Below are 69,710 nucleotides of genomic sequence, written 5' to 3' on the forward strand. Positions count from 1 at the left end.
ATTGATTCTGGGGTGGGCTTAGACACCCTGGGGCACGAGCTGAAGTGTTGCAGAGCTGGAGCCAAGGCCAAGATCCTGCACGCTGAAGATGGAGAAAGGCACAGCTGGAGCTAACGAAGAGAGCTGGCAGTTAAATAAAGCTTGTGGGTGAAGAGCTGAAATCACTGGGGCTGGGAAAGGGGATTTGTAGGGCGGCTGCTGTAATCACTGCAGGGCTGGGAAAGGGGGCTGCACACTCCATAGGATCCGAAGGGCTGGCACAGGGACTGTGGGGTTCTTGCCGCCACATCCCTTTTATGCCTCTGACATGGATGCTGGGGCTGGGCTTGTGACTGAAACTGGATCAGGATGTTTGGTATATATATATTTTTTAATTGTGTTACCAGATGGATTAAGGAAATCGGACACCCGTAGCAGATTTCTGTTGGATCTGTGTCTGTGAGAACTGGGATGCGTGCTGGAGATGGAGAGACGCTGTTGGAGAGTGGCAACAGCGGCAGGTGTGAGCTGTGAGGATGTGGAGGGCTCAGAGCAGCCCCAGGTGTGAGCTGTGAGGATGATGAGGAGGGGGCGGCTCCTTCGGCGGCTGATTTAGGGGGTTTTCCTCACATCTCTTTTGCACGGAGCTGCTGGAGGTGAGGAGTTTTTGGGGGGCTCCCGCGGCTGTCTCCTGGAAGGACGGTGAGCGCTTCGGACAGGGTCCGGGGGATCACCTGGATCCCCACCTGGATACGTGGAGCATTGCTCAAAGGAGGGGCCGAGGGACAAATCTTTGTGTCGAGAAGCAGCAGCCAAGGAGGTGAGCCGGTGCGCCTTTGTAGCGGGGATTTTTCCCCTTTCCCTTTGAGATTTCGTCATCCTGAGGTTGAATTGGAGGGGGCAGTCCTGTGGTCCCCCCTTTTAAGGTGTTTGGACTGAGGTAAAAAGCTCCCTTTTGCCATCGTTTGAGGCAAGCCGCTTCTTTTCTTCTCTTCTAGGGGACGCAGTTGAAGGGGAGCCCACATTTCTTTTCCCTTGTTGGGGTGAGGTGAGCGCCGGAGCGTGGCGTCAGAGTCGGGGCTTCAGAGGAAGGGAGCTGCAGCCGTGGCAGCGCTGGCAGGGCGGGGATCGGGCTGTGCCGCTGCATTCGGGGCGCTTCTTCTGCCCCCGGCCCGGCAGCGAAGGGTCCGGCGCGGAGCCCTGCCGGCAGTGCCGGGGCTGGCCGGGGCGGAAGGGGAGCTGGGCGCGGCTGGGCTGCCGCGGGCCCGCCGGAGCCGCGCCGGTGCGAGCCGTGCGGAGCCGAGCGGAGCTTTGGCCGGGCCGGCGGGCGGGGGAGGCGGCGCGGGCGGGGCCGGTGCCGGCCGGTGCCGCCGCTCCGTCCGCTCCGGGCGCGGGGCTCGGGCGCCGCCGGGGCCCCCCGGGCCCGGTGCCGGCCCCGCCGTGCCGGGGGCAGCGGGCGGGGGTCTGCCGGCGCGGCGCCGCCTCTGCCTGCCGGAGGAGCCGCTTTCCTGCCGGAGCCGCGCTGCGCCCGGGGCCGGGAGCGCGGCTTCGCATCTTCCAGCCTCCCTCGCTGCGGTGGCTTTGAGGTGCTCCTGAGGAATTTTTTGGGTCGTTTTCTTTTGTTCGTAGTTGGTGTATGAGAACGGTCACGGTGTACTTGTTGGTTGTTACGGTTCTTGGTTCAGGTGCTGTGACAAGGGTTTTATTGGATTGAGTTTGTTGTTGGATTTTTTTTTTTTGTGCGATATGTTGGATGTTTGTTTTGTTTTGATTATTTTCATATTGTGAAAATATGATTGTAGTTATCTTCTTAAAGGATATGTTTTTTTAAGGTTTTACACTGATTTTTATGGGTCGTAGTATGAAGTACAGGGTTGGTTTTTAATTAGGTTGTGGTGGCTTTTATTCGCATGAGTATGTAGTGTTAGTTTTGGTGGGCTTGAGGTAGTGTGCTGTAGTGAATTAGTGAGGTTTTTTTTTAATCTTGGTAATTGCATTTTTTAAATTTTCCGATAGAGGTTTTATTCATTTGGTTTGTTTAATTGTTCTGGACGTTTTATTGTTACCGGTAATTTGGGACTTATTGTTTGTGGTTACATTTCTCTTTTGGTGACGTGTTTATTTCTTGTTGTGACGCGGCAGGCACTCCCCTCGCCGCGGCACCCCGAGCGGTGCCGTGCTGGGCTGCGAGAGGGAAGAGAATGGGCGGCCGCTCCCCCTGTGAAGCTCTGCTGTGGTATTTGTATTTTGATGGTTTGAGGCATTATGGGTTTATTGAGTTAGGAATAATTTTTTGTTGTTGTTACTGTATTTATTTGGGTTTTTGTTTCAGTTTGATGTATTTGTTGGTTGCTTTTTATTAGTGTTTTTTTTAGGAACTTGTGTATTTATACGGTGGATTTTTTTAGGTAGTTATTTATGTGGGTGCTTCTCTTTTTATTGTCTAGTGGTTTAGGTTTTTGTTAATCTCCTTTATTACTTTGATTTTTAAAGCTAACTTAGCAGAATACTGGTTACTCTTTGAGTTAGTGTAGAGGTACGGTTTTAATTTTTAGCAGCTTTCAGGGTCTGTTGTATGGTTTGAAGTTTAGTAAGTTGGTTGGACTTCTTTTTCTAGTGGGTTTTGTGATTTGTTTTGTGGGTTTCTCTAGGGCTGATTTTTATTTTTGTTTCATTTTTGTGATGTGTCTCACTGACAACTGTTAGTGAAAAGAGTGTAGTGTGGGGTTGTTTTTGCTGGTAGTTAGTTCTATGGTGGTGTATTTTTAGTCTCTGTTGTTTGTTTTTGGGTTTCTTTTGTTAAAGTTTTCATTTTGGGGTTAATTTTTAATTATTTTTAAGGTTTTAGGGCGACTGAGATTTTTTTATATGGATGTCCTGTATGATAACAGTTAATTTATTTGCTTTATGTGGCATTGATGGCAGGGTAGAGGACATTTTTGTATAGAATGTGTATTTTAATCATAGTACTAAAATAATACCATGGTAAGAGGGGCTGTGTTTTATTGTTTGTTTCTGAGGTGGTTTGGCATTTTCTTATAGGTTGGGGTTTTTTTTTGTTGGCTCGTGGAGCCATTCTGGCTGTTTTTGATGAAATTGGTGGGACTTTGATGCTTTTTGATTTTGCTTTTTTTTTTTTTTTTTTTTTTTTGGTGGTGTAATAGTCTTTTAGAAGAATTTGGATGATTTAAAAAGTATTTTTGTTATACTTTTCATCTAATGTTGCTGGATTATTACAGATGTTTTGGAGCTTTATTTTTTTAAGTTTCATTTGGATGAATTTTGCTGGATGGTAGGACTGTGTTCTTATTTTTGGGGCAGTTGGTTGTAGGTGTATTGTATGTTTTTCAAGTGAAAGTAAATCGAGGTTTGTATTTGGTTGTTAGAGGAATAGAGAAAAATGTTTTGGTGATGTTAACAGTGGTGTGTTTTTTTGGGGTTTTTGATTTATAGTAAGTCTGGTACGGTAGTGTTTAATGGTGGAGTTCTTTAAGGTATGATAGTTTATAGTTAATTCTTATTGGTTTTAGATTTGTGTGTAAGTTAGAGGAGGTTATTGAAGGGTAAGCGGGTGTTTTAGATGAGTTTTAGTGTTTCAGTTGATAGAGCATTTTTTGGATGGGAGTTAGAGTATTTTGAGTTGTTTGGTGTCGCTGGTGATGTATTGTTGAGGTGGTAAGGAGTATTTGTTGGGTTTTTTTAAAGAAGGTTTATTGTAGATAGTTTTAGATAGTTGTGGTGGGTTGCTTGATTGTTTTATGTTTTTTAGCCTTTTTGTAGTTATTTGAAATATGTTAGAGTTTTTTGGGTTTATTGAAATACTTGATTTTGAGGAAGTTCCTATTTAGAATGTATGAATTTTTTTGGCTTAAAATAAAAAATTTATATTCTAGTTATAGTGAGGATTATTTTTTTTTTCTTTTCTTACTGCTATATTTTGTGATATTTGTGTTAGGTAGTAGTAGGGATAGCTTTACTTTTATACGTTGAAACGAGGGTAGTGCATACTGGTGTTCATAAAGGTTTAATATTTTTATGGTTCTGATGTGTTAGGTTAACGAATTTATAACGTTTACAAGACTTTTTTTTGTTTTTATTTCAATACAGGCAGGGTTTTCTTAGTTTTCAGGATTTGTTTGGCATAGATTTTAGAGGTGTAATTGAGGGGATAGGACAGGGTGTCTCTGTTAATCTATTTGGCAATTTGGATACTGGGTAAATAAAATTAATATTTTGGTAGAATTTTTGCATTTCATTAGTTTATTTATTTATGGATTTGTGTGCCTGCAGCTGTAGTGTCTCTGCTGCAACTCTCAGTATCCATTCATGTTTGTGTGTGTTAGGCAGTCCACTCGTGTACCAGCGAGACCCCCCTGCAAGCGGCCGCAGAGCCGCTCCTTCGCTCTCCTGGGAATTCGGGGAGCGGCACGCGGCTCTGCGACGAAGCCTTGATCTTTGTCACTTGAAGGTGGCACCAGGGAGCCTCAGGAGCGGCCAAGGAGTTGCTGTAAGTGGGGGAACTACTAGTGAGGGGGACCAGGGTCCACTCGAGTTTTGGGAACGCCACCTCACCTCGCCTGCTCTTCAGCCAGGCAGACCCTGCCAGGAGGGCGTGGGCGAAGCGTGCGGCCCGAGGAGCCCGGCGTTCTCAGGAGAATAATGGTGAGCAGCAGAATTGCTGGGTTGTGGCTGCTGTGCGGCTGAGATCGTGCAGTGATGTTTGGTGTTCTCGATTGTAGCTGAGCACGGGACCACAGCCCGGTGACCATAGGACATTCCCCGCAGGCGAAGCAGCCTCCATTGCCAGGTGACGTGGATTCTCATCCCCAGATGCCAGAGAGATAAGTGGAGGGCTAAGGCCCACAGAGGGGGTGAAAGTGGGGTGCTGGGAGGGCCTTTTGAATGAGCTTTGGGAGTGGGGATGTGCAAGAAGCATCTCCTAAGGCCATCTAAAGGCAAAAAGTGTCTGTTTTGATCACAGTGCTGAGGTGCTCAGGGCAGAGCAGTTCTGGTGTGTGTCCTGTCACTTGTCTCTGGTGCACTCTGTGTTCTTTGGGTCTCTCGGTCCTTTCTTCTCCTCAAAAGCTCTCTCTCCCTGTCCTGTGTCATGGGTGTCTGCACGTATTTGTCCCACAACTGCTCTGCCCTGCTGCATAGCCTGTAATAGCACAAGTCCTGGGGACTTGGAATTTGTAATGCAGGGTGTAGTTGGGCTCTGGATTATATGGGGAGATTGACATAACATGTTTGGTGCTGTTAAGTTGTCCTGCAGCCATTTGACACTAGTCCTAACTTCCTTTCAGGTGCTGACAACTCCAATCAGTGGCAGAGAGCCCCAGTCCTGGGTGAGGGTGTTGCCATGATCAGGTCAGTCATTGTTTGCACTTGTAGGAGCAGCCTAAATGGTGACCGTGTTACAGCAGTGTTCTTTGCCTTTATTTTTAGAAGGTCCAGGCAGATAGCAGCAGTCAAGGCCCATTGTGCTAGGTGAGCAGTGGACCAAAGCAGTTGTTTTTGCTCAGCTTTTAGTTTTTGGTGGAACTATAAGCATCCACTGTTGTTTGTGTGCTTTAGGGAATCCACTCAGAGTACTCATACCTCTGTCTCCACCTGGCTGATGGACCGGGTTTCATGCACGTGTGGTCTTGCCAGAAGCATTACAGGACCCTGTGACAGAGCCTTCCAATTTTGCATTTCAAGGTCCCCTCCTGGTAACCCACAGGAATGGGCAAGGAGTTGCGGTGAGGCAGGGAAGAGGAGCGAGGGTACACTTAAGTTGCAGCAGTGCCATGTCACCTTGTCTGCCCTTAACCTAGGTGTACCTTGAGATGACTGTGTCAGAATCCAAGTACGCCTGAGGTGTGTGGCCCAAGACTTCTTGGGAGACGGTGAGTAGCAGAATTGTCAGGTTCTGGCCCATGTGCTGTTAAGGTAGTGCACTGACATTTGGTTTTCTTTCTCTTGGCAGAGCAAGAGATAACAACCTGGTGACAACTGGAACTTCCCAGACAGGCAGGAGGCCTCATTCTGCACCTGATGGGGATTTGCATCCCCAGATATGTGCAAGATAAGTGGAGGGCTACCACCCACAGAGGGGATGGAAGAGAGGTGCCGGGTTGGGACTCCCCAGGAGGGGTTTTTGAGTCAGTTTTGGAGATGGGGATGTCCAAGAATTGTCTCCTAAGGCCACCTAAAGGGAAAGTGTCTGTTTTGATCTCAGTGCTGAGGTGCTCAGGGCAGAGCAGTTCTGGTGTGTGTCCCGCCACTTGTCTCTGGTGCACTCTGTGTTCTTTGGGTCTCTCGGTCCTTTCTTCTCCTCAAAAGCTCTCTCTCCCTGTCCTGTGTCACGGGTGTCTGCACGTATTTGTCCCACAACTGCTCTGTCTTCTACATAGCCTGTAATAGCACAAGTCCTGGGGACTTGAAATTTGTAATGCAGGGTGTAGTTGGGCTCTAGATTGTATCAGGAGATTGCCTTAATATGTTTTGTGATGCTAATTTGTCCTGCAGCCTTTTGACACTAGTCCTAACTTCCTTTCAACTTGCTGACAACTCCAATCAGTGGCAGAGAGCCCCAGTCCTGGGTGAGGGTTTTCCCATGATCAGGTCAGTCATTGTTTGCATTTGCAGGGGCAGCCTAAATGGTGACTGTGTTACAGCAGTGTTCTTTGCCTTTATTTTTAGGAGGTCCAGACAGGTAGCAGCAGTCAAGGCCAAGTGTGCCAGGTGAGCAGTGGACAGAAACAGTTGGTTTTGCTCAGGTCTCAATTTTTGGTGCAATTCTAAGCATTCATTCTTGATTGTGTGCTTTAGGGAATCAACTCGGAGTGTGCATACCTCCGTTACCAACTGGCTGATGGACCAGGTTTCATGCACTTTGGATCTCGCTGGAAGCATTACAGGACCCTGTGATGGAGCTTTCCAATCCTGCATTTCAAGGTCCCATCCTGGTAGCCCTGAGGAACGGCCAAGGTGTTGCGGTGAGTCGGGGAGGAATGAGATTCCACTGGTGTTTCAGCAATGCCATGTCACCTTGTCTGCCCTTAACCCAGGTGTCCCCTGCGATGACGGTGTCAGAATCCAAGCACGCCTAAAGCGTGAGGGCCAAGAACCCGGGCATTCTGAGGAGGATGGTGAGTAGCAGATTTACCAGGTTTTGGCCGATGTGCTGTTCAGATTGTGCACTGATGTTTAGTTTTCTTTCCCTTGGCAGACCAAGAGGTGACAGCTGGAACTTACCAGACAGGGAGACGGCGTTCTTCTGCACCCAACAGGGATTTGCATCCCCAGATATGTGCAAGATAAGTGGAGGGTTATGACCCACAGAGAGGCGTGATAAGCGAGGTGCCAGGTTGGGACTCCCCAGGAGGGGTTTTTCAGTCAGTTTGGAATTGGGGATGTCCAAGAAGTGTCTCCTTAGACCATCTAAAGGTGAAAAGTGTCTGTTTTGACCTTAGTGCTGAGGCATGCAGGGCAGAGCAGTTCTGATGTGTGTCCTGTCACATGTCTCTGGTGTCCTCTGTGTTGTTTGGGTCTCTCGGTCCTTGCAGATATTCTTCTCATCAAGAGCTCTCTCTCCCTGTCCTGTCCCCTGGTTTGTCACATCCTGTCCTGTGTCACAGGTGTCTGCACGTATTTGTCCCACAGCTGCTCTGCCCTGCTGCACAGACTGTAATAGCACAAGTCCTGGGGACTTGGAATTTGTAATTTGCAGGGTGTAGTTGGGCTCTAGATTGTATCAGAAGATTGACATAACATGTTTGGTGCTGTTAAGTTGTCCTGCAGCCATTTGACACTAGTCCTAACTTCCTTTCAGATGCAGACAGTTCAGATCAGTGGCAGAGAGCCCCAGTCCTGGGTGAGGGTTTTCCCATGATCAGGTCAGTCATTGTTTGCACTTGCAGGAGCAGCCTAAATGGTGACCGTGTTACAGCAGTGTTCTTTGCCTTTATTTTTAGAAGGTCCAGGCAGATAGCAGCAGTCAAGGCCCATTGTGCTAGGTGAGCAGTGGACCAAAGCAGTTGTTTTTGCTCAGCTTTTAGTTTTTGGTGGAACTATAAGCATCCACTGTTGTTTGTGTGCTTTAGGGAATCCACTCAGAGTACTCATACCTCTGTCTCCACCTGGCTGATGGACCGGGTTTCATGCACGTGTGGTCTTGCCAGAAGCATTACAGGACCCTGTGACAGAGCCTTCCAATTTTGCATTTCAAGGTCCCCTCCTGGTAACCCACAGGAATGGCCAAGGAGTTGCGGTGAGGCAGGGAAGAGGAGCGAGGGTACACTTAAGTTGCAGCAATGCCATGTCACCTTGTCTGCCCTTAACCTAGGTGTGCCTTGAGATGACTGTGTCAGAATCCAAGCGTGCCTGAGGTGTGTGGCCCGATACTTCTTGGGAGACGGTGAGTAGCAGAATTGTCAGGTTCTGGCCCATGTGCTGTTAAGGTAGTGCACTGACATTTGGTTTTCTTTCTCTTGGCAGAGCAAGAGATAACAACCTGGTGACAACTGGAACTTCCCAGACAGGCAGGAGGCCTCATTCTGCACCTGATGGGGATTTGCATCCCCAGATATGTGCAAGATAAGTGGAGGGCTACCACCCACAGAGGGGATGGAAGAGAGGTGCCGGGTTGGGACTCCCCAGGAGGGGTTTTTGAGTCAGTTTTGGAGATGGGGATGTCCAAGAATTGTCTCCTAAGGCCACCTAAAGGGAAAGTGTCTGTTTTGATCAAAGTGCTGAGGTGTGCAGGGCAGAGAAGTTCTGGTGTGTGTCCTGTCACTTGTCTCTGGTGCACTCTGTGTTCTTTGGGTCTCTCGGTCCTTTCTTCTCCTCAAAAGCTCTCTCTCCCTGTCCTGTGTCACGGGTGTCTGCACGTATTTGTCCCACAACTGCTCTGCCCTGCTGCATAGCCTGTAATAGCACAAGTCCTGGGGACTTGACATTTGTTATGCAGGGTGTAGTTGGGCTCTGGATTATATGGGGAGATTGACATAATATGTTTGGTGCTGTTAAGTTGTCCTGCAGCCTTTTGACACTAGTCCTAACTTCCTTTCAGGTGCTGACAACTCCAATCAGTGGCAGAGAGCCCCAGTCCTGGGTGAGGGTTTTCCCATGATCAGGTCAGTCATTGTTTGCATTTGCAGGGGCAGCTTAAAGGGTGACCGTGTTACAGCAGTGTTCTTTGCCTTTATTTTTAGGAGCTCCAGGCAGTTAGCAGCAGTCAAGGCCAAGTGTGCCAGGTGAGCAGTGGACAAAAGCAGTTGTTCTTGCTCAGGTTTCAGGTTTTGGTGCAATTGTAAGCATCCATTGTTGTTTGTGTGCTTTAGGGAATCCACTCAGCGTATGCCAAGCCCTTGTCACCAACAGCTGATTGCCTGGATTTTCTGTGCTTGTGAGCTCTTGGGAAGTATTGCAGGACTCTGTGATGAAGCCTTGAAATTTTGTATTTCAAGATTGCATCAGGGTTGCCTTTGGCAATGGCTGAGAAGTTGCGGTGAGTCGCTGAGGTAGGGAGGGGGAGCCAAGGTCCACTCGTGTTTCAGCAATGCCGAGTCACTTTGTCTCTTCTTAACCCAGGCAGACTCTGCGATGACGGTGGCAGCCTCCGAGCCTGGCCAAAGTGTGTGACCCGAGCATTCTCTGGAGAATGGTGAGTAGCAGGATTGCTGGGTTTTGTCCATTGTGCAGCTAAGATCATGCAGTGATGTTTGGTGTTCTCGATTGTAGCTGAGCACGGGACCACAGCCCGGTGACCATTGGACATTCCCCGCAGGCGAGGCAGCCTCCATTGCCACGCGATGTGGATTCTCATCCCCAGATGCCAGAGAGATAAGTGGAGGGCTAAGGCCCACAGTGGGGGTGAAAGTGGGGTGCTGGGAGGGCCTTTTGAATCAGCTTTGGGGGCAGGGATGTGCAAGAAGTGTCCCCTTAGACCAGCTAAAGGGAAAGTGTCTGTTTTGATCACAGTGCTGAGGTGCTCAGGGCAGAGCAGTTCTGGTGTGTGTCCTGTCACTTGTCTCTGGTGCACTCTGTGTTCTTTGGGTCTCTCGGTCCTTTCTTCTCCTCAAAAGCTCTCTCTCCCTGTCCTGTGTCACGGGTGTCTGCACGTATTTGTCCCACAGCTGCTCTGCCCTGCTGCATAGCCTGTAATAGCACAAGTCCTGGGGACTTGAAATTTGTAATGCAGGGTGTAGTTGGGCTCTAGATTGTATCAGGAGATTGACGTAACATGTTTGGTGATGCTTAGTTGTCCTCCTTCTGCCAGCCCCTGAAGGACTCCCCCTTCCCCCCCAGATCTTCATTGGGAAATCCCCCTGACCCCTGCGACCCCCCAAAACGATCCCCCAGGGATCCACCTTGAACTCTCTGGGACCCCCTGAATAGTCCCCAGGGATCCCTGAGAATCCCCAGTGGCCCCCAGGACACCCTGGGCCGCCTCCCCAGACCCGCTGGGGCCCCTCCCGGTGTGACAATTGAGAGACCCCCTCAAGCACTCCATGCCCCCCTTCCGGAATCCATCTGGGACCTCCAACCCCCAGAGTGGCACCCCTGGGACCCCCACATCCCTTCCCGCCCTCCCCGAGAACCCTCAGAGCCTTCCCATAGTGGCAATAAAGGCTCAAAGCAGTTACAGAACCACTTCTACTGTGTCCAGTACCTGCAATGGGAACACTGGGAGGGACACTGGGAAAATCAGGAGGGAAGCGGGAACATTGGGTAGCACACTGGGAGGGAACTGGGGCAGCTGGGAGGACTCGGGGACTCCTGGAAGCGATCTGCCATGGAAAAGGAGACAAAGGGAGCTGATGTCATCCCAGAGCCACAGGATATTCCATACTGAGACCCCGGGGCCACCCAGGACCACGGCAAGGGCAGCCAGGCCAAGAGCCGGGGGCAGCTTTGGTGTGGGAGGCATCTGGCATCCCATTCGGAATTTCAGGAGGCCCAGTGGTGGGCACAGGGCCATGAGCACAGACAGCGGTCCTTTTACCTGGGAAAGAAAACTCGCCAGTCCAGGTTCCTGATGTCAGTTTGTAGGGCTCCCTTGGGACTCTCAGGGCAGCACAAGTTTGAGGCGGGGACAGCTTTGGTCTGGGATACGTTCTTTGATATTTGGATTTTGTGAAGTCAGGGGCCAGCTGAGGGCCAGGGGCACCTGGGCACATACTCTGGCCCTTTTCCATGGGAAAGAAAACTCACCAGTCCTGGTTCCTGATGTCAATTTGCAAGTTGTACTTGGGATCTTCAAGGCAACTCCTCATCGACATGAGGGCAGCTTGGGTCCACAACACCTCCTTCTTCATTCAGATTTTCAGGGGGCGGCCCTTCTTTCGGGGCCCCTGGCTCTTGGACTCTGTTGCTGGCCCTATTCTCTGTGAAACACGGCTCACCCTCTACACTTCCTGATGTTGGTTTCGAGGAGGTGCTTGTCTCTTCCAGGGCAGGCAGAACTCTTGCTGGCAGCAGTTTTGCTCCAGGATTAATCCTGTGCCATTCAGAACGAAAAGATGTTGAAAGTCACTTGGGGCCACAGACCTCGTGACCTGACCTCTGCCCTTTTTCCCTGTAAAACCAACCTCACCCTCCCTGTGTGTTGATGTCTGTTCACTCAAGGCGTGCTGCTCTCCAAGGGCTGCGGGAGTTTCTGGTGTCGGCAGGTGTGGTCTGTGAGAAATCATTCGCTGTTTGCAATTTTGGAAGCGCAATTCCTGTTTGGCCAGGGGAAAGACTGTTAATTATCTTTGAAATGAAAATCTGGCACCCCATTGTTTAAGGGTCTGGCAAGGGGCTGTGTAGGGGAGGGAACACCCCACAGGACCTTTCTTCACCTCATCCCTCACTCCTAGGTGTAGCAGCTCCCTGCGTGAGCAGCTGCTTTCAGTGCAGCTACCTGGGCACACCTGCCAGGAGCTATGGTCAGAACATCCAGCAGGGACCAGGGAGCAGCCGGACCCACCCAGGCACGGAGCATCCCTTGGAGAAAATGTCAAGGGAAGAGCCCTCTTGCCAAGGGGCAGCACCTGAGCAGGCCAGGCAGCATGTGGGGTTCCACGGGAGAGCTTTCAACTTTCCCCTTTTATTATGTCAGTCCTCCCCTAGAACCCCCAGACCTTCCACAGCACTCCCAGAAAAATGAGGGGTTATGGAGAGAAAAGGGGTTTCAAGTATGGGAAAAAGCTTCCTTTTCCGTCATTTCTTGCGTTCAAATAATGAGGAAACGCACTTCCCCTGCAATTTTAATGGTCTCATTTGAAAGAGTCCCTGCCTTTTCTATGCTGTTAGGGGTGCTAATTGACAGGGAATCCCCATATTCCATTTTTTTCCAGTTTAAATAGAGGGGGAAAACCTTGACAGTGTCGTTTATGGGTTTGAATTAAGAGTAACCATTTTTGTTGTCCTAAGGCTTAAATTGAGGGGGAAGCCCAGCTATCTCTCTTTCTTAAGGGTTTGGATTGAGGGGAAAATCCCTCTGTCTTCATCACTGGAGAGATTTAAAGTGAGGAAAGCCTCTCTTTTCCCAGTATTCAAGGGATTAAATGAAAGGGCAGAAGCCATTTATTTGCCACGGTATCCATTTCAGTGGAGGTAAATTCCCCATTTCCTCATTTTAAGGGATTCACTTGAAGGAGGCTCTTTTAAAATGATTTTTCAGCATTTAAAACTACCTTTCAGGGCACTTCTTTCTGTGCCCTAGGACTAAGTACCTCAGAGAAAGGCAAGCCTAGCACATACTTAACCTTTATGCTGCCCAGGAGCCTATTATTTTTCTTATTTATAATGTAGTTAGTCCTAATTAGTAACCCCAAGAAGAAGACTTAGACTGTTCATATAATTAGTATTTTTCTCCACCCTTAGTCTCATGTTGAGCACTACTTAGTAGTCACTGAGGAATAATTATGTAAGTTAACAGCAAATTACCCAATTTATCTAGATATGCTGCCTAAAAACAAAGTTTTATTTCTTACCAGTTTTTTTGCCCTTTCGCTCCAAGTAGTTGTAGAAAAAAGAGCTGTCATTTCCCTGAAGAGTTTCCTTCTATATCCAGCCCTTTATTCCCCTTGAATTCAAGCCAGAGGAGCCGAACAGCTGCAGCTGCTCTGAGGGCTTTTCTACTCGGTGGGGTTTGCCCCTTCCCTTTTCCTGGGTGCCACGGGAATGAGCGGCGGGCCCAATCAGGGTATATTAACCCCAGCCTTTGCCAAGGGGCTTCATTCCCTCAGCCATTTCACACTAGTCCTAACTTCCTTTCAGATGCAGACAGCTCAAATCTGTGGCAGAGAGCCCCAGTCCTGGGTGAGGGTGCTGCCATGATCAGGTCAGTCATTGTTTGCATTTGCAGGGGAAGCCTAAAGGGTGACCGTGTTAGAGCAGTGTTCTTTGCCTTTATTTTTAGGAGGTCCAGGCAGATAGCAGCAGTCAAGGCCCTGTGTGCCAGGTGAGCAGTGGACAGAAGGAGTTGTTCTTGCTCAGGTTTCAGGTTTTGGTGCAATTCTAAGCATCCACTCTTGGTTACTTTGTTTTATTTTAGGCAGTCATCTTGCAAGATGTCTCTGGTCCGGATGTCTGGATGTCCAAGGCCAGGTGGGTGCAAGCGTAAGGTCTGGGTGGGTGTGCTTTTCAGGTCAGGGGGATGTTGTTTTCACAGTATCTCAGTGTGGGTTGTTTTGCTTTGTTTTTTTGCAGGTGCTGTCGCTGCCCTAGCTGTGTGAAGGAACAGAGGCGAGCGGGTGAGTTGGCATTTTGGCACGGTGACTCACAGGTGACCCTTATGCAGCAGCATGCTAAGTGTGTACCTTTTTGTTTTTCAGGTATCCTCCAGGCAGCTTGTGGAGTCAAATTGAGACTTCAGGTGAGCCGGGGCAGCGGTGTGTCGGAGTTTCGGGGATTCCTCTTTTCGTGGGCACTAGTTGCATTTTCTGTTTTGTCTTAGGTACCCTGAGGAGGAACGTAGCTGAAGTTTGGAAACGGCAGCACCGAAGCTGATGCAGAGAACGTCTCGCCGTCCACATCCAACTGACATTGGATTCCATCCGGTTGTCTTGCAAAAGCCAAGTGCTGGGGCCAGTAGGTGGGAGATGGGGGGAAAACCTTTACTATCACAGGGGGCTATTTGATGTTAGCTTGGAGAATAGGCCCATAGTGGGATGGGCCCCTCGGGAGCAAAGGGAGAGGGTTTCTCCTCAGCCCCCCCAGAGTCTTCGCCCGGCAGGGCAGTTCCGATCCCTCTCTGGTTCTCGTGACGTTCGCATCGGCGGCCTTCTTTGACTCTTGACGTTGTCGTGGATCTTATCACCATAGGAGCCCGCCTTCATGTCTGGAGCTATAGCTACAGTCACCCTGTAGTCATTTCTTCCTTCTCTAGGCCTACTGAGCTTCTTAGGCTTCCTCTTAAGTGCTTTGGCACTAACATCTTGAAAGGAGTTGCATGTCATCATCAAGTGCTACTGCCCTAGGGCTTTCTTTTCTTTGGCATCATCAGCCCATGGCTCATCTTGGGCTAGGAATCTTGGGTCCATAAGGTGAAATTGCCAGGCAGTTTCCACTTGTGTCCGTGTCACGTTGTCTGTGTCCGTGTCACGTTGTCTGTGTCATAGGCCTTTGTTACATCTCCATGCTTTAGCAACATCATTTTGTGCCGTATTGGCCATATTTTGCTCACGTACCTTCCCGGATATCAATTATTCTGGCATTTTTACATATTCACTTTTTGGGTCCGGACGATGTACACGAGATGTTCTCATCCGTCTTCATTCTCAGTTTTGGTAGCCCTTCTCATGGACTTCCGTACGGAGCTTATTAGCCCCTCATCACCTGACCACAGTAGTTCCGTAGCATCTGCCTTCTCAAAGGATATAGGGCTCAAAAATTAGTCTTCTGGAGAATTATATCAAGTCCTCACTTATCTTGTATCTCTGTCAGCTTACGTTGTATGCACTTATGATGCACCTACCTGTGTCGGCTTCTATTGTATGTGCGTATGTTGCGCCTACCTATGTTAGCTTATATTGTTTGTGCTTACACTGTATGTACCTACGTTGGCTTATGTTGTTTGTGCTTATACTGTACGTACCTACGTTGGCTTATGTTGTTTGTGCTTATACTGTATGTACCTACGTTGCCTTATGTTGTTTGTGCTTATACTGTATGTACCTACGTTGGCTTATGTTGTATGCACCTCTGTTGTGGCAATTATGATCGGAGCTGCCTTGCCCAGGCAAGTAGTCACGCTCAGGTAGAGCAGTTATAAAGCTTTGCCGTTCATCTGTTCTCTACGGGGTTTGGGGTACAACACTGATGGGCCCAGAGTTGGTATAGCTCCTAGCTCTCAGATAGTCAGTCACTGACCGCCTCCCCTTGTCTCGTAGGTCCCCGGGTCCCTACAGAATTTCCTGGAATCTACCATGTGACATGGAGGTCCTGCAGTCAGAAGAAGCGTTTAAGCATATTCTTCAGTGCAGCGTTTCACGTAAGGGTGGCAGCCAGCGTGTCAGCAGAAGAATGTGTGAGAGTGTGACTGTCTGTGTCTGTCTGTGAGAGTTTGTGTGTGCTTGTGTCTGCAGCTGTGTGTGTGTGTGGAGCAGATACAACCTTGTGTGTATGGCCTTTGCCTTTCAGGGGGGGTTTTCATCAGGCAGGAGGATTTTTTGGGAGTCTCCGGAGCGAGTTGCCGTGAATGTGAGTTTGTGCGTAACGCGAAGGGGGCGTGCACGTCGGCGGAGCGTTTTGCGCCATTTTTGTTCCGGGTGCGTCATAACAATAAAAGCGTTGTGGACTTTTCTGAAATGGAGACACGGTTATATTGTGTCAATATGTATTTGGCTTGTAGTACATTATATTGTTCTGTCTTTGCAGTTGTTCCTGTCTTTTGATGTATTTTGCTGTATGTAAATTGGACTTGTACTTGTGTGCCTAGGTATGATGTATTCTTTGTTGTATTTGTCTCTGTACTTGCATTTGTATGCATTGTTTCCCTGTGTATTGCTGAAGTTTAAGGGAATAAAGATTAATCAGCCCTAATAATGATGCCTCTTACCCTCTGCCCTGCCCACCATTCATCTCCTGTCTTTCTTTGGTGTGGTTGAGTCCTATCATTTTCACCCTTTTTCTCCCTTTGCCTCTTACTTTCCTCCTTAGTATATTACTCACTTTATCCTTCCATGTGTAACTCTTTCTCTTTGTCTCTGGCTGTGTTTTCCTTTGTTTCCATTTCTAACACATCTCTATGTTTCTCTAACCCTATTTCCTTCTCACCCTATTTTCTTCCATTCCTCTACATGTATTTCCCCATGTCTCTATGTCTGTCTCTTTCAATCTAGGTTTCACTATGTTTTCTTCTTTTTTTTTTCTTTGTCAGCCTTTGTCTTTCTAACACTTGCTATCATTGTATTTGTCTCTGACCCTTTTTCCTTTTCTGTCCAACTTTAACTTTTTTGTCTAACTCTCTATTTCTTTCTCTCTTGAACCCTACCTTGTGTTCAGTCTCTCCATTTGTTTTCCTGTAGGTTTTCAGCTCTATTTCTTCTTTTTCTTGTCTCTCTATTTGCTTTTCTCTTTCATTTCAAGTGCTTCCTTTTCTGTTTGTCTTTCACTCTTTTTCTCTTTACCCCACCTTTCTTTCCTCTTTCTCTGCCTTTCTCTTTCTAATCTGACTTTTTTGGTTTTTCTTTTTATCTCTGACTCTTATTTTTCTTGCTCTGTTTTCTTCTTACTCTCTCCTCTTCATTTTTTTTTTCTCACTCTCTCCTCTTTCTTCTCACTCTCTCCTCTTTCTTCTTCTTCTTCCTCCCTTCTCTTTTTCTTCCTCTTACTCTCTCCTCCTCTCTCCTCTTCTTCTTCCTCTTAGGCTAAATACTTGTATCAGACATTTTATACAGAAGTGAATACATTAAAAGAGAAAGGAAAAGAAAATAACTGGTAATATATTTCAAAAGTCAAACCAGTATTTAATTTCTGCATCAAGTATTGCAATCAAAGACACCTAAAAGATTCACCTTTCCATAAAATCAAGGTTTTAGTTATTGAGATGGTGGTTTACTTATTTAGGTGGTTGTTTTTTGTCCTTCTAACAGCTTGTATTTTTAACTGTTCAGTCCATCAGCAGACAGACACCCTGTCCATCTTAACATAGGCTAAGATGGCCATAAAAATAGTGCAGGTGATGACATTGGTTAGCAACCTTTTCTTCTTCATCATCATCATCTCACATTAACAAAGAGAGACGAAAGGCACAAGGAATTCAAATTATTAGCTTTGAGAACTGAAATAAAAATCTTCTTTCCACAATTAGCCTACATATAGTGGCATTAGAAATACCACTTTAAGTTCTGAAAGTACTGGAAGGAATTTATACCCAAAGGATCCTAATTCTTTGGTAAGTCAAAGCTGCCATTTGTACCTGTGAACAGTATCACTTGGAGAAAATGCAACACTTAGGAAGAGTTTTAATTGTTTTTTTCATTACTTGACTCTGTCATTTTTTTCTGAAGTTTTTACAGCTTCTTGCATTCAAATGAAGGAAGATTAAGGCTGGATGGTTAAGGTTGTAATGCAGCATTTCAAAGTAATATTAGTGAAGATGTACTAGAAACTGCATTGCTTAGAAACCTATTATTTCAATAATCCTTTCTCAGAACTTCACAAAGGTCCTTTTATTGTGTCTCTGATAAATAAAATGTGATTTCTATTTAGAAAGAATTAAGGTAGTGAAGACTAACTAGAGAAGAACATGCAACCTTATAGATACTGAGGCAAAAAATAAAGCAAAATGGTTAGTTGCTGGTTCCAACTGGTATTTTTAAGTCTGTACGGCTAAGCATCTCTATCTTATATTTGTGATCTTTCTGCAATTTTGTATTTATGGGGTTTATGCCTGTTCAGAGTAATTAGTGTTGTTTACATTAGAACAAATACTGAAATACAAAAAATGAAAAGTTATTGGCAAATGGGATACAGAGTAGCAAATCTGGAAATTAGACGCTGCTGATATTTATCTGTAATGAAATTTGGCATAGGACCAGCAATAGCCAGAAGTAGGTAGAATATCCTGTGATACAGCATCTGAAATTCATCAAAACCCCCCTCCAAATTACCTTCAGTATTGTAAAAGTTTCCATTCTTTTTATTATTTGTACTTTATTAGAGGCATCTTGTCAGTACTACTTTTTCTTAGCCTTATCCGGAGATGCTTTCTTATGTCTGACTCCTGAAAGCCTCTGTGCAGAACCAGAGTTCTGCAGAGCTTTTTCCCCTGTATTCCTTCCCTTTTCTGTCTTCCCAAAAGCTTTTGGGATTTTGGCTTTTACACCATAATTTACTTAATTGCCTTTTCGTGTCAGATAATTCTTATGCATATAACATCTCATTTTTAACTACCTGCTTGGTATTGCTACAACATCAAAGAATTTATAAAATTATTCTTTGTTCTCTTATTAGATTTTTTGCTTTGTCCTTACAGAATCTTCTCTGATAAATAGAAGTGGTAGTGCTTTTTATTTACCGCCTTAATTTCCTGCAGTAAAAAAAACACTCTATGTTCATTAATCATTCAATGACAAAGGATATTCTGTATTGGAGCCAAAATTGTATACATTTCTAAGCAACTACAGCATTTTGCTTTATTTTCTTAAATCTGTTTCAGAACTTTGATCAAATTGCACTCTCCAATTGTTTTCCAAAGGGTGTAATAAGAGAAAAAAAATAACCATTTTTATAACGAAATTTCAAGCAAATAAAATCCTTAAAGGAAATTTGATTCTGTAAATGAGGACTAGGAAGAGGAAGGTCATAAGAAGTTACATCATCGGAGTTTAACCATCCCCTTAGCACACTGATCTAAAACAGGAAAAGCGTATGAAAAACTGCAGAGGTGTCTTCTGAGAAGGTAATATGCACATTTCACATACTTCTTGTTCTGTATCTTTCTTCTAAACAGTGATTAAAGCAGCTCCCAGTACAGATCTGTAACAAATTCATGAGCAAATCTGATAAAACGTGTCTTTGAGTAAACTGTGAACCTAACCTGACAACTAAGATAAATAGTTTGTCAGTTGATCTAACCACACCATTCTTTTCTCCTGTATCTGGTTTCTTTTCTTCAGAATTAACCCAGTACTTTCTCCCCCATCGTGCTTTACAAACAACCTCCCTATCTGCTTTTTGTGCCCTATGAAGCCAAGAGGAGCAGTGATGCACAGGAACACTGAAACTCCAATGTCTGGTCAACTAAATCTGGATGATGCTCTTTAGGAGCAGCAGAATGATTTTTCTAACTGCAAAAACTGTTATAATACCACTTATTTAAACTTGATTTCCTGTTCACTTGTGAATTGATTATTTGACCTTAAATTGTTATGTTTTTTTTGACCATAAAGCCAGTTCTGATTTGCTGAGTTGATGCCGTAGAAAATACTTATATTTACGTGGTTCAGCTGTTCGCAGGTAAAGTTGCATGATTCAATAGCCACTGGACATGCTGAGTTCTGACTGGCGTGTTAAAATTTTTCTAATATGTGGGAACTCAAAATGTCTCTCAGACATTTTTAGAGGTTCCAGGCCTTGGTCAGAGGCATTCTAGACCCTGGCAGACAGCTGAAAAACAGCTGTGATTTTGAGTTTGAGCCATGGAATGAATTGCCAACTTTGGAGGTGGAACAAGCAATCACAAAAGGTTAGATAGTATAGTAAAAGTAGTTACAAAGTAGAGGGGAAATTTTTTTAGTATTGTACAGGGGGGTTTTCACTTTGTAGGTGGGGGTCAGAAGTTCTAAGATGGAGGAAAGTGGGCTGATCCTGTTCTTCCTCCTTCTTTTTCCTTACCTCCATGTTCTTGGTGATGTTGGCACTCACAGATCGGTTTAGAGTAGAAAAACACTTGGCAACTAGGTAGTAGGTATTGGGGAATAATTGTAAACATGTTATACGTAATATATCTTATAAAAGATAGCAGCAGCCCTGGGCGGAGAGGGAGACGAAGAAGGCAGCAGATCGAGAGGATGTCAGGGGGTGTGTGTGCCTCTACCCAGGCCGCTGATCAAACAGCCGCAGTCCAAGAACATAATCTGTTAGATAACTAGCGATAAACTGCCTTGAGACCGAACAGCTAAAGCCTGCGGAGTTTTTCTTTGGAAGCACAGGTGGGAGGAGGAATTTCACCACCACATGAGACCCCAGAGCAAGGCCGGGGTTCTCACAGTAATAAAGATGCACCCTTTGTTTATCCACCTTTGTCATTTATACATCCAGCTGTGAAGCTCTCCAGCTTTGCAGTGCTGTTTACTAGGACAATTGAATACCATAACTTCCCAAATTTTGTGTACGTGACCAATCAATATGCAGATTTTATAGCCATAATTTCACACACAGATAATTTGTTAATCGGGCTGCACGCTAAGCTGAGGAAAGCAACACAGCAAATAGTTTTTGCTTTTTTGATAGTTTCTGCCATGTTGAGCTCCCATTCTGTCCATTGGTAATGATTGTACCTCTCATGGGAGGAAATCTGATGGACAAACATACAAAACAATCCACTATTTGGCATAGAGGGAACTAACAACAATAACAGAAGTTTAATATTTTGCTTTCTTTGTCACCTAAGGGTGTGAAAGGTATTCTAGTTCATTGAGTTTATATTCTGCCGCTGATCTTTAGCTGAGGGACACAAAGATATATGTGTTATGCGTGTTTGCATATTTATGTGTTTATATATGCATGTAGATATAGACATATAAAAACACATAAATACACACAGGTGGGGGTGTATGTATATGTATGTATTTATATATATATATGCCTGAGGTCATATGTGTGTGGGATTCAGTTTGTGTTCTGTTAAACCCAGCCCTCTGTGTGTGTGTGTTTGCACCTCGTCCACAGGAGCTGGTTACAGTGCTGGCTATTGAACTGTTGTTGTTTTCAAGCTGTAATTTATTTGGTAATGATATACAATGTTTCACAGTGATAAGGAGTCAATAATGAATATGTTATGCTTTAACATCATAAAGACATCCTTAGGAAAAAGTCCCTGTCTTTCTCCAACAGTGATCCATATGGTGTGCTACTAAAAGGAGAAGATCTCTGAGTGAACAAATGTGAAATAATACAGACTTAATCTTTATTGCTCTTTTCCTATCAAGATAGCCTTTGTTGTCTGGCCTATGAAGACACTGCAAGACTACTCACTCATACAGCATTGTTGTATTGTTCACTTTTATTTTCTCTAAAGCAGACCGGGGTTGTTTTTTTCTTTTTCCTTTGCATATGTCTTAAGAAGTTGACCTTTAGCTTTACTAATGCAATTAATAGTTTTTGCTTCCTATCTCCTATAAATGATGTTGGTGAAATAGGTCACCTGATTTCATGTTCTAGTAGGTACAGTCAGAGAAAATTCTGGATATGTAAATTATCATATTTAATTAGCATTATTTCTATCCTCTTTATTACACATTTTGCAATACTATTGATTGTTGGACCTAGAGTATCTTTTGTCCTCAAGCCACACACCTAGAAGTCACCTAAATCTTCATTTTTTCTGAGGATAATTCAGCTTGGAATAATTTTTTTAAATCTAGATTAAGAGTAAATAATTTAAATGGAAGTTTTGACAGGACCACACGTATAAGGTTTTGAAGTATTTCAAGACTACGAAAAATTGCTACCCTGTCATCTGACTTTTTAGTCTTTATCTAAGACATAAACCACATGTTTGTTTGATGTTTGATTTTTTGTCATAAAAGGAGTAGGTGCTTTATCAATAGACTTTATTTTAATCAATACTGCCTCGATTATTCCCTACATGAATCCAATTTTTATTTCTACTGTCTAGAGTGGGAAAATATGAGAAAGAATTCCCCACATCAAATCCATCTGCATCATCTCAGAGGCTGCCTTCAGTAGCTTAAACATGACTAAACCCCTCCCACTGTTACACTGGAAAGAGTCTTGATGACTCAAAACTTTAAAAAAACCTTGTCGTTTTCACTCCATTTAAATGTGTCACTTTTAATAGCAAAACAAGTAGAGAAATTCCAATGTGAACTCATTTTAGAGCAATGACCAAGTATTATGAATATTTGACTGTATTTAATCTTTCAGCTCCTTTTCTTATTGCATCCTTAACCCTACTCCTGAAGGGACTTGGATTTAAATACAGTAGAATTTCCAGTGTTGAGCAAATCTCTGGTTTCATACCTGAAGATCTCCTTAGTTCAAAAATCCACTTTGTAATTAATTTTATTTATGCTGTGCAACTCTGCTTTCCCAGATATTAAAAAGCATATTGGCAAAGAATATGACATTATTTCTTGAATAAAATGACAGGAAGTAATGCAGCAAGATTTTCTGCCTTGAGAGTCACCTGACTTCTCCATTCAGTGACTTTATATTCCTATTCAGGGATTATTATACCTAAGAGATCCAGAGTATAGCCAAGAGAATAGTAATAGAGAAGTTCTAACTGTAATGCTGATTTTCTACTGTTTGTTACTATTTCCTCACCCATAAAAGGCACTTGTAATTAATTTTCTGTTCCCTAGGACCACCTGTAGAAGTAAACTTCACTATTGGTGATGAGATTTAAACACGAAGAAAAAAAGCTGGGTAAGTATGAAGTTGTTAAACTTGCTGTCACGAGACTGTATTGTTGAAGACTGTTACAGGGATGATGGGAGTCTGGGATAAGTTTAGCTATGAAAACTTAGTTCCATTTCATCAAGGAGGCTTAAAAGAAGACCCAAATTGGGTTGTATTTTTTTGCTGTTGTTGTTGGATTTTTTTTGTTTTTTTTTTTTTTTTAACTGAATATTTTTGGAAAAAATATGAAGTAGTTATCTCTGACATTTCTATTGACAGGTGGCTAAGACATGTCTGGGGAATCGTAATGATTCAACATCTCGTTTGGAAGCAGCAGAAACAGAGACAAGCTTTCAGGTATTCTCTTCCAGAGTAATTTTTGGGGTTTTACTAAAAGGTCTCATGAGATTCAGTTACTTAAAGTAGACTTACACATTCTTCACCAAGTTCTGTCTCAAAAGAGAAGACTACTTAATTCAGACTTTGACTGTGTCTGATTGTAATTGATCTGTTCAAAATTATTTCTGGCTGGTAACAATTTGCAAACTATTAAATATTTGGAAAGCTGGTAGTCAAATTACTTAATTTGACAGTGTCATGTGTATAGCCCTGGAAGCAGGAGTAAGGAGAGTTTTCCAAAATAATTAAATATTAAATACCTATGTGGTTGTTTATATATATATATATAATATGCAGTGATATGAAGCTGTATGTAGCATCAGACTTGTATGGTTTTGCACTTAGAGATCAGGACCCTTTTCTAGGGACAATTCCAATTTTAACAGACTTTTTTATTTCTGTTTATGTATATATGTATTCTATACACCATATTTTTACCTTTACAGAAGTTTCGCAGCCCTCCATGGACTAAACCTGAAGATGAAAAATCACCTGAAGAAAAAGAGAAAAAATACAAAGAATCAGTTAGTACACCAGAATAAAAACTCTAAATGCTACTAACCTACATTGAAAAATGCCAATCACTTCCATTTTCATGTTCTGCTAGCACAAAGGCACGAAATGTCCCAGGTTTCTAAAGCATGCATTTTTCACTATTTTATGAATGTCTGTAAATTAGTCTATAACAGACCAGTTAGTACCTTCCAGCAATAATCCAAAATTGATGTTTGAAGAAGTGCTTTGTAATGCAGTCCAGTTTTTGAACTCTTGTTCTACCTTATCAGTAATTGTATACTATAAATTACCCATTTCGTAAACAACAGTCATTCTCAAGTATATTTCTCACTGTTTTATTTCATGTAATTTTGTGGCAGATTAGTTCTAATATTAAGAGGCAGTCAGTGTGGAGGGGGGAAGATATCTGTGTAACCATATTTGAAGTACAATCCTTAAGTGCAACTGCAAAAAGACAACTGTGTGTGGGGGGGGTCCATGTATGCTTACCTTTTAGTAATTCCATCTCAAATCTAATTACTTACACAATAAAATATGCTTATTTTCTTCTTTCTTTCCTCAGTGCTATCTTAACTAGTTCATTTTTGAACACTGAAAAGCTGACAGAATTGGATTTTAAGGGATGGAGATGGAGAGAATCATTACTTTAAGGATTCAAGCAAAAAAAATGTGCAGGTGGTACTGAGTTACAGTGTCATAGCTTGGATGGCAGCCGTGGGAAGTCGGTTTCATCCCTTGTGTTTGTGCTGATCTCGACGGGATGGAATACACTTCCAAGGGGAAAGCCCTGTTTGGTCCACTACAGTTGGCCTTTGATCCCTCCATCGGGGAGGACTGATTGGAATCAGCTCTGTCACTCATGGATTCTTTCAGTTTCTCCTTAGTCACACTATGACAAGAAAGCAGAAAAGAAAGGGAGAAGAGAGAATGTTTTTCTTTTTTGGGTGCATGTCATTATTGGTCTAATTTAAGAATTCATATGCCATATCTTTTTGAGATGCACATCTTTCAGGAATGGTTGGAATAGTAAACTGCCTGATGCAATGCTATCTATCCCTAGCAAGAATTGTCTTAAGCATTTGTAACTTGTAAACTTCCACCTTGGTCTTAATGCACACCTCAGCACATTTTCAACTAGATTTGAAGTAGTTATAATAATTTACTTTGTCTTGCTTTGTATCAGTTTAAAAGCAAATAGACAAATCTTTAACTTAGTGATGCTCTGTCTTCAGTTTTAGCATTTAAGACTTTACCTCTCCTTCAACAGTCTCCTTCAATACCTCCTTGTCCTTGCTGGTGTGAAAAATGCATATTTTATGATTGGCTTTTCGCAAAGGCTATAATGAATATTCTATGTGTAATGTTAGAACGTTATGCTGTGTTAATTCACTTAAGTAGTGTGTTAAATACAGTTTTAGGTTCTAACCTAATGTTAAAATAGAGACTATGTATGTGGGGAAGTTTTTTTTTAGGAATGAGATACTTACTTCAAAGAACACCTAAATCTTCCAAAGCAGAGGAATTTATGGCTTTTATCAGAAGAAGTTAATTTCTTCAGGCCTTACTCAGACTCAAAGATGCCAGGGGATTAAAGGAAACAATTAACATACAACAAACAGAGTTTCTTGTTTAAAATAGAATGCATTCGTAACCATAAAAGATATATAAATATGCAACAAGTATATTAGTTTAAGGGTGATTCCTTTATTCACAAGTCATGCTTTTCGTAACTTAATGTCCGAGAACATCCGGACGTCCGTAATTCTTTACTTTTTTTATTGTCTTGTAATTGTCCTAACTGTAAACTTTAGTACTCTAGTGATATTATTATTTTTATAACCATTTTATTATTATTAAACTTTTAAACTTTTAAAAACCAAGTGATTAGTGTTTTTCACACTGGTATGAGTAATCTTTCACCCTGACATTTTGTATGTGCTCCTCTACTCAAAGATAGATAGTTGCAGTTTCTCTGCCTTTTTTAAAACTAAAAAACCTCATGAGCTGACCAAATGATGACAAAGTACAGCTTAAGACTATCCATGTTAAGAGCCAAAAGACACGAAATCGTGGCTATGAAATTAATCGGGTAAGAGATATGTGGCTCTTTGCATTTGATCCTAAATCTTGCTGAAGACAGTCTGCTTTCTTTCAAAATTTTCAGTGGGCAAGACACTTGTGGTTTTGTCATATCTACAGCTGGCATTAATTTCTAGTGATGCTAAAAGCAGCATTTCTTTGCATGTGACAGACCTTAACTGAGAAGGTCACTGGAACTCTGTTTCAGTCACCTGTCAAGAAAGGATCTGCACTGCGCAGTGGTTGAAGCCCTCCAGCAGGACGAAAGCCAACGAGCACAATGCTTCCTGTAGCTTTAGAAAGAAGCCTTTGTCAGCAGGATCCCCTTCATCAGGCAGCCTGGAGTAGATACTATCCACAGGGCTCCTTGGCTGCCTTGGTCACGGGTTCTTGCCTACAGGCTTTGGACTTGCTCGTGGCTGTACTTCAAACACGGCTCCTCACGTGGAATCCACTTCTTGGTGCAGAGGACAATCCCTCCATCTCCCCTTCCTCCCCTGTATCTTCTGACCAGGCTGGAGCTCTCAGTAGTGACACTGCAGTCATGGGATTCATCCCACCACATCCCAGAGATGCAAAAGGCCGTAACTTTCCTGCAGCACAGCGGCTTCCAGCTCCTCCTGTTTCTTGCCCGTGCTGCAGGTGTTGATGGAAGGCGCCTCAGCCTGCCTGTCAGCCGTGTCACCTTCCCAGAGGAACACCCCTTTTCTTCCTTTCTCACAATTTTCTGGTGTTTTCCCGCCAGCTTTTATTCCCTTGGCTTTCCTGACAAAGCCAACCCTAGACTTGCCTTGGCCTCTTACCACTCCCTGGCACTTCACTGCCTTGCATGCCCATCTCCCGCCTTGGATAAATGAGGTTTTTGTTTTAAATTGGTAACTATTTTTATATTAAGAGTTAATAATGTAAGGGCTTTTTAATTATATGGATTATTTGTAATGTTTTTTATTGGTATATTAAGTAAGTAGGTAAAAAATGGATTTTTTTGAGAAGTGCTAGATAAATACAAAGTATTTAAACTTGAAACTTTAGTGAAAGTTACTTAAATGTTTGTTTTAGGTTGGTTAATTGGTAAAGTGATATAATTAAAAGTAAATAAAGTAAATAGAGTAGAAGTATAATATTTGATAGAATTTTATACTTTGAAAGTTATTAAATAAGATTTTTATAATATTGATTTTTATATTTATAAAGAAACCTAAAGTTTATATATTTTGGTGGGTGCAGTACAAGACGTCAGGTGTAAGTTGCAATTCTTGCATAATCTACATTTGTATTTACATAGTGTAATATATCTGTGTATTTACATTGGTGTTTTGTGGAGTGGTGAGTGTGTTTTTTGTGTGATCTGGTTTTATGTTCCTTATTGAAATTTACTTGGGTTTTTGTACTTGTTGAGATATAAGTAAACTTTATGTTTTGATATAAGAAATAAGTATTGTTAAGTTTTGTTTTATAAAATTGTATAGACTTGCAAGATAATGGTATAAGTTGTTATAATTTTTCAGTTATAAGCATGAAGAAATATAAGAATAAAATAATGTATGTAGTAAAGAAGAAATTGATAATAATTAGGAATTACTTAGATAATATCTATAATTAGTAACATAGGTGAAATTATATCATTAGTAAGTATTAAAAGATGGTACATTATTTTAGAGTTTTTAACAATTGATAAATGTTAAATTAGTAGTAAGTTAAATAATTATGTGTGGATAATGATTTTTTAAGTTTAAAATAATAAGTTTATTTGTTATATTGATAAAGTTAAATTGTTAAGTTAAAATTATTTGAATTTTATTTTTGACGTAGAAAATATTTGGGTTTCCTGTTAATTATTTTATTTAGGTAGATATAGGGTTAGGTTATAGTTTAAATTTTAATTGGTGTATGTTACTTAATATATTTTTATATAATGTTTTTAAAAATAGTAGTTAAGAGTAAAAATGTTAGGATTAAAGATGAATCACATTATTTAATAATTGGATTTTTTAGAAGTGTTTTTAGAATATATTTGAATATAGTAAACTTTTTTTTAAAGATTTGAAAGTGGTTATGGACAGGATTGTGAGTTTGGATTTGGATATTGAGAGTGTGAAGGTGGAGGAAATGTATGAGAGAGCGATTACTTAGTGTGAAACTTAGAAAAAGAAATTAATGTTGTAGTTGAGTTTTATATTGAAGTGATTTTGTAATAATAACTGAGGAAAGTGATCAGATTAACAGTTTGGAGGAGGTTTTTAATGAAATATATTTTTTTTAGTCTTGAAAAATATTTAAAACTATGAGATAAATTTAGGTTAAATTATAGAGTTAGTGTAGAGATTAGTTAGAGAGTTAACTTGTTTTAAGAGCTGTAAAAGTAGAGAAAAAAAAAGTAGGAATTAGAAATTTTATGTAAGAGTAGAGATTGTAATGAAGAACAGAATTTTTGATGAAATTGATGATACAATACACTGTATTTTTTTTACTTCTGAATAGGTGTTTGGTAGTGTTTTCTTTTAGTTGTTTTAATTTGAGTTGTTTTATTTTTTTTAAGAATATTAACCATATACTGTATAGTTTAGAGAAGTGATTTTTAATAAAACTTAGGATAGGTTATATTAAATAACATTTAAATTTAGATTGAATGAATTTTGATAGTAAGGAATAATAAACTTAATTTTAATAGATAAAAAGAAACTTAATGTATTTATTTAAATGTATTGACATTTAATTTTGTTTGATTTTATTAACACTTAACATATTGAATGTTGTTATTTATAAATATTGAAGGTATTTTAAGTCTTTTGGTTTTGGAGACATTTTAGCTTGTTGAGTTAAGATTATTACTTATATCTTTACAGGGTGGTTTTATTTATTGGGAAATATGTTTCTCAGTAATAGATTTTTATTTATGTTACATTTTAAATGGTACTAATTTGTGTAGTGGGTTTTGTTAAATGTAGGATATTGATGAGATTGTTTTATATTTTTTGTGGGCTTGGACAAATATTTATCTATACAGTTAGGCTTTTCTATATTTGAAGTAAGTTTTGATGGGGTTTTTTTTTAAGAGTTATTGATTTAGAATTTTAAGAATATTTGGTGTTTGGAATAAATAAAATCGGGGGTTTTTTGGATACGGTCGAGCTGTATTTTTAGTGTTAGCAAGGACTAGTTTTGGTACGTTATTTTGATTTTTTTTGTTTGCTTACGGGGAGGGTCTCCTGTTAGATGTGGAAGCCTGAGACTGGCACAAGGACTTTTTATCTAATGCTTGATGAGTCTGTTTTATGGGGAGGAGGTGTTATTTTAAGTTTTATAAAATACACTGAGAATTAGTTAAAATCATGGAAGAAACATTATGGTAATTAAAGGGTGCTACGTTTGAAGAGCTATAAATCTTTTTAAATACCTGCTTGATGTAAGGTGAGCTTAATCTCCTTTTTCTGCCCCAGAAAGCATCGGGCACGTCCACATCGATGGCACCACCTCTGCCCACTGCTCCTGCTCCACCCGACCAAAAGCAAGAGCAAAAGTTGGTTGGGCTTTAAGAACTTGCAATAACTTTGAAGCAAAATAAATCCCATTTTCCCCTGTGTTTTTTCCTTTCAGGTGCTGCACTCACCTCTGCGGACACGCACCGAGCTCTCGCTGCAGGAACCCGTCAGGCCTCGGTGGCTGTGAGTTCATGTTCTTCTCCCTGGGGAAGAGGAGAAGAATGTGATTAAATAAGTAAATAAATAAGTAAATAAATAAATAAATAAATAAATAAATAAATAAATAAATAATTGCTGAGGAATTGCAGAAATGTTTTCTGGAGCCTTTCCCCTTCGGTGCCCCTGTGCTGTGTGGGACACGGGCAGAGGAGCCTCGGGCTGGAAAGGGGCAGGAGAAAGGCAAAGGGACCCCCCGGTGTCCCCAGGGCACCGTGGGGACAGAACGGACACTGCGCGGGCACGGGGAGGCGAGGAGTGACAGTCTGGGCCAAAATCCCAGCTCACCCCAGGGAAATTAGTGAGGGACATTTTGGAGGGGAAAGCTGAGGTCACGAGTTCACCCAGCCCGGCCACGTTGTGTTTGCACAAAGAGGCACCAGAGGTGAAGGTCAATCCTGAGCCAACCCTGCTCAACCTCTAAGTCCCAGAATAAATCCTACAAGCTGCCCACTGAGGGACTAAAAATACATAAAAGAGAACCAAGAGCATTCCGAGAGCAAACCAGAAGGTTCCTGGGAATCCCGTGGCAGTGTTGTCACAGCCTTTTTGACAGAGCTGTAAGATTTTTATTTCAATGCTGCGTTTCTCTCCTGGGATCATTCACTCCGTGGGCTGTGGGGATTTTTCGGGTTTGAACTCCCTCACGGTGGCCCTGACACTGCTCAGAAGCTGGAGGAAGAGCAGAGCCAGTGCTCCTGGCAGGGGCAGGGAGTTTTCCCCCAGAGCAGATCCAGCAGCTGCCCTCCAGCCCGGCCAGGAGGGATCTGCTTTGGCTCCTGCAGGGACAGAACGTGTTCAGGTGCTCCAGGTGACATTCCAGCAGCCTCATCTCCCATCCCTGTTCCTGCCCCTCCTGCTCTCAGCTCCTGCCCCACCAGCTGTGCCAAGGGAATTTGTCCCACCAGCAGCAGGGGAAGGACAAGAGCTCCCACCCTGGCACTTGGATTGTCCCGCTGGGGGATGCTGCCTGCTGGGATTTAGATCATTCCATACATTTGGCTGCTGAAATTTCCCAGCCCAGGGGCTTTAGCACAAAGATTGTTCTTTGTATGGTGCCTGGATTTGGGGTTCAGTATCAGATTTGCTAGTTCAGATGAATTATACCCACAGCCCCAGGTTCCCTGCTGAATTCCTGCTGGAATAACCTGACAGTGCCTCGTGGAGATTGGAAATTCCCATGCAGAGCTGCCACTTTAGCACCAGCTGTGTCAGGAACCAGCAGAGGTTCCAGGGAAGCTCAGTGGGATCAGGACAAGGACAGGTCTCTATTCCACAGAACTTGCTATTTAAAACCCTCATCCCCCAGCCCCAGGGATGTGTCTGGGGTCACTTGGCAGAGTTCCCTGGAATTCAACTGATTTCACTCCCCGGAGCTCAGGCTCCAGTTGATGTTTTAAAGCAGGACAAGGCAGTGGCTGGATGAGCTCCCGGCCTGTGCTGAGGCAGAACATCTCTCCTGCAGAAGCTCAGCTCCTTTCAGAGCCTCGGCAGTGGCCTCTGCATGTCCTTTCCCCTCAGGAAAGGGATGCACATCCCTGCCTGCAGCACATCTCCAGTGGGACCCACCTGTGAGAGTTTTCCATCCCTTCTGCACCTCCAGCTGGCTCCCTGGAAATCTCCAAACATAATTGCACTCCAACCTCTGATTTCAAGGCATCTCCAAGGCTCTTGCTTGGCATTTAGTACCTGTGAAGGAAGATTGCCTTGGCTCAAATGCTGCTGGTGAACGATAGCCTCCGGCTGGAAAAGAGGGAGGAGATTTGGGGTGGCTGGAACATACCTGGCAGCTGTGTGGGAGGTCAGAAACAGGGATTGCTGTCAGAGCCCCTCTGCAAACGGCCGTGCCTCCATTCCCAGGTAATGCCAGCCGTTCCCTGGGGTCCCTGTGGGCTGTCGGTGGCGTCTGTCCGGGCTGAAGCATCCCTGCGTGCCTGTGGGGAGCAGCCCCTGGCCGAGGAGCCGCGGGCAGCCCTTCAGCCGTGTCCGTGCCAGCGCTGTCCCGTGCGCCGGTGCCCGTGCCGGGACGTGCGCTCGGCACGCTGCGAGCCACGGGCAGGGCACGGCAGCTCCCGCCCCGCAGAGCCAAGGACAGGAGGTGCTCTCTGCCCTTCGGAGCTCCGGCTCCTCCAGCCCCGCACCGGGCACAGCCGGAGCGGGAGCAGCGGCCCCGGCGGAGCGGCCGCTCCCGGCCGCGGCGCCGCAGCCCCGCTCGTCCGGCGGGGCTCCCCCGGGGATGCGGACACGGGGCGGGGGAGGCGGGCGCTGCTGCTCGCAGGGGAGCGCGGTGGCCACGGGGCTACCGGGGCGGGGGGGCTCAGCATCCCGCGGGGGCTGCGGGGCGGCTCCGTGTCCGCCCGCGGGGCCGGAGGCGGCGCTGCGGGAGCGGCGGTGCCGATGGGGTCCCGGCCCCGACGCAGCCCCGGCTCCCCGCGGCCACAGCGAGAACGGGACCCGAGCCCCGCGCCGGCCGCAGCTGGAGCGGCGGCGCCCGTCCCGGAGCGGCTCCTCCCGGCCGCGGCGCTGCCGGTCCCGATCCCAGCCCCGATCCCGCCTCGACCCCCCGGCCCCGGCACCCCCTCCCTGCCCGCCGAGGAAGGAGCGGCTCCGCCCGGCTCCCCCAGCAGACACCGGCGGGACCAGAACCCGAATCCCGATCCCGATCTCAGCTGAGCGCCTCGAACGCCGCGCAGGCCGGGAGCTGCCCCGATCCGATCCCCGCACGGAGCTCCGAGCGCCGGTCCCGCCGCAGTCCGTCCGAGCATCCACACAGAACACGGGGCGGGCGCGGAGCCGCCGCCATTTACGGGCGGGGGGCGGGGCCGGGGGCGGGGCCAGCACAGGTGCGCGCACAGGTGCGCGGGGCCCCAGCGCGCCTGCGCGGGGCGGGGCCGCGGGTATTTAAACCGCGGGGCGAGCCCGGCGGAGCCATTTGGTGCTGGGCGCTCGGAGCGGGAGGTTGCGGCCGGTCGGGCTCTATATCTCTTTTTCTTTTGCTTTTGTTGCGCGTTTCTTTTCTTTTGTATTTTTTTTTCTCTATGCCTCTCTTATCGACCCTCCCTTCCTCCCCTTCCCCACCCCCTACACCCTCCCCCCCCCCAAACCCCCCCCCCTCCCTCTCCCCCCTAGCCCTCCCCTCCCTCCCTCCCGGGCGGGCCCCCCTACTCTCCTTTCCTTGTCCTCCCTCTCTATTCCCCTACTCACCCCTACGCTACCCTGTTCCTCCATCCTTTCCCTGTTCCTTCTCTCCCCAGCCGGGCTCCCCCGTGCCCCCTCTCCCTGCTCCCCCCCACGCGCTCCCGGTTCCTCCTGCCGCCTTTCCGTGATACCTTTCCCCCTCCACATATTCCGCCTCCTTCCCCAAAGCTGCCTTCAATCTTTCTCTTCCTTCACCCTGCCTTCCCCCAGCCCCCTGCACACCCCGACCTGCCCCCACCTGCCCCCTGTCCCTGTCACCCTCCCCTTGAGCGCCCCCTCTGCTCCCCTGTTCTCGTTCCCCATTCCCCTTTTCCTTCTTTCCTCGCAGCCGCGGGGCTCGGGGCGCCGCAGAATAAAGCCCAGAGGGCCGGAGCCGGCGCCCCCCGCCCTCGCTGGGGTCCCCACACGGGGCCGGAGCCGCTCTGCGGGTCCCCCCATTGCAGTCTAATACACGGCCCGACACTGCCGGGGTGCGGCTTTCCCGACATCACACTGGGGGTCGGGCTGGGGGTCGGGAGGGGGTCCTGGGGGGAGGAGGGTGGGGGGGTTAGGAAGGGCCCCCTCATTAGGAGGGGGTCCCGGGGGAGGAAGGTGGGGGGGGGGGGATAGGAAGGGCCCCCTCCGGAGGAGGGGGTCCGGGGGAGGGGGGCGGGGTGGAGGGGGGGGGGCCTTCCCCCCTCCAGCCCCGGCCCCTCCCCGGGACCCCCTCCTCCGGACCGGGGCCCGGGGGGGTTGGGGGGGGGGGGGGCGGGGGGGGGGGGGTGGGGTGGGGTGGGAAGGGGGGAACGGCCGGCCATTTGGTTTTTTTTTTTTTTAATGTCTGTTCACGGCACAGAGTGACGTGCCCCCCCCCTGCTCTCCCCACCCCCCCCACCCCGCCCCCCCCGCCCCCCGCCCCCCCACCCCCCCACCCCCCCCCCGCTCCCCCCACCCCCTCCCCCCCCCACCCTCCCCCCCCCCCCAACCTCCCCGGGCCCCGGTCCGGAGGAGGGGGTCCCGGGGAGGGGCCGGGGCTGGAGGGGGGAAGGCCCCCCCCTCCACCCCGCCCCCCTCCCCCGGACCCCCTCCTCCGGAGGGGGCCCTTCCTATCCCCCCCCCCACCTTCCTCCCCCGGGACCCCCTCCTAATGAGGAGGCCCTTCCTAACCCCCCCACCCTCCTCCCCCCAGGACCCCCTCCCGACCCCCAGCCCGACCCCCAGTGTGATGTCGGGAAAGCCGCACCCCGGCAGTGTCGGGCCGTGTATTAGACTGCAATGGGGGGACCCGCAGAGCGGCTCCGGCCCCGTGTGGGGACCCCAGCGAGGGCGGGGGGCGCCGGCTCCGGCCCTCTGGGCTTTATTCTGCGGCGCCCCGAGCCCCGCGGCTGCGAGGAAAGAAGGAAAAGGGGACGGGAAGAGAGGAGGCAGAGCGGGGCATGCGGGAAGGTGGGGAGGGAGGTCGGGCTGCGGAGGAAAGCGGGCGGGGAAGGGAAAGGCCGGCAGGGGGAAAGAGGGACGGGACAGAGGAGGGAGAGAGGGGGAATGGAACGGAGCAGCGGGGCAGGGACAGGTGAGGGACGAGTGGGGGGCGTCGCGTTTGGGGGAGGAGGGAGAGTGGGTTTAGGGGATAAAAAACAGAAATATGGAGAAAACGAAGGAAGGGTAGATGGTGGGACGGGAGGCCGAAATGGGACGAGAAGGAAAAGGAGGAAGACAAAGAAGGGGAATAGGAGCAGAAGGAAGGAAGAGTAGAAGGGGGCACAAAAGGGGAGCGAAAGCAGTCGGCTTTGGGGAGGACAGGAAAACGGGGGAAAGGCAGGGAAAGAAGGGGAATGGGAGCAGGAGGAAGGAAGAGTAAAGGGGGGGAAGGAGAGAAGGGCGAAGCTGCGGAGCCCGCACAGAACCCACCACCCGCACCGCGCTCCGAGTGAGCAAATGGCGGCTGCAGCGATTCCCGGCACTTAAATAAGCTCGGCCCCACCCCACGCAGGTGCCCCGCGGTCCCGCGCACCTGAGCCAGCGCCGGCCCCGCCCCTGAGGCTCCGGCCCGGCCCCGCCCCTGAGGCTCCGGCCCGCCCGGGATGGAGGCGGGGCCATCGCTCCCGGCCCGCCGGGATGGGCCCGGGGCTGCCGCTTCGGCTCCCGGCGGTGCCGCCTCTGCCCCGGCGGGCGGGTCGGGGTCTCTCTCGGGCCGGAGCACCGGGGCGGCGCCGGGGCCGAGCCGGCGGCGGCGGCGATTTCCCGGGGCTGACCGAGACCGGCCGGGGCGCGGGGACCCCCGTGCCGCCCCAGCACCCCCAAACCCCGCCGCTCCCCGCCGTGCCAGGGAATTTTCTTTTTCCCGGTGCAGGCCGAGACATTTCTGTGAGAAAACTCAGAACTCAGGGGTACGGGGTCTGAGGGGAGAGAAGAGATTCTGGTATAAATCCAAAACGCGTTGTGAAAAACAACATGGAACGGCTCATTTGCTCTCCCAGCCCGGTTTCTGTGTGACCGTCTGTGATTCCAGCTGCTCCGCTGGCACTGGCAGCCTGCGGGGCTCTAAGGACTTGCCAAGTGCCCAGCACGACAGAAAAGAACGGGAGAACTCCCCGGCTCTGGCAGCGGAGCCTCTCGGCAGTGTCCCGAAAGCCCCGCAGTGCCAGCATCTCTGCATGGAAGCTGAGGGGCTCCAGCGCAGCCCCTCTGCAGCGTTCCTCTGCAGCTGGCACTGCCCAGCGCCCCTGACCAGGGTTTGGGGTCCCTGCACAGCCCCCGGCGCAGCCCCCTGGCTTCTTCCAGTTCCCTTCAGCCAGGATGATTTTCTCGGGGGTAGGAGCACCCAAAGCCAGCGGAACTGGCCTCAGCCACTTTCCGTGGGATCTCTCCTCTTCCTTCCTCACCAAATTCCCACTGTCAAAACCCAGCTTGAGGCACAGATCCCCATCCCCTCAATCTCTCCAAGGAATTGGGCTCGGATTTCCCAATCCAGCAGGGCAGAAATGCTCTTGTCCTTACTGTACATCCTAATTGCAGTAATGGCTCAAGAAATAATTGAAAGAAATTAAAGGAATGAAGAGAAATTAAATAAGAGCTGCCAGCTCCAACTAAGGGATGTTCAAACCCCTTACCAACAATTTGCTTTAATTAACCGACTCAAACAAAGTAATTAACACCACATTGATACAGTATGATTCTTTTTAATCGAGTTATAGATAAATATTGCAGAATGTAAAAACCTTTGTAAATCCAGAAACTCTTTCAAGAGAGAGACAGGGCACAGCTGCAGAGAGTCTTGGGGAGTTCAGGGGAAAAACCCCAAAGTTTTCAGTGTTTAGCATCTCCCACCCTGTCGTCACTGACAGCAAACACGGCTTCAGCCTCAGGAAAACACGGAGAGTCAGGGATTTTACAGATCCTGGTCTCACCTCAGCCTCTCAGCAGGTACAGTCTGCAGGGAGAGGGAAGAAAAAGGGTCAGAATGGACAGCCTACTTCCAGAAAATCATCACCATTCATAAAGCACTAAGCAGAGCTGTAAGAACTTCCCCAAAGGTTCATTTCCCTGCGGACTGAGGGCTCTCAGTTGAAGCACAGGCTGGACCTGCCAGGGACAGACTCCAGGAACCCCAGAAGTAAAAGCCACTGGGCCAATTCCAGAAAACATTCCAAAATCAGGCTCCTAGGATGTGACCATCTCCTCTCTCACCTGGAGGTGGAAGCACAAGGAATGATCTTCCCTCCTGTGGGTTTTCTGGGATCTGCAGTGAACCGCAGGGGGAAGAAAACAAAGCCTGAATGTTTCGCACGACTGGAACAGAAAAGTGGGGAAAAGGGAGGCAGGGGCACTGCTGGGGTGATAACTGGGATCCAGCCTCTCCACACCAATGGAAGCAGAGACTGAGTGACAGAGCCTTTGGGACCACTTTGCTGGGATTCATAGGAAAACGGGTGAGTTTTATTTTGGCAGTAAAGCCAAGCTGCTTCTCACCTCATCAGCCGGGTACAGCAGCAGCACCCGCAGGAACCTGGCCAGGTGGCTCTGCCTGGCAGAGGGCTCCCCACTTCCTGGGAATTGTGTGCTACGGGGCTGTGCCACTGGCCATTAAAACAGTTCCCACCTGGCCCTTCACAAAGGCAAGGTGCTTTTTCCATACAGCAAATGGTTTTTGAATTAAGAAGGTAACACTGGTAATACTCAACTGGAGAAGAAAAAAGTGAGAGCTGTAAAATTTTCCTACGCCAGGCAAAAAAGAAAGCCAAATTAAAACCAAAACAAAAACTAACATAACAATGAAAAAAACAAACCATATCAAGCATGCTTCAAGAGAGTTTAAATCTGAATGAAGTAACTTACTTAGAAGCTTGAAAAGCTGCAATGCTGCAAAAATCTAATGCTGCAAAAAAAAAGGTGCCTTCCCATCCAAACCCATCTGGAATTCCACAATTCTGTGAACAGCTCCAGGCAGAAGGACTAGATTTCCATTGTGGTTCGAAAATGCTGCTGCAAGAACACGAAGAGAGATTTCATATACTGTTAAAGTGGCACAACCACATCAAAAATTACGTTTGGAGGTAAAGTGGCAACTCTGCAATTCCAGCTTCTGATACCAAGGACACACGGAGGGCTGAAACCTGGAGGTCCTTACATGACAGGATTTCTAGATTTCTAGAGTTACCCATCCCCAGTTTGCTGCTTAGGGTTAGAAAAGGTGGAATTCTGTTCTTAAGGGGTTACCACATACCATCAACGTGAGAGACGGGGATGCTGATGTTTGATCAGAGTCCTGGAGCAGCCTGGAGCACGCTGGCGTCCCGAACCAGGTCTGCTGCCTTGTCCGTGTAGGGGTAGGGCTTTGTCCTCAGCCTCAGCAGGATCTGTCAGCAAAGGAGGAGAGAAAAGTAGAGTGCACCGGCTCCCAAGTGTGGGGTACCATGTGCTGCTAAGGAAGACCACATGCTGAAAGTGGTTGGAAGCCGGGTGGGTTTTGGGAGGACAAATTCCATATTACTTCTGCAGGATTCTGTCTACAGTTCCTGCTCTACAAACCAAATACATCAAACGACAACAACAAACAAACAAAAAAACACCACATTAAATCAACAACAACAAAATAATTACTCCTACCTCAATAACCCCATACTGCCCCAAACCATTCCAAGGAGGGCGGCAGGAGGGGCTGGCAAAGGCAGGGCCCTGCCGGGCCCCCCTCGCCGCTGCCATCCTTCTCCAGCGCCGCCGCTGAGCCGCCTTCAGCCCAAAACCCACCCAAAAATACCCCAAAATCGTCCTAAATGCCCCCAAAAAACCCACCCAAAACTACCCAAACCCTCCTAAAAATATCCAAAAAACTCACCATAAAATGCCTCAAAACCAACCCAAAACCGTCCCAAAAATATCCCAAAAAATCCACCCAAAAATACCCTAAAACCCACCAAAGAATACCCCAAAGCCCTCCCGAGAATACCCGAAAACCCTGCCCATAAACACCCTGAAACCCCAAATTAACCACTCTGAACCCCAAAATATCCCTGAGCTCCCCATACCCCAAAATTTCCTTCCCAAACCCCAAATTCCCCCCCGACCCCCAAAATTCACTTCTGGGTCTCGTCCTCGGGGGCCGGCGGCTGCCGGGGCCCCCCCAGGCCCGCGGGCGGCGCCCCCAAACCCGGGGGGAGTTCGGGGTCCGAGTCGGGGTCGTCCTCATGAGCCACCAGCCTGGGGACCCAAAAACCGGGGGGAACCCCGAATCGGGGGGGGACCCAAAATTGGAGGGGGTCCTGGGGGGTTCTGGAAGGTTTTTGGGGCATCCCAGGAGGACTTTTGGGGTCTCAGGGGGTTTTGGGGGTCCCAGGAGGAATTTCAGGGGTCCTAAAGGGAAATTTGGAGGTCACAGGGGGAGTTTTGGGGTCCCAAAGAGAATTTTGGGCGTCCCAGGGAGGGCTTTGGAGTCCTGGGGAGAATTTTGGAGGTTTCAGGGGGTTTTTGGGAGGAATTTTGGGGGTCCTGGGGGGGGGGGTTGGGGTCCTGAAGGGAATTTTGGGGGTCTCAGGGGGTTTTTGAGGGTCCCAGGGGGATTTTTGGGGCTTCTGAAGGGAATTTTTGGGTTCCCGAGGCTGTTTTTGGTGATCCCGGGGCTGTTTTGGGGGGATCCCGCCGGGTATTTTTGGGGGTCCCGGGAGTGTTCTTGGGGTCCCCCCTCACCAGTCCATGGCCGGCTCCACTCCCCGGTTCCCGGTCAGCGCCAGCGCCTTCGCCCTGCGGGACCGGGGGGCTCCCGGTTATTTTTGGGGGGTCCCAGAGGGTTCTGAGGGGTTCCCGGGGAGTTTTTTGGGGGTCCCGGTGGAGTTTTGGGGGTCCCGAGGGCTCCGGGGCCTGTCCGTGTGTCCCGCCCCCGCCATAATCCCATTCCCGGTGCCGGTGCCGGGTCCCCTCCGGCTGCTCCCGCCCGCCCTCCCCCGCTGTCCCCCCGGTGCCGCCGCCCTCAGCGCGCCGGGCCCCGAATCCCACCTCCAGCAGCGCCTCCAGAGCCGCCCGAGCCCGGTCCCACCGCCCGCCGCCATCACGGCGGCGCCGGGCTCGCGACACGTGCGGGACGGCGGCCGGCGAGGGACAGAAAGGCACAAAGCGTTCCGGTACGGACGGCGGCCGGAACGGGACAGAAAGCCTCCCTCGCCGCTGCCATCCTAATCCGGCGCCGCCGCGGAGCCGCCTCCAGCCCTCCCCTCACTCACAGACACCGCCCCGCTCGCCGCTCGCTGCCGCCCCTCGCCCCTCCCGCCGGTTTTGCCGGGCGCTGGCTGGGGGGCTGCAGTACCGCCCTGTGCCCACAAGGCGGCAGCACTTTTCAAGCGAATCCGCGCCAAGCCACTCGCAAGAGGGCGGCCGCGGGCGGCCGGGCTGCAGTACCGCCCTTTGTCCACAAGGCGGCAGCACTTTTCAAGTGAGTCCGCGCCAAGCCACTCCCAAGAGGGCGGCCGTGGGTGGTGGGGCCACAGTACCGCCCTGTATTCACAAGGCGGCAGCACTTTTCAAGCGAGTCTGCGCCAAGCCACTCGCAAGAGGGCGGCCGTGGGTGGCGGGGCTGCAGTACCGCCCTGTGCCCACAAAGCGGCAGCACTTTTCAAGCGAGTCCGCGCCAAGCCGCTCCCAAGAGGGCGGCCGGGCTGCAGTACCGCCCTTTGTCCACAAGGCGGCAGCACTTTTCAAGCGAGTCCGTGCCTAGCCGCTCCCAAGAAGGCAGCCGGGCTGCAGTACCGCCCTGTGCCCACAAGGCGGCAGCACTTTTCAAGCGAGTCCGCGCCAAGCCACTCGGTGGTTTTGCAGGGCACTGGCTGGGGGGCTGCAGTACCGCTCTCTGCCCACACGGCGGCAGCACCGCGCCGTCCCCGCCGGCACGGCCTCGGCAGCGAACGCCCCAAAGCGTCCGCGCGGGAAAGAACGGAACAAAAAGCCTGCCTCCGACCCGATAGGAACCGGAAGAAAAAAGCTTTCCTCTTAAGCTGCATTTCAATATGCTTTATTTTTCTATTTTTCATATTTATATTCACATTCGGATTTGTAATGGATATTGATGGAAAATTATATTTTCATAATTTCTTACATTTATTCCTATTATATTTTATTTCAGATTTTTATACGTATTTTAATAGGTATCAGTAGAAGTCAGGGGAGGGTGTGTGGCTGGGGGCGGGGCCAGGGGAGGGGGTAAGGACGGGGTGGGGGTTAGGGGGAGGGGGTCAGCATTGGGGGCGTGGTTAGGGGCGGGGTCAGGGTGTGGGGGAGGGGGTGGAGGGTGGGTCAGGGAAGGGGTTAGGGTAGAGGGAGGATTCAGGGTGGGGGTGTGGCTACCAGACAGACCCCTCCCCTACCCAAAAATATTGTCAGGCGCAGCAGTAGAAAATTTGATGGTACCAGGGAGTAAAAATTTTTATTTTTACTTTGATGCTCCCAGGGAGTAGAAATTTTTATTTTTAAAGTTGTTTTCTTTTTTTACTTCCTCGGAGCACAGTATTTTCTACTCCTGCTTTTTTATTCTAAGTACAGAAAGGAAAAAAAAGAGAGAAAGAGAAGGAGACAGTGAGAAGAAGAGGAGAGAGTGATAAGGAGAGAGAGAGGGAGAAGAAGAAAAGGAGAGAGCAGGAAGAGGAGAGAGTAAGGAAAAAGAGAGATGAGGAAGACAAGAGAGTGAGAAGAAAAAGAGGAGAGAGGAGGAAGAGGAGTGAGAAGAAAGGGAGAGAGATGAAGAAGAGTGTGAGAAGGACAGGAGAGAGCAAGAAGAAGAGGAAAGCGTGAGAGGAAGAAGAGAGTGTGAGAAGGAAAGGAGAGAGTGACAAGAGGAAGAGAGAGGAGGAAGAGGAGTAAGTGAGAGGAAGAAGAGGAGAGAGGAGGAAGATGAGAGAGAGGAGAGAGTGAGAAGGAGAGAGTGAGATGAAGAGGAGAGAGTGAGAAGTGGAGAGAGTGGGAGGAAGAAGTGAGAAGAAGAAGAAAGGAGGAAGAAGAGAGAGGAGGAAGAGGAGAAAGTGAGAGGAAGAAGAGGAGACGGAGAGGAGGAAGAGGAGAGAGAAGAATAGGAGAGAGGAGGAAGAGCAGCGAGTGCGAAGGAGGAGAGAAGAGGAAGAGGAAAGAGAGAGAAGGAAAGGAGAGAGTGAGATGAAGAGAGTGTGAGAAGAAGAGGACAGAGTGAGAAGAGAGAGTGAGAAGAAGAGGAGAGAGGAGAAAGAGGAGAGAGTGAGAAGAAAAGGAGAGATGAAGAGAGTGTGAGAAGAAGAAGAGAGGAGAGAGTGACAAGAGGAAGAGAGGAGGAAGAGGAGTGAGAGGAAGAAAAGGAGAGAGAGGAGGAAGATAAGAGAGAGAAGGAGAGTGAGAAGAAGAGGAGAGAGGAGGAAGAGGAGAGAGGAGGAAGAGGAGAGAGGAGGAAGAGGAGAGAGGAGGAAGAGGAGAGAGGAGGAAGAGGAGAGAGGAGGAAGAGGAGAGAGGAGGAAGAGGAGAGAGGAGGAAGAGAGAGGAGAGAGGAGGAAGAGGAGAGAGGAGGAAGAGGAGAGAGGAGGAGAAAAGGAGAGAGGAGGAAGAGGAGAGAGGAGGAAGAGGAGAGAGGAGGAAGAGGAGAGAGGAGGAAGAGGAGAGAGGAGGAAGAGGAGAGAGGAGGAAGAGAGAGGAGAGAGGAGGAAGAGGAGAGAGGAGGAAGAGGAGAGAGGAGGAGAAAAGGAGAGAGAGAGAGATGAAGAAGAGAGTGTGAGAAGAGGAGAGAGTGAGAAGAAGAGGAGAGAGTGAGAAGAGAGAGGAGGAAGAAGTGAGAGGAGGAAGAGGAGAAAGTGAGGAGAGGAGGAAGAGAAGAGACTGAGAAGAAAAGGAGAAAGATGAAGAAGAGAGTGAGAAGAAGAGGAGAGCGTGAGAAGAAGAAAAGAGAGTGAGAACAAGAAGAGGAGAGGAAGAGGAGAAAGTGAGAAAAGGAGAGAGGAGGAAGAGGAGCAAGTGAGAAGGAGAGAGTGAGATGAAAAGGAGAGTGTGAGAAGAAGAGAGAGTGAGATGAAGAAGAGGAGAGTGAGAGGAGAGAGTAAGATGAAGAGGAGAGAGTCAGAGGAGGAAAGAGGAGGAAGAAGAGAAAGTGAGAAGAAGAAGAGAGGAAAAGGAGAGAGAGAGGAGGAAAAGGAGAGAGAGAAGAAAAGGAGAGAGGTGAGAAGTGGAGAGAGTGAGGAAGAAGAAGAGAGAGGAAGAAGAGGAGAAAGTGAGGAGAAAGGAGGAAGAGGACAGAGTGAGAAGAAAAGGAGAGAGTGAGAGGAAGAAGAGGAGAGAGGAGGAAGAGGACAGAGTGAGGAGAAAAGGAGAGAGAGATGAAGAGAGTGTGAGAAGAGGAGAGAGTGTGAGGAGAGAGTGTGAGAAGAGGACAGAGTGAGAAGAAGAGAGAACAAGAAGAGGAGAGAGGAAGAAGAGGAGAGGAGGAAGAGGAGAAAGTGAGGAGAGAGGAGGAAGAGGAGCGAGTGAGAAGGAGAGAGTGAGATGAAGAAAAGGAGAGTGTGAGAAGAAGAGGAGAGTGAAAGGAGAGAGTAAGAAGAAGAGGAGAGTGTCAGAGGAAGAAGAAAGAGGAGGAAGAGGAGAAAGTGAGAAGAGGAGAGGAGGAAGAGGAGTGAGAAGAAAAGGAGAGAGCGAGAAGAAGAGGAGAGAGGGTGAGAAGAAGAGGAGAGAGGAGGAAGAGGAGGAAGAGGAGTGAGGAGAGAGGAGGAAGAGGAGTGAGAAGAAGAGGAGAGAGCGAGGAGAAGACGAGGATAGTGAGAGGAAGAAGAAGAGAGCAAGAAGAAAGAGTGAGAAGAAGAAAAGGAAGAGAGTAAGAAGAAAACAGAGCAAGAAAAATAAAAGAGAGATAAAAAGAAAAACTAAAAAAGTCAGATTGGAAAGAGAAAGGCAAAAGAAAGGAGGGGTAAAGAGAAAAAGAGTGAAAGACAAACAGAAAAGGAAGCACTTGAAATGAAAGAGAAAAGCAAATAGAGAGACAAGAAAAAGAAGAAATAGAGCTGAAAACCTACAGGAAAACAAATGGAGAGACTGAACACAAGGTAGGGTTCAAGAGAGAAAGAAATAGAGAGTTAGACAAAAAAGTTAAAGTTGGACAGAAAAGGAAAAAGGGTCAGAGACAAAGACAATGATAGCAAGTGTTAGAAAGACAAAGGCTGACAAAGAAAAAAAAAAGAAGAAAACATAGTGAAACCTAGATTGAAAGAGACAGACATAGAGACATGGGGAAATACATGTAGAGGAAGGGAAGAAAATAGACAGGGTGAGAAGGAAATAGGGTTAGAGAAACATAGAGATGTGTTAGAAATGGAAACAAAGGAAAACACAGGCAGAGACAAAGAGTTACACATGGAAGGATAAAGTGAGGAATAGACTAAAGAGGAAAGTAAGAGGCAAAGGGAGAAAAAGGGTGAAAATGATAGGACTCAACCACACCAAAGAAAGACAGGAGATGAATGGTGGGCAGGGCAGAGGGTAAGAGGCATCATTATTAGGGCTGATTAATCTTTATTCCCTTAAACTTCAGCAATACACAGGGAAACAATGCATACAAATGCAAGTACAGAGACAAATACAACAAAGAATACATCATACCTAGGCACAAAAGTACAAGTCCAATTTACATACAGCAAAATACATCAAAAGACAGGAACAACTGCAAAGACAGAACAATATAATATACTACAAGCCAAATACATATTGACACAATATAACCGTGTCTCCATTTCAGAAAAGTCCACAACGCTTTTATTGTTATGACGCACCCAGAACAAAAACGGCGCAAAACGCTCCGCCGACGTGCACGCCCCCTTCGCGTTACGCACAAACTCACATTCACGGCAACTCGCTCCAGAGACTCCCAAAAAATCCTCCTGCCTGATGAAAACCCCCCCTGAAAGGCAAAGGCCATACACACAAGGTTGTATCTGCTCCACACACACACACAGCTGCAGACACAAGCACACACAAACTCTCACAGACAGACACAGACAGTCACACTCTCACACATTCTTCTGCTGACACGCTGGCTGCCACCCTTACGTGAAACGTTGCACTGAAGAATATGCTTAAACGCTTCTTCTGACTGCAGGACCTCCATGTCAAATGATAGATTCCAGGAAATTCTGTAGGGACCCGGGGACCTACGAGACAAGGGGAGGCGGTCAGTGACTGACTATCTGAGAGCTAGGAGCTATACCAACTCTGGGCCCATCAGTGTTGTACCCCAAACCCCGTAGAGAACAGATGAACGGCAAAGCTTTATAACTGCTCTACCTGAGCGTGACTACGTGCCCGGGCAAGGCAGCTCCGATCATAATTGCCACAACAGAGGTGCATACAACATAAGCCAACGTAGGTACATACAGTATAAGCACAAACAACATAAGCCAACGTAGGTACATACAGTATAAGCACAAACAACATAAGCCAACGTAGGTACGTACAGTATAAGCACAAACAACATAAGCCAACGTAGGTACGTACAGTATAAGCACAAACAACATAAGCCAACGTATGTACATACAGTGTAAGCACAAACAATATAAGCTAACATAGGTAGGCGCAACATACGCACATACAATAGAAGCAGACACAGGTAGGTGCATCATAAGTGCATACAACGTAAGCTGACAGAGATACAAGATAAGTGAGGACTTGATATAATTCTCCAGAAGACTAATTTTTGAGCCCTATATCCTTTGAGAAGGCAGATGCTACGGAACTACTGTGGTCAGGTGATGAGGGGCTAATAAGCTCCATACGGAAGTCCATGAGAAGGGCTACCAAAACTGAGAATGAAGATGGATGAGAACATCTCGTGTACATCGTCCGGACCCAAAAAGTGAATATGTAAAAATGCCAGAATAATTGATATCCGGGAAGGTACGTGAGCAAAATATGGCCAATACGGCACAAAATGATGTTGCTAAAGCATGGAGATGTAACAAAGACCTATGACACAGACAACGTGACACGGACACAGACAACGTGACACGGACACAAGTGGAAACTGCCTGGCAATTTCACCTTATGGACCCAAGATTCCTAGCCCAAGATGAGCCATGGGCTGATGATGCCAAAGAAAAGAAAGCCCTAGGGCAGTAGCACTTGATGATGACATGCAACTCCTTTCAAGATGTTAGTGCCAAAGCACTTAAGAGGAAGCCTAAGAAGCTCAGTAGGCCTAGAGAAGGAAGAAATGACTACAGGGTGACTGTAGCTATAGCTCCAGACATGAAGGCGGGCTCCTATGGTGAAAAGATCCACGACAACGTCAAGAGTCAAAGAAGGCCGCCGATGCGAACGTCACGAGAACCAGAGAGGGATCGGAACTGCCCTGCCGGGCGAAGACTCTGGGGGGGCTGAGGAGAAACCCTCTCCCTTTGCTCCCGAGGGGCCCGTCCCACTATGGGCCTATTCTCCAAGCTAACATCAAATAGCCTCCTGTGATAGTAAAGGTTTTCCCCCCATCTCCCACCTACTGGCCCCAGCACTTGGCTTTTGCAAGACAACCGGATGGAATCCAATGTCAGTTGGATGTGGACGGCGAGACGTTCTCTGCATCAGCTTCGGTGCTGCCGTTTCCAAACTTCAGCTACGCTCCTCCTCAGGGTACCTAAGACAAAACAGAAAATGCAACTAGTGCCCACGAAAAGAGGAATCCCCGAAACTCCGACACACCGCTGCCCCGGCTCACCTGAAGTCTCAATTTGACTCCACAAGCTGCCTGGAGGATACCTGAAAAACAAAAAGGTACACACTTAGCATGCTGCTGCATAAGGGTCACCTGTGAGTCACCGTGCCAAAATGCCAACTCACCCGCTCGCCTCTGTTCCTTCACACAGCTAGGGCAGCGACAGCACCTGCAAAAAAACAAAGCAAAACAACCCACACTGAGATACTGTGAAAACAACATCCCCCTGACCTGAAAAGCACACCCACCCAGACCTTACGCTTGCACCCACCTGGCCTTGGACATCCAGACATCCGGACCAGGGACATCTTGCAAGATGACTGCCTAAAATAAAACAAAGTAACCAAGAGTGGATGCTTAGAATTGCACCAAAACCTGAAACCTGAGCAAGAACAACTCCTTCTGTCCACTGCTCACCTGGCACACAGGGCCTTGACTGCTGCTATCTGCCTGGACCTCCTAAAAATAAAGGCAAAGAACACTGCTGTAACATGGTCACTATTTAGGCTTCCCCTGAAAATGCAAACAATGACTGACCCGATCATGGGAAAACCCTCACCCAGGACTAGGGCTCTCTGCCACTGATCTGAACTGTCTGCATCTGAAAGGAAGTTAGGACTAGTGTCAAATGGCTGCAGGACAACTTAACAGCACCAAACATGTTATGTCAATCTCCTGATACAATCTAGAGCCCAACTACACCCTGCAAATTACAAATTTCAAGTCCCCAGGACTTGTGCTATTACAGGCTATGCAGCAGGGCAGAGCAGCTGTGGGACAAATACGTGCAGACATCTGTGACACAGGACAGGGAGAGAGAGCTTTTGAGGAGAAGAAAGGACCGAGAGACCCAAAGAACACAGAGTGCACCAGAGACAAGTGACAGGACACACACCAGAACTGCTCTGCCCTGAGCACCTCAGCACTGTGATCAAAACAGACACTTTCCCTTTAGCTGGTCTAAGGGGACACTTCTTGCACATCCCTGCCCCCAAAGCTGATTCAAGAGGCCCTCCCAGCACCCCACTTTCACCCCCACTGTGGGCCTTAGCCCTCCACTTATCTCTCTGGCATCTGGGGATGAGAATCCACGTCGCGTGGCAATGGAGGCTGCTTCGCCTGCGGGGAATGTCCTATGGTCACCGGGCTGTGGTCCCGTGCTCAGCTACAATCGAGAACACCAAACATCACTGCACGATCTCAGCCGCACAGCAGCCACAACCCAGCAATTCTGCTGCTCACCATTATTCTCCTGAGAACGCCGGGCAAATAATCCACTTTGCTGTGTTGTGCCAAAAACACGCCCGGCCCTTAACAGGGAGAGACCCTGTCAGGCACCGCCTCAGAGAAGAACCGAGCTGTACTGGGGGGACACACCCAGCCAACGTGTACAAGTTAAACAGAATTTTCTCTCAGAACTGGGACTTTCAGCACCCCCCAGGTGCTACTCGACTGCCACATACACACAGAGGGCTTCGTGAGGCGCTCTGGGGTTGGCCAGTCCTGCTCCAAGCTCTGCTGATGCCTCTGTGGTTTTAACGCTGTCCTCAAGGAGGTGGTAGAACCTCACAGTATTTGCCCCTGGAGCTTAATTTCTGAAGTTTTCTTTGGGAAACACATCCACTTCCTACTTAACAATGCAGTCCCCTCTCCTGCTCTCGGGAAGAGCTGCCCACAGGCATGGGAACCACCTCTCCTCTCCTCTGCCCTTAAAACACTGTGTTACTGAGGCCAACTACTTCCAGACCAAGACTGTCCATGCAGGGACAGTGTCCCTTCTCTTTAGGGTCAGGGAAAAAGGGCAGAAGCACCCACAGAGATTCACTGCCCCTCTTGAGCACAAAGCACCGTGAATCTGCACCTCCTTCTGCTTGCAGGGAAGATAATAAAATATATTTTATTTAATATTATATTATATTTAATATTAATTATAGTTAATATTATAATAAAGATAATATAAAATATAATAGGGAGCCCTACAAACTGACATCAGGAACCTGGACTGGTGAGTTTTCTTTCCCAGGGAAAATGGCCTGTGATTGTGCCCAGAGCTCCTTGGGTCTTAGGGTGAGGCTGACTGGAAATAATCCGAATATTAAAGGATATATTCAGACCCCAGCTGCCCCCCCCCCCCCCCCCAAACTTGTGCTTTTCTGACAGTGCCAAGGGAGCCCTTCAAACTGACGCCAGGAACCTGGGCTGCTGAATTTGCTTTCACCAAGTAGATATCCCTCATTTATTCACAGGGCCCTGCAATGCCCCTGGGTTGTCAGGTCCTAAATTTCCTTTTGCCTCCTCAATGTCAAAACAGCGCAGGATTTCTCCCAGTCCAAATCTCCCATCCCCAAGTACTCAGGGTTTTTTATTTCTTACCAAATACCTGTTGCAAACTGACAGTACAAAGCTTGGGGCTTGATATTTTCTGTGCTGGATTTCACCTCAAGAAATCTGCCACCATAAAACCCTAACCACAACCACTTCGCTTTGCTCACAAATCACAACCTTCAGACCAGCATTATGGCACCTTACCCACTGGCCCTCCACTGGCACCTTCCCAAAGCATTCCAGTACATTCCAGTAGTACTCTGCATTTTCAGTGGGCATTCTGTCAGACCCACATCCTGACACTAAAAATGCACCAAGGAATTCTACAATAGCCATTAGGAAGGCATAACAATTCTCTAAAAGTCACCAGAGAAAGCCTTCAAAATTCCCCTAAATATTCCTAATAGCCCTGCAAAAAAAAAACAAACACTCAAGGAAGCCTGCTCAGCCTCCAAACCCCTTCCTGTTGCTCTCTAGTCCACAGATGTCATCCCTACCTTTTAGCAGCGGGTCCTGTTGTCCTCTGAGGGTTCTGGCGTTGTCCTGGTGCGAGGGTCGCTGCCCTGTCCCACTGGGAGGCTTCCGGTGTGGTCTCGCTGTCAGGCTTGCTGTGCTGTGCTGCTGTTGTTGGGGCTGAAAAGGGAAAAGGCTGCTTAGGGTGAGGTACGGGTGGCGTGAGGGGTGCCGTACCTGTACCCTAACTTGCCTCCTAAGCTGTACCCTGTAGCCCTGATCTCCACTGGACTGTCCAGCCGTCAAGGCCTCACCCTTTACCCCTGACCCCTCCCTCTGCCCCCCAGCCCTCAGGCTCTGGCTGTCACCCTCAAGCCCCCTCTCAGCTGCCCCTCAGCTCCTGTGTGCCACCCTTAATCCCTCTCCTCTGCCCCTCAGCCCCCAGCTTCTCTGTGTCACCCTCCAGCTGCCCCTGCCCCCCTCAGCATCTCTCTGTGTCACCCACTGTCCCCTCCCCTGTTCCCCCCTCAGCTCCCAGCCTCCGTCACCCTCAAGGCCCCACAGTGCCCCTCAAGCTGCCCCTCAGCCTCTATGCCATGAAAAGACCCTAAAACCCCATAAAAATGCGCTAAAAAAACCCCACATCTTCAAAATGCCTTAAAACCCCCACAAAAACATAAAAATAGCCTCAGAACGCCCTTAAAATACAATAAAAATACCCTACTTTAAAACAACCCCAAAAAGCCCCCAAAGAAGCTTTTAAAAAAAAAAATCCCTACATATTCCTAAGAGCTCTTAGAACAGCTCCATAATCCTTAAAACACATCGATAAGACCCTAAAAACCAGCGCAGCGAGGGAGGCTGGAAGATGCGGAGCCGCGCTCCCGGCCCTGGGCGCAGCGCGGCTCCGGCAGGAAAGCGGCTCCTCCGGCAGGCAGAGGCGGCGCCGCGCCGGGAGACCCCCGCCCGCTGCCCCCGGCCCGGCGGGGCCGGCACCGGGCCCGGGGGGCCCCGGCGGCGCCCGAGCCTCGCGCCCGGAGCGGACGGAGCGGCGGCACCGGCCGGCACCGGCCCCGGCCGCCCTCGGCCCGCGGAGCCGCCTCCAGCCCTCCCCTCACTCACAGACACCGCCCCGCTCGCCGCTCGCTCCCGCCCCTCGCCCCTCCCGCCGCTTTGGCCGGGCTCCGGCTGGGGGGCTGCAGTACCGCCCCGTGCCCACAAGGCGGCAGCACTTGTCCAGAGGGTCCGCGACACGATGGCGGCCCGTGGGGACCTTGACGGAGAGAGGCGTTTTTCGCCCATGCCTGTCGGCTCCCGCCAAAAACCCGCACGCTCGCGGTGCTGCTGACCCCACAGCCCGTGTGCACGGCACCAGAACCGCCGCGGAAAATCCCGTCGGGGGGCGCCGGCGTTGCGGGCAATTCAGGCAGTGTAAAAAACAGACACGGGTCCTCGAATTTCAACGTCCTCGTTTTCGCGCCCTCTCGAGAAGGTCAAGCGAGGCCGCGCCACGCCACTCCCAAGATGGCGGCCGCGGGCGGCGGGCTGCAGTACCGCTCTCTGCCCACACGGCGGCAGCACCGCGCCGTCCCCGCCGGCACGGCCTCGGCAGCGAACGCCCCAAAGCGTCCGCGCGGGAAAGAACGGAACAAAAAGCCTGCCTGCGACCCGACAGGAACCGAAAGAAAAAAGCTTTCCTCCTAAACTGCATTTCAACAAGGCTTGGTTTTATATTTTTCAGATTTATACTCACATTCGATTTTGTAATGGATACTGATGGAAAATTGTATTTTTATAATTTCTTACATTTATTCCTATTCTATTTTATTACATTTTATTTTTTATACATATCTTATTAGATTGCTTACATATTTCTATAGTTAGATTTAGATTTCTAAAAGGTTTGTATTGCTTAAAATAAAACCCTGCCTCTATCCAAGTAAAAATCTTTTAAAAAAAACCCTTTATTTAAACTCAATTTAAATGTATCTCTACTTTTCGCATTTATATTCAAATTTATATTTTAAATGTAGATTGAAGTATGATGCTATTTATAGTCTATCTCTTCCTAATACTAATTTTTATTTCTATTTCATATTTTTATATATACACCTGTATACATTGATTATATATTTCCACATTTAGAATGATATCAAACTAAAATGTATATTCATATCTTTTCCATTAAAACCCTGCCTCCAACCAAATAAAAACAAAAAAGCCCTTTCTTTAAACGATTTTCGAATATTTTTATATTTTTTTCATCATTATAGCCACCTTTTAACTTCTACTTTATATTGATGCATTTATAAATATATTTTATACATATATAATAAGGTAGCGAGATAGATAAATTATTTTTTAAATTCTATTTCATACACACTGCTAATACTTATGTTTACTTACCTTTGAATTTTTATATAGATCTTAACGTATTTAGGATATATTTCTATACAAAGATTTCTAATTTTATTTTATTTCTATTTATAATTTTTATAATAAAACCCCTACCTAATACCAAATAGAAAATAAAAATCCCCTTTATTCTAAATTATATTTAAATATTTCTATATTCCTATTTTTGATTTTTACAAGTACTTATCTATTCTATCACAACATATTGAGGTACTATATTTCGATATATAGTATTTATGACATGAAATGCGTTATAATAAGACACATACAGTAAAATACGCATTAGGTACTGTATTGATTCCTATTGTTTTGTAATATTCATATATCCACATGTATTAATTATACATTTCTGTATGGACATTTATGTTTATAATCGATATTTATATGCATATAAGCATATAAAATACTCCATATCAAACAAGGTTATACCTAATTGTAATGGACACCATTATTTATGTTACATGTTTAAGTTATATGTTTTCCATTTACATTTAAAATTGAAGTTTCATATTCCCATTATCATGTTTATGCATGTGTTCTATTTCATTAGAGTTATAGTTAAAACACTGCAGTTATAATCGAATTCCTAAAAATAAAATGCCAAAACAAACAGCATCAAATTCCCACCAATACCGTCCAAAAAATTCAGAAAGGCTCCACCAGCCAAACAACTACCAGCAAAAAAAAACCCGCACTACACTCCTTTCACTAGCAGCTCTTATCACGTCACAAAAACGAAACAAACATTTTAAAAACCCTATAGACACCCACACAGCAAATCACAAAAACCACTCTAAAGGAAAAAAAAAAAAGCCAATTAACTTACCATACTCCAAACCATACAAGAGACTCCCAACGATTCTAAAAAAAATAATAACCAAAACTCTACCACTACGTTAACTCATAAAGAGAACCCAATGCTCTATAAAATTAACTAAAAAAACCCACCAAATAATTACAGATATAAAAATATGGGAACCACAAAGAAACAAAAAATTCACCCCCCAAATAAAATAAACACCTAAAGAGATCCACCATGGAAATGCCCATGCTCCCAAAAATAAAACCAATAAAAACAACAACCAAACACATCGAACAACAACAAAAAAAAATTAAATTAACAACAACAAAATAAGTATTCCTAACTCAAGAAACAAAAATTGCCTCAAACCATCAAAACACAAATACCACCTAGAAAGAAACACGTCGCCAAAAGAGATATGTAACCACAAACAATATCTCCCAAGTTCTCTGCAACAATGAAACATACACGGCAATCAAATAAGCCAAACGAATGAAACCCCTATAGTGTAATAAACAAGAATGCATTCATCAATATTAAAAAAAACCTCACCGATTAACTCCAGGGCACTCCCTCAAGCCCACCAAAACAAACACTACGCCCTCGCGCTAATAAAAGCCTCCACAACCGAATTGAAAAACGACCCTCTACTACATGCTCCGACCCATAAAAACCAGTGTAAACCTTTAGAAATGCATCCTTAAAAAACCTAAGAACCGATCAAAAATAAATCCAACAACAACACTCAACCCAAAAACAAAAACCTTGCCATGAGCAGCCGAAGCAAGAACGGTAACAACCAAGAAGTGCCCGAGGCCCTTCTGCTACAGCGACGCCGATCAAAAGCCACCGATCCCAGGAGCTCCTCAGGAGCGCCTCAAAAGCAGCGCAGCGAGGGAGGCTGGAAGATGCGGAGCCGCGCTCCCGGCCCCGGGCGCAGCGCGGCTCCGGCAGGAAAGCGGCTCCTCCGGCAGGCAGAGGCGGCGCCGCGCCGGCAGACCCCCGCCCGCTGCCCCCGGCCCGGCGGGGCCGGCACCGGGCCCGGGGGGCCCCGGCGGCGCCCGAGCCCCGCGCCCGGAGCGGACGGAGCGGCGGCACCGGCCGGCACCGGCCCCGCCCGCGCCGCCTCCCCCGCCCGCCGGCCCGGCCAAAGCTCCGCTCGGCTCCGCACGGCTCGCACCGGCGCGGCTCCGGCGGGCCCGCGGCAGCCCAGCCGCGCCCAGCTCCCCTTCCGCCCCGGCCAGCCCCGGCACTGCCGGCAGGGCTCCGCGCCGGACCCTTCGCTGCCGGGCCGGGGGCAGAAGAAGCGCCCCGAATGCAGCGGCACAGCCCGATCCCCGCCCTGCCAGCGCTGCCACGGCTGCAGCTCCCTTCCTCTGCAGCCCCGACTCTGACGCCACGCTCCGGCGCTCACCTCACCCCAACAAGGGAAAAGAAACGTAGGCTTCCCTTCAATCGCGTCCTCTAGAAGAGAAGAAAAGAAGCGCCTTGCCTCAAATGATGGCAAAAGGGGGCTTCTTACCTCAATCCAAACACCTTAAAAGGCGGGACCAGAGGACTGCCCCCTCCAATTCAACCTCAGGATGACAAAATCTCAAAGGGAAAGGGGAAAAGTCCCCGCTACAAAGGCGCACCGGCTCACCTCCTTGGCTGCTGCTTCTCGACACAAAGATTTGTCCCTCGGCCCCTCCTTTGAGCAATGCTCCACGTATCCAGGTGGGGATCCAGGTGATCCCCCGGACCCTGTCCGAAGCGCTCACCGTCCTTCCAGGAGACAGCCACGGGAACCCCCAAAAACTCCTCTCCTCCAGCAGCTCCGTGCAAAAGAGATGTGAGGAAAACCCCCTAAAACAGCCACCGAAGGAGCTGCCCCCTCCTCATCATCCTCACAGCTCACACCTGGGGCTGCTCAGAGCCCTCATCATCCTAACAGCTCACACCTGCCGCTGTTGCCACTCTCCAACAGCGTCTCTCCATCTCCAGCACGCATCCCAGTTCTCACAGACACAGATCCAACAGAATTCTGCTACGAGTGTCTGCTTTTCTTAATCCATCTGATTACACAATTAAAAAACATATACACCAAACATCCTGATCCAGTTTCAGTAACAAGCCCAGCCCCAGCATCCATGTCAGAGGCATAAAAGGGATGTGGCAGCAAGAACTCCACAGTCCCTGTGCCAGCCCTTCGGATCCTATGGAGTGTGCAGCCCCCTTTCCCAGCCCTGCAGTGATTACAGCAGCCGCCCTACAAATCCCCTTTCCCAGCCCCAGTGATTTCAGCTCTTCACCCACAAGCTTTATTTAACTGCCAGCTCTCTTCGTTAGCTCCAGCTGTGCCTTTCTCCATCTTCAGCGTGCAGGATCTTGGCCTTGGCTCCAGCTCTGCAACACTTCAGCTCGTGCCCCAGGGTGTCTAAGCCCACCCCAGAATCAATATCCCAGTCCTGCAGTGATTTCAGCTCCTACCCAAAAATGCCCAGCCACTGTGCCTACCCTGTATTATTTCAATTCAAAGCCCAGAACCCCGCTCTCAGCAATAGAGTTCTTTTACAATTTTCAGACACAATCCCAGCCTCACAGTGACTTTGCCCCCAGCCCCACAGTGACTTTGCCCCCAGCCCCACAGGTGCCGTCGCAGACCGAGAACATATCACTGCATTGCCGGGATTTTCAGGCGCAATGTTAGAGCCCCCACGTGCGCACTACACATCCTGTTCTAGTTTCAGTCACAAGCCCAGCCCCAGCATCCATGTCACAGGCATAAAGGGATGTGGCAGCAAGAACCCCACAGTCCCTGTGCCAGCCCTTCGGATCCTATGGAGTGTGCAGCCCCCTTTCCCAGCCCTGCAGTGATTACAGCAGCCGCCCTACAAATCCCCTTTCCCAGCCCCAGTGATTTCAGCTCTTCACCCACAAGCTTTATTTAACTGCCAGCTCTCTTCGTTAGCTCCAGCTGTGCCTTTCTCCATCTTCAGCGTGCAGGATCTTGGCCTTGGCTGCAGCTCTGCAACACTTCAGCTCGTGCCCCAGGGTGTCTAAGCCCACCCCACCATCAATATCCCAGTTCTGAAGTGATTTCAGCTGCCACCCACCAATGCCCACCCACTGTGCCTACGCTGTATTATTTCAATTCAAAGCCCAGAACCCCGCTCTCAGCAATAGAATTCTTTTTCCATTTTCAGACACAATCCCAGCCCCACAGTGACTTTGCCCCCAGCCCCACAGGTGCCGTCGCAGACCGAGAACATATCACTGCATTGCCGGGATTTTCAGGCGCAATGTTAGAGCCCCCACGTGCGCACTACACATCCTGTTCTAGTTTCAGTCACAAGCCCAGCCCCAGCATCCATGTCAGAGGCATAAAAGGATGTGGCAGCAAGAACCCCACAGTCCCTGTGCCAGCCCTTTGGATCCTATGGAGTGTGCAGCCCCCTTTCCCAGCCCTGCAGTGATTACAGCAGCCGCCCTACAAATCCCCTTTCCCAGCCCCAGTGATTTCAGCTCTTCACCCACAAGCTTTATTTAACTGCCAGCTCTCTTCGTTAGCTCCAGCTGTGCCTTTCTCCATCTTCAGCGTGCAGGATCTTGGCCTTGGCTCCAGCTCTGCAACACTTCAGCTCATGCCCCAGGGTGTCTAAGCCCACCCCAGAATCAATATCCCAGTTCTGAAGTGATTTCAGCTGCCACCCACCAATGCCCACCCACTGTGCCTACGCTGTATTATTTCAATTCAAAGCCCAGAACCCCGCTCTCAGCAATAGAATTCTTTTTCCATTTTCAGACACAATCCCAGCCCCACAGTGACTTTGCCCCCAGCCCCACAGGTGCCGTCGCAGACCGAGAACATATCACTGCATTGCCGGGATTTTCAGGCGCAATGTTAGAGCCCCCACGTGCGCACTACACATCCTGTTCTAGTCTCAGTCACAAGCCCAGCCCCAGCATCCATGTCACAGGCATAAAGGGATGTGGCAGCAAGAACCCCACAGTCCCTGTGCCAGCCCTTCGGATCCTATGGAGTGTGCAGCCCCCTTTCCCAGCCCTGCAGTGATTAGAGCACCCACCCTACAAATCCCCTTTCCCAGCCCCAGTGATTTCAGCTCTTCACCCACAAGCTTTATTTAACTGCCAGCTCTCTTCGTTAGCTCCAGCTGTGCCTTTCTCCATCTTCAGCGTGCAGGATCTTGGCCTTGGCTGCAGCTCTGCAACACTTCAGCTCGTGCCCCAGGGTGTCTAAGCCCACCCCAGAATCAATATCCCAGTCCTGCAGTGATTTCAGCTCCTACCCAAAAATGCCCAGCCACTGTGCCTACCCTGTATTATTTCAATTCAAAGCCCAGAACCCCGCTCTCAGCAATACAGTTCTTTTACAATTTTCAGACACAATCCCAGCCCCACAGTCCATTTGCCAGCCCCTCAGGTGCCGTCGCAGACCGAGAACATATCACTGCATTGCCGGGATTTTCAGGCGCAATGTTAGAGCCCCCACGTGCGCACTACACATCCTGTTCTAGTTTCAGTCACAAGCCCAGCCCCAGCATCCATGTCAGAGGCATAAAAGGGATGTGGCAGCAAGAACCCCACAGTCCCTGTGCCAGCCCTTCGGATCCTATGGAGTGTGCAGCCCCCTTTCCCAGCCCTGCAGTGATTACAGCAGCCACCCTACAAATCCCCTTTCCCAGCCCCAGTGATTTCAGCTCTTCACCCACAAGCTTTATTTAACTGCCAGCTCTCTTCGTTAGCTCCAGCTGTGCCTTTCTCCATCTTCAGCGTGCAGGATCTTGGCCTTGGCTGCAGCTCTGCAACACTTCAGCTCGTGCCCCAGAGTGTCTAAGCCCACCCCAGAATCAATATCCCAGTCCTGCAGTGATTTCAGCTCCTACCCAAAAATGCCCAGCCACTGTGCCTACCCTGTATTATTTCAATTCAAAGCCCAGAACCCCGCTCTCAGCAATAGAGTTCTTTTACAATTTTCAGACACAATCCCAGCCCCACAGTCCATTTGCCAGCCCCACAGTGACTTTGCCCCCAGCCCCACAGGTGCCGTCGCAGACCGAGAACATATCACTGCATTGCCAGGATTTTCAGGCGCAATCTTAGAGCCCCCACGTGCGCACTACACATCCTGTTCTAGTTTCAGTCACAAGCCCAGCCCCAGCATCCATGTCAGAGGCATAAAAGGGATGTGGCAGCAAGAACCCCACAGTCCCTGTGCCAGCCCTTCGGATCCTATGGAGTGTGCAGCCCCCTTTCCCAGCCCTGCAGTGATTACAGCAGCCACCCTACAAATCCCCTTTCCCATCCCCAGTGATTTCAGCTCTTCACCCACAAGCTTTATTTAACTGCCAGCTCTCTTCGTTAGCTCCAGCTGTGCCTTTCTCCATCTTCAGCGTGCAGGATCTTGGCCTTGGCTGCAGCTCTGCAACACTTCAGCTCGTGCCCCAGGGTGTCTAAGCCCACCCCAGAATCAATATCCCAGTTCTGAAGTGATTTCAGCTGCCACCCACCAATGCCCACCCACTGTGCCTACGCTGTATTATTTCAATTCAAAACCCAGAACCCCGCTCTCAGCAATAGAATTCTTTTTCCATTTTCAGACACAATCCCAGCCTCACAGTGACTTTGCCCCCAGGCCCACAGGTGCCGTCGCAGACCGAGAACATATCACTGCATTGCCGGGATTTTCAGGCGCAATGTTAGAGCCCCCACGTGCGCACTACACATCCTGTTCTAGTTTCAGTCACAAGCCCAGCCCCAGCATCCATGTCACAGGCATAAAGGGATGTGGCAGCAAGAACCCCACAGTCCCTGTGCCAGCCCTTCGGATCCTATGGAGTGTGCAGCCCCCTTTCCCAGCCCTGCAGTGATTACAGCAGCCGCCCTACAAATCCCCTTTCCCAGCCCCAGTGATTTCAGCTCTTCACCCACAAGCTTTATTTAACTGCCAGCTCTCTTCGTTAGCTCCAGCTGTGCCTTTCTCCATCTTCAGCGTGCAGGATCTTGGCCTTGGCTCCAGCTCTGCAACACTTCAGCTCGTGCCCCAGGGTGTCTAAGCCCACCCCACCATCAATATCCCAGTCCTGCAGTGATTTCAGCTCCTACCCAAAAATGCCCAGCCACTGTGCCTAGCCTGTATTATTTCAATTCAAAGCCCAGAACCCCGCTCTCAGCAATAGAGTTCTTTTACAATTTTCAGACACAATCCCAGCCCCACAGTCCATTTGCCAGCCCCACAGTGACTTTGCCCCCAGCCCCACAGGTGCCGTCGCAGACCGAGAACATATCACTGCATTGCCGGGATTTTCAGGCGCAATGTTAGAGCCCCCACGTGCGCACTACACATCCTGTTCTAGTTTCAGTCACAAGCCCAGCCCCAGCATCCATGTCAGAGGCATAAAAGGATGTGGCAGCAAGAACCCCACAGTCCCTGTGCCAGCCCTTCGGATCCTATGGAGTGTGCAGCCCCCTTTCCCAGCCCTGCAGTGATTACAGCAGCCGCCCTACAAATCCCCTTTCCCAGCCCCAGTGATTTCAGCTCTTCACCCACAAGCTTTATTTAACTGCCAGCTCTCTTCGTTAGCTCCAGCTGTGCCTTTCTCCATCTTCAGCGTGCAGGATCTTGGCCTTGGCTCCAGCTCTGCAACACTTCAGCTCGTGCCCCAGGGTGTCTAAGCCCACCCCAGAATCAATATCCCAGTTCTGAAGTGATTTCAGCTGCCACCCACCAATGCCCACCCACTGTGCCTACGCTGTATTATTTCAATTCAAAGCCCAGAACCCCGCTCTCAGCAATAGAATTCTTTTTCCATTTTCAGACACAATCCCAGCCCCACAGTGACTTTGCCCCCAGCCCCACAGGTGCCGTCGCAGACCGAGAACATATCACTGCATTGCCGGGATTTTCAGGCGCAATGTTAGAGCCCCCACGTGCGCACTACACATCCTGTTCTAGTTTCAGTCACAAGCCCAGCCCCAGCATCCATGTCAGAGGCATAAAAGGATGTGGCAGCAAGAACCCCACAGTCCCTGTGCCAGCCCTTCGGATCCTATGGAGTGTGCAGCCCCCTTTCCCAGCCCTGCAGTGATTACAGCAGCCACCCTACAAATCCCCTTTCCCAGCCCCAGTGATTTCAGCTCTTCACCCACAAGCTTTATTTAACTGCCAGCTCTCTTCGTTAGCTCCAGCTGTGCCTTTCTCCATCTTCAGCGTGCAGGATCTTGGCCTTGGCTGCAGCTCTGCAACACTTCAGCTCGTGCCCCAGGGTGTCTAAGCCCACCCCACCATCAATATCCCAGTCCTGCAGTGATTTCAGCTCCTACCCAAAAATGCCCAGCCACTGTGCCTAGCCTGTATTATTTCAATTCAAAGCCCAGAACCCCGCTCTCAGCAATAGAGTTCTTTTACAATTTTCAGACACAATCCCAGCCCCACAGTCCATTTGGCAGCCTCTCAGGTGCCGTCGCAGACCGAGAACATATCACTGCATTGCCAGGATTTTCAGGCGTAATCTTAGAGCCCCCACGTGCGCACTACACATCCTGTTCTAGTTTCAGTCACAAGCCCAGCCCCAGCATCCATGTCAGAGGCATAAAAGGGATGTGGCAGCAAGAACCCCACAGTCCCTGTGCCAGCCCTTCGGATCCTATGGAGTGTGCAGCCCCCTTTCCCAGCCCTGCAGTGATTACAGCAGCCACCCTACAAATCCCCTTTCCCAGCCCCAGTGATTTCAGCTCTTCACCCACAAGCTTTATTTAACTGCCAGCTCTCTTCGTTAGCTCCAGCTGTGCCTTTCTCCATCTTCAGCGTGCAGGATCTTGGCCTTGGCTGCAGCTCTGCAACACTTCAGCTCGTGCCCCAGGGTGTCTAAGCCCACCCCACCATCAATATCCCAGTCCTGCAGTGATTTCAGCTGCCACCCACCAATGCCCACCCACTGTGCCTACCCTGTATTATTTCAATTCAAAGCCCAGAATCCCGCTCTCAGCAATAGAGTTCTTTTACAATTTTCAGACACAATCCCAGCCTCACAGTGACTTTGCCCCCAGCCCCACAGTGACTTTGCCCCCAGCCCCACAGGTGCCGTCGCAGACCGAGAACATATCACTGCATTGCCGGGATTTTCAGGCGCAATGTTAGAGCCCCCACGTGCGCACTACACATCCTGTTCTAGTTTCAGTCACAAGCCCAGCCCCAGCATCCATGTCACAGGCATAAAGGGATGTGGCAGCAAGAACCCCACAGTCCCTGTGCCAGCCCTTCGGATCCTATGGAGTGTGCAGCCCCCTTTCCCAGCCCTGCAGTGATTACAGCAGCCGCCCTACAAATCCCCTTTCCCAGCCCCAGTGATTTCAGCTCTTCACCCACAAGCTTTATTTAACTGCCAGCTCTCTTCGTTAGCTCCAGCTGTGCCTTTCTCCATCTTCAGCGTGCAGGATCTTGGCCTTGGCTGCAGCTCTGCAACACTTCAGCTCGTGCCCCAGGGTGTCTAAGCCCACCCCACCATCAATATCCCAGTCCTGCAGTGATTTCAGCTGCCACCCACCAATGCCCACCCACTGTGCCTACGCTGTATTATTTCAATTCAAAGCCCAGAACCCCGCTCTCAGCAATAGAATTCTTTTTCCATTTTCAGACACAATCCCAGCCCCACAGTGACTTTGCCCCCAGCCCCACAGGTGCCGTCGCAGACCGAGAACATATCACTGCATTGCCGGGATTTTCAGGCGCAATGTTAGAGCCCCCACGTGCGCACTACACATCCTGTTCTAGTTTCAGTCACAAGCCCAGCCCCAGCATCCATGTCAGAGGCATAAAAGGATGTGGCAGCAAGAACCCCACAGTCCCTGTGCCAGCCCTTTGGATCCTATGGAGTGTGCAGCCCCCTTTCCCAGCCCTGCAGTGATTACAGCAGCCGCCCTACAAATCCCCTTTCCCAGCCCCAGTGATTTCAGCTCTTCACCCACAAGCTTTATTTAACTGCCAGCTCTCTTCGTTAGCTCCAGCTGTGCCTTTCTCCATCTTCAGCGTGCAGGATCTTGGCCTTGGCTCCAGCTCTGCAACACTTCAGCTCGTGCCCCAGGGTGTCTAAGCCCACCCCAGAATCAATATCCCAGTTCTGAAGTGATTTCAGCTGCCACCCACCAATGCCCACCCACTGTGCCTACGCTGTATTATTTCAATTCAAAGCCCAGAACCCCGCTCTCAGCAATAGAATTCTTTTTCCATTTTCAGACACAATCCCAGCCCCACAGTGACTTTGCCCCCAGCCCCACAGGTGCCGTCGCAGACCGAGAACATATCACTGCATTGCCGGGATTTTCAGGCGCAATGTTAGAGCCCCCACGTGCGCACTACACATCCTGTTCTAGTCTCAGTCACAAGCCCAGCCCCAGCATCCATGTCACAGGCATAAAGGGATGTGGCAGCAAGAACCCCACAGTCCCTGTGCCAGCCCTTCGGATCCTATGGAGTGTGCAGCCCCCTTTCCCAGCCCTGCAGTGATTAGAGCACCCACCCTACAAATCCCCTTTCCCAGCCCCAGTGATTTCAGCTCTTCACCCACAAGCTTTATTTAACTGCCAGCTCTCTTCGTTAGCTCCAGCTGTGCCTTTCTCCATCTTCAGCGTGCAGGATCTTGGCCTTGGCTGCAGCTCTGCAACACTTCAGCTCGTGCCCCAGGGTGTCTAAGCCCACCCCAGAATCAATATCCCAGTCCTGCAGTGATTTCAGCTCCTACCCAAAAATGCCCAGCCACTGTGCCTACCCTGTATTATTTCAATTCAAAGCCCAGAACCCCGCTCTCAGCAATACGGTTCTTTTACAATTTTCAGACACAATCCCAGCCCCACAGTCCATTTGCCAGCCCCTCAGGTGCCGTCGCAGACCGAGAACATATCACTGCATTGCCAGGATTTTCAGGCGCAATGTTAGAGCCCCCACGTGCGCACTACACATCCTGTTCTAGTTTCAGTCACAAGCCCAGCCCCAGCATCCATGTCAGAGGCATAAAAGGGATGTGGCAGCAAGAACCCCACAGTCCCTGTGCCAGCCCTTCGGATCCTATGGAGTGTGCAGCCCCCTTTCCCAGCCCTGCAGTGATTACAGCAGCCACCCTACAAATCCCCTTTCCCAGCCCCAGTGATTTCAGCTCTTCACCCACAAGCTTTATTTAACTGCCAGCTCTCTTCGTTAGCTCCAGCTGTGCCTTTCTCCATCTTCAGCGTGCAGGATCTTGGCCTTGGCTGCAGCTCTGCAACACTTCAGCTCGTGCCCCAGAGTGTCTAAGCCCACCCCAGAATCAATATCCCAGTTCTGAAGTGATTTCAGCTGCCACCCACCAATGCCCACCCACTGTGCCTACGCTGTATTATTTCAATTCAAAGCCCAGAACCCCGCTCTCAGCAATAGAATTCTTTTTCCATTTTCAGACACAATCCCAGCCTCACAGTGACTTTGCCCCCAGGCCCACAGGTGCCGTCGCAGACCGAGAACATATCACTGCATTGCCAGGATTTTCAGGCGCAATGTTAGAGCCCCCACGTGCGCACTACACATCCTGTTCTAGTTTCAGTCACAAGCCCAGCCCCAGCATCCATGTCACAGGCATAAAGGGATGTGGCAGCAAGAACCCCACAGTCCCTGTGCCAGCCCTTCGGATCCTATGGAGTGTGCAGCCCCCTTTCCCAGCCCTGCAGTGATTACAGCAGCCGCCCTACAAATCCCCTTTCCCAGCCCCAGTGATTTCAGCTCTTCACCCACAAGCTTTATTTAACTGCCAGCTCTCTTCGTTAGCTCCAGCTGTGCCTTTCTCCATCTTCAGCGTGCAGGATCTTGGCCTTGGCTCCAGCTCTGCAACACTTCAGCTCGTGCCCCAGAGTGTCTAAGCCCACCCCAGAATCAATATCCCAGTTCTGAAGTGATTTCAGCTGCCACCCACCAATGCCCACCCACTGTGCCTACGCTGTATTATTTCAATTCAAAGCCCAGAACCCCGCTCTCAGCAATAGAATTCTTTTTCCATTTTCAGACACAATCCCAGCCTCACAGTGACTTTGCCCCCAGGCCCACAGGTGCCGTCGCAGACCGAGAACATATCACTGCATTGCCAGGATTTTCAGGCGCAATGTTAGAGCCCCCACGTGCGCACTACACATCCTGTTCTAGTTTCAGTCACAAGCCCAGCCCCAGCATCCATGTCACAGGCATAAAGGGATGTGGCAGCAAGAACCCCACAGTCCCTGTGCCAGCCCTTCGGATCCTATGGAGTGTGCAGCCCCCTTTCCCAGCCCTGCAGTGATTACAGCACCCGCCCTACAAATCCCCTTTCCCAGCCCCAGTGATTTCAGCTCTTCACCCACAAGCTTTATTTAACTGCCAGCTCTCTTCGTTAGCTCCAGCTGTGCCTTTCTCCATCTTCAGCGTGCAGGATCTTGGCCTTGGCTCCAGCTCTGCAACACTTCAGCTCGTGCCCCAGGGTGTCTAAGCCCACCCCAGAATCAATATCCCAGTCCTGCAGTGATTTCAGCTCCTACCCAAAAATGCCCAGCCACTGTGCCTACCCTGTATTATTTCAATTCAAAGCCCAGAATCCCGCTCTCAGCAATAGAATTCTTTTTCCATTTTCAGACACAATCCCAGCCCCACAGTGACTTTGCCCCCAGCCCCACAGGTGCCGTCGCAGACCGAGAACATATCACTGCATTGCCAGGATTTTCAGGCGCAATGTTAGAGCCCCCACGTGCGCACTACACATCCTGTTCTAGTTTCAGTCACAAGCCCAGCCCCAGCATCCATGTCACAGGCATAAAGGGATGTGGCAGCAAGAACCCCACAGTCCCTGTGCCAGCCCTTCGGATCCTATGGAGTGTGCAGCCCCCTTTCCCAGCCCTGCAGTGATTACAGCAGCCACCCTACAAATCCCCTTTCCCAGCCCCAGTGATTTCAGCTCTTCACCCACAAGCTTTATTTAACTGCCAGCTCTCTTCGTTAGCTCCAGCTGTGCCTTTCTCCATCTTCAGCGTGCAGGATCTTGGCCTTGGCTGCAGCTCTGCAACACTTCAGCTCGTGCCCCAGGGTGTCTAAGCCCACCCCACCATCAATATCCCAGTCCTGCAGTGATTTCAGCTCCTACCCAAAAATGCCCAGCCACTGTGCCTAGCCTGTATTATTTCAATTCAAAGCCCAGAACCCCGCTCTCAGCAATAGAGTTCTTTTACAATTTTCAGACACAATCCCAGCCCCACAGTCCATTTGCCAGCCCCACAGTGACTTTGCCCCCAGCCCCACAGGTGCCGTCGCAGACCGAGAACATATCACTGCATTGCCGGGATTTTCAGGCGCAATGTTAGAGCCCCCACGTGCGCACTACACATCCTGTTCTAGTTTCAGTCACAAGCCCAGCCCCAGCATCCATGTCAGAGGCATAAAAGGATGTGGCAGCAAGAACCCCACAGTCCCTGTGCCAGCCCTTCGGATCCTATGGAGTGTGCAGCCCCCTTTCCCAGCCCTGCAGTGATTACAGCAGCCGCCCTACAAATCCCCTTTCCCAGCCCCAGTGATTTCAGCTCTTCACCCACAAGCTTTATTTAACTGCCAGCTCTCTTCGTTAGCTCCAGCTGTGCCTTTCTCCATCTTCAGCGTGCAGGATCTTGGCCTTGGCTCCAGCTCTGCAACACTTCAGCTCGTGCCCCAGGGTGTCTAAGCCCACCCCAGAATCAATATCCCAGTTCTGAAGTGATTTCAGCTGCCACCCACCAAAGCCCACCCACTGTGCCTACGCTGTATTATTTCAATTCAAAGCCCAGAACCCCGCTCTCAGCAATAGAATTCTTTTTCCATTTTCAGACACAATCCCAGCCCCACAGTGACTTTGCCCCCAGCCCCACAGGTGCCGTCGCAGACCGAGAACATATCACTGCATTGCCGGGATTTTCAGGCGCAATGTTAGAGCCCCCACGTGCGCACTACACATCCTGTTCTAGTTTCAGTCACAAGCCCAGCCCCAGCATCCATGTCAGAGGCATAAAAGGATGTGGCAGCAAGAACCCCACAGTCCCTGTGCCAGCCCTTCGGATCCTATGGAGTGTGCAGCCCCCTTTCCCAGCCCTGCAGTGATTACAGCAGCCACCCTACAAATCCCCTTTCCCAGCCCCAGTGATTTCAGCTCTTCACCCACAAGCTTTATTTAACTGCCAGCTCTCTTCGTTAGCTCCAGCTGTGCCTTTCTCCATCTTCAGCGTGCAGGATCTTGGCCTTGGCTGCAGCTCTGCAACACTTCAGCTCGTGCCCCAGGGTGTCTAAGCCCACCCCACCATCAATATCCCAGTCCTGCAGTGATTTCAGCTCCTACCCAAAAATGCCCAGCCACTGTGCCTAGCCTGTATTATTTCAATTCAAAGCCCAGAACCCCGCTCTCAGCAATAGAGTTCTTTTACAATTTTCAGACACAATCCCAGCCCCACAGTCCATTTGGCAGCCTCTCAGGTGCCGTCGCAGACCGAGAACATATCACTGCATTGCCAGGATTTTCAGGCGCAATCTTAGAGCCCCCACGTGCGCACTACACATCCTGTTCTAGTTTCAGTCACAAGCCCAGCCCCAGCATCCATGTCAGAGGCATAAAAGGGATGTGGCAGCAAGAACCCCACAGTCCCTGTGCCAGCCCTTCGGATCCTATGGAGTGTGCAGCCCCCTTTCCCAGCCCTGCAGTGATTACAGCAGCCACCCTACAAATCCCCTTTCCCAGCCCCAGTGATTTCAGCTCTTCACCCACAAGCTTTATTTAACTGCCAGCTCTCTTCGTTAGCTCCAGCTGTGCCTTTCTCCATCTTCAGCGTGCAGGATCTTGGCCTTGGCTGCAGCTCTGCAACACTTCAGCTCGTGCCCCAGGGTGTCTAAGCCCACCCCAGAATCAATATCCCAGTCCTGCAGTGATTTCAGCTCCTACCCAAAAATGCCCAGCCACTGTGCCTACCCTGTATTATTTCAATTCAAAGCCCAGAACCCCGCTCTCAGCAATAGAGTTCTTTTACAATTTTCAGACACAATCCCAGCCCCACAGTCCATTTGCCAGCCCCACAGTGACTTTGCCCCCAGCCCCACAGGTGCCGTCGCAGACCGAGAACATATCACTGCATTGCCAGGATTTTCAGGCGCAATCTTAGAGCCCCCACGTGCGCACTACACATCCTGTTCTAGTTTCAGTCACAAGCCCAGCCCCAGCATCCATGTCAGAGGCATAAAAGGGATGTGGCAGCAAGAACCCCACAGTCCCTGTGCCAGCCCTTCGGATCCTATGGAGTGTGCAGCCCCCTTTCCCAGCCCTGCAGTGATTACAGCAGCCACCCTACAAATCCCCTTTCCCAGCCCCAGTGATTTCAGCTCTTCACCCACAAGCTTTATTTAACTGCCAGCTCTCTTCGTTAGCTCCAGCTGTGCCTTTCTCCATCTTCAGCGTGCAGGATCTTGGCCTTGGCTGCAGCTCTGCAACACTTCAGCTCGTGCCCCAGGGTGTCTAAGCCCACCCCAGAATCAATATCCCAGTCCTGCAGTGATTTCAGCTCCTACCCAAAAATGCCCAGCCACTGTGCCTACCCTGTATTATTTCAATTCAAAGCCCAGAATCCCGCTCTCAGCAATAGAATTCTTTTTCCATTTTCAGACACAATCCCAGCCCCACAGTGACTTTGCCCCCAGCCCCACAGGTGCCGTCGCAGACCGAGAACATATCACTGCATTGCCAGGATTTTCAGGCGCAATGTTAGAGCCCCCACGTGCGCACTACACATCCTGTTCTAGTTTCAGTCACAAGCCCAGCCCCAGCATCCATGTCACAGGCATAAAGGGATGTGGCAGCAAGAACCCCACAGTCCCTGTGCCAGCCCTTCGGATCCTATGGAGTGTGCAGCCCCCTTTCCCAGCCCTGCAGTGATTACAGCAGCCGCCCTACAAATCCCCTTTCCCAGCCCCAGTGATTTCAGCTCTTCACCCACAAGCTTTATTTAACTGCCAGCTCTCTTCGTTAGCTCCAGCTGTGCCTTTCTCCATCTTCAGCGTGCAGGATCTTGGCCTTGGCTGCAGCTCTGCAACACTTCAGCTCGTGCCCCAGGGTGTCTAAGCCCACCCCACCATCAATATCCCAGTCCTGCAGTGATTTCAGCTCCTACCCAAAAATGCCCAGCCACTGTGCCTAGCCTGTATTATTTCAATTCAAAGCCCAGAACCCCGCTCTCAGCAATAGAGTTCTTTTACAATTTTCAGACACAATCCCAGCCCCACAGTCCATTTGCCAGCCCCACAGTGACTTTGCCCCCAGCCCCACAGGTGCCGTCGCAGACCGAGAACATATCACTGCATTGCCGGGATTTTCAGGCGCAATGTTAGAGCCCCCACGTGCGCACTACACATCCTGTTCTAGTTTCAGTCACAAGCCCAGCCCCAGCATCCATGTCAGAGGCATAAAAGGATGTGGCAGCAAGAACCCCACAGTCCCTGTGCCAGCCCTTCGGATCCTATGGAGTGTGCAGCCCCCTTTCCCAGCCCTGCAGTGATTACAGCAGCCGCCCTACAAATCCCCTTTCCCAGCCCCAGTGATTTCAGCTCTTCACCCACAAGCTTTATTTAACTGCCAGCTCTCTTCGTTAGCTCCAGCTGTGCCTTTCTCCATCTTCAGCGTGCAGGATCTTGGCCTTGGCTGCAGCTCTGCAACACTTCAGCTCGTGCCCCAGGGTGTCTAAGCCCACCCCAGAATCAATATCCCAGTTCTGAAGTGATTTCAGCTGCCACCCACCAAAGCCCACCCACTGTGCCTACGCTGTATTATTTCAATTCAAAGCCCAGAACCCCGCTCTCAGCAATAGAATTCTTTTTCCATTTTCAGACACAATCCCAGCCCCACAGTGACTTTGCCCCCAGCCCCACAGGTGCCGTCGCAGACCGAGAACATATCACTGCATTGCCGGGATTTTCAGGCGCAATGTTAGAGCCCCCACGTGCGCACTACACATCCTGTTCTAGTTTCAGTCACAAGCCCAGCCCCAGCATCCATGTCAGAGGCATAAAAGGATGTGGCAGCAAGAACCCCACAGTCCCTGTGCCAGCCCTTCGGATCCTATGGAGTGTGCAGCCCCCTTTCCCAGCCCTGCAGTGATTACAGCAGCCGCCCTACAAATCCCCTTTCCCAGCCCCAGTGATTTCAGCTCTTCACCCACAAGCTTTATTTAACTGCCAGCTCTCTTCGTTAGCTCCAGCTGTGCCTTTCTCCATCTTCAGCGTGCAGGATCTTGGCCTTGGCTGCAGCTCTGCAACACTTCAGCTCGTGCCCCAGGGTGTCTAAGCCCACCCCAGAATCAATATCCCAGTCCTGCAGTGATTTCAGCTCCTACCCAAAAATGCCCAGCCACTGTGCCTAGCCTGTATTATTTCAATTCAAAGCCCAGAACCCCGCTCTCAGCAATAGAGTTCTTTTACAATTTTCAGACACAATCCCAGCCCCACAGTCCATTTGGCAGCCTCTCAGGTGCCGTCGCAGACCGAGAACATATCACTGCATTGCCAGGATTTTCAGGCGCAATCTTAGAGCCCCCACGTGCGCACTACACATCCTGTTCTAGTTTCAGTCACAAGCCCAGCCCCAGCATCCATGTCAGAGGCATAAAAGGGATGTGGCAGCAAGAACCCCACAGTCCCTGTGCCAGCCCTTCGGATCCTATGGAGTGTGCAGCCCCCTTTCCCAGCCCTGCAGTGATTACAGCAGCCACCCTACAAATCCCCTTTCCCAGCCCCAGTGATTTCAGCTCTTCACCCACAAGCTTTATTTAACTGCCAGCTCTCTTCGTTAGCTCCAGCTGTGCCTTTCTCCATCTTCAGCGTGCAGGATCTTGGCCTTGGCTGCAGCTCTGCAACACTTCAGCTCGTGCCCCAGGGTGTCTAAGCCCACCCCACCATCAATATCCCAGTCCTGCAGTGATTTCAGCTCCTACCCAAAAATGCCCAGCCACTGTGCCTAGCCTGTATTATTTCAATTCAAAGCCCAGAACCCCGCTCTCAGCAATAGAGTTCTTTTACAATTTTCAGACACAATCCCAGCCCCACAGTCCATTTGGCAGCCTCTCAGGTGCCGTCGCAGACCGAGAACATATCCCTGCATTGCCAGGATTTTCAGGCGCAATCTTAGAGCCCCCACGTGCGCACTACACATCCTGTTCTAGTTTCAGTCACAAGCCCAGCCCCAGCATCCATGTCAGAGGCATAAAAGGGATGTGGCAGCAAGAACCCCACAGTCCCTGTGCCAGCCCTTCGGATCCTATGGAGTGTGCAGCTCCCTTTCCCAGCCCTGCAGTGATTACAGCAGCCACCCTACAAATCCCCTTTCCCAGCCCCAGTGATTTCAGCTCTTCACCCACAAGCTTTATTTAACTGCCAGCTCTCTTCGTTAGCTCCAGCTGTGCCTTTCTCCATCTTCAGCGTGCAGGATCTTGGCCTTGGCTGCAGCTCTGCAACACTTCAGCTCGTGCCCCAGGGTGTCTAAGCCCACCCCAGAATCAATATCCCAGTCCTGCAGTGATTTCAGCTCCTACCCAAAAATGCCCAGCCACTGTGCCTAGCCTGTATTATTTCAATTCAAAGCCCAGAACCCCGCTCTCAGCAATAGAGTTCTTTTACAATTTTCAGACACAATCCCAGCCCCACAGTCCATTTGCCAGCCCCACAGTGACTTTGCCCCCAGCCCCACAGGTGCCGTCGCAGACCGAGAACATATCACTGCATTGCCAGGATTTTCAGGCGCAATCTTAGAGCCCCCACGTGCGCACTACACATCCTGTTCTAGTTTCAGTCACAAGCCCAGCCCCAGCATCCATGTCAGAGGCATAAAAGGGATGTGGCAGCAAGAACCCCACAGTCCCTGTGCCAGCCCTTCGGATCCTATGGAGTGTGCAGCCCCCTTTCCCAGCCCTGCAGTGATTACAGCAGCCACCCTACAAATCCCCTTTCCCAGCCCCAGTGATTTCAGCTCTTCACCCACAAGCTTTATTTAACTGCCAGCTCTCTTCGTTAGCTCCAGCTGTGCCTTTCTCCATCTTCAGCGTGCAGGATCTTGGCCTTGGCTGCAGC

General features: G+C 49.1%; 1 protein-coding gene, 2 long non-coding RNA genes and 1 pseudogene across 9 annotated transcripts; 1 reads left to right on the plus strand and 3 right to left on the minus strand.

The window, feature by feature from the left end:
• Positions 1 to 4,051: 4,051 nt before the first annotated feature.
• LOC144248671 (uncharacterized) lies at positions 4,052 to 32,307 on the minus strand (annotated as a pseudogene). The gene is made up of 6 exons (XR_014953490.1): positions 31,021 to 32,307; positions 30,807 to 30,926; positions 29,150 to 29,224; positions 12,945 to 29,028; positions 11,556 to 11,687; positions 4,052 to 11,464 (listed from the first exon to the last, which is right to left on the minus strand). The product of XR_014953490.1 is annotated as an uncharacterized LOC144248671 (transcript).
• LOC144248676 (uncharacterized) lies at positions 7,779 to 15,999 on the plus strand. The gene is made up of 5 exons (XR_014953491.1): positions 7,779 to 7,859; positions 9,177 to 9,218; positions 9,306 to 9,472; positions 9,556 to 9,628; positions 9,706 to 15,999. It is a non-coding gene; the product is annotated as an uncharacterized LOC144248676 (long non-coding RNA).
• Positions 32,308 to 35,577: 3,270 nt separating the features above from the next.
• LOC144246460 (UBX domain-containing protein 1-like) lies at positions 35,578 to 44,306 on the minus strand. Of its 4 annotated transcripts, none has more exons than XM_085574152.1 (7): positions 38,904 to 40,414; positions 38,598 to 38,651; positions 37,992 to 38,111; positions 37,138 to 37,270; positions 36,750 to 36,893; positions 36,102 to 36,153; positions 35,578 to 35,844 (listed from the first exon to the last, which is right to left on the minus strand). In XM_085574152.1, the coding sequence occupies exons 1-4, from the start codon at positions 38,954 to 38,956 to the stop codon at positions 37,261 to 37,263; spliced, it is 237 nt and encodes a 78-aa protein (XP_085430278.1). In that variant the 5' UTR covers positions 38,957 to 40,414; the 3' UTR covers positions 35,578 to 35,844; positions 36,102 to 36,153; positions 36,750 to 36,893; positions 37,138 to 37,260. The 4 variants fall into 4 exon arrangements, 3 of the variants coding, with proteins under 3 accessions (XP_085430278.1, XP_085430277.1, XP_085430276.1); XM_085574151.1 differs by having other exon boundaries at positions 36,750 to 36,896; XM_085574150.1 differs by having other exon boundaries at positions 36,750 to 37,270.
• Positions 44,307 to 44,343: 37 nt separating this feature from the next.
• On the minus strand, positions 44,344 to 49,150 carry LOC144246618 (uncharacterized). 3 transcript variants are annotated; one of them, XR_014953494.1, is made up of 3 exons: positions 48,423 to 49,150; positions 46,160 to 46,765; positions 44,344 to 46,059 (listed from the first exon to the last, which is right to left on the minus strand). It is a non-coding gene; the product is annotated as an uncharacterized LOC144246618 (long non-coding RNA). The 3 variants fall into 3 exon arrangements; XR_014953495.1 differs by having other exon boundaries at positions 44,344 to 45,924; positions 46,018 to 46,765; XR_014953493.1 differs by having other exon boundaries at positions 44,344 to 45,644; positions 45,726 to 46,765.
• Between the last annotated feature and the right edge of the window lie 20,560 nt (positions 49,151 to 69,710).

Source organism: Lonchura striata, chromosome 3, assembly GCF_050655825.1.
Source record: "Lonchura striata isolate lonStrDom1 chromosome 3, ASM5065582v1, whole genome shotgun sequence".
NCBI lineage: Eukaryota > Metazoa > Chordata > Aves > Passeriformes > Estrildidae > Lonchura > Lonchura striata.

Bases quoted from the DNA above. Each gene is read 5' to 3' on its own strand.
- LOC144246460 (XM_085574152.1), bottom strand. From the start codon at position 38,956: ATGGCGGCGGGCGGTGGGACCGGGCTCGGGCGGCTCTGGAGGCGCTGC. The intron at 38,652-38,903 runs GTGGGATTCGGG...CCGGTCCCGCAG, and splicing joins CTCTGGAGGCGCTGCTGGAG to GGCGAAGGCGCTGGCGCTGA. The intron at 38,112-38,597 runs GTGAGGGGGGAC...TTGGGTCCCCAG, and splicing joins GTGGAGCCGGCCATGGACTG to GCTGGTGGCTCATGAGGACG.